Source organism: Acipenser ruthenus, chromosome 7 (assembly GCF_902713425.1).
Source record: "Acipenser ruthenus chromosome 7, fAciRut3.2 maternal haplotype, whole genome shotgun sequence".
Classification (NCBI taxonomy): domain Eukaryota; kingdom Metazoa; phylum Chordata; class Actinopteri; order Acipenseriformes; family Acipenseridae; genus Acipenser; species Acipenser ruthenus.
The window spans coordinates 45,164,340-45,230,358 of NC_081195.1; the positions used below are offsets into that span (position 1 = coordinate 45,164,340).

Here is a 66,019-nt window from a genome sequence, read left to right on the forward strand (position 1 = left end):
TATGTTGCTAGGAACAGAGCCAAGTATCTAGAATTGTAATTGGATTACATGCATCCATTCCGCTCCAGACAAACTGCACTAAGCATGGAAATAAACAACCTTTGATTAAGAATAAGGAACACTAAACAGGGTATGCAAAGTGAAACTTCTGGTAAAAGTTTAAATTTCTTCTGAACGACCAAAGACCTGGGTATAACAACCACTTTTTATAAAGACAGCATGCCTGGTTTATTAAATACAGTACACATACAATAAAAATAATAACATTTTCACAAACATTTGAGTTTTATAAAAACCCTTCCTTCCCAACGTGTTCGTAACTTTGGGGTTCTACTAAAAAGTCAAGTACTCAAACATTTCAGCTGATGCTGTCCAGTTATCGTAATGTAGGCCTAAATATTAAGTGATTTTAGCCTTGACACTCCCTTACTAGTATCTGAGCTATATCTTACAATATATTTCAGTCAGGAAATACACAACCCAGGAATTCTGTTTAAATTAAACGAATAGGAACTCCTGTTGACAGTGCATTATAATATATGTATAGCACCAGAAAGGCTTAACCTAATTCTAACAACAATGGTATGGTTTTTGGTGTCAAAATGTAACGTTCCTGTAAAATCCCATGCAAAAATAATATCCATCAAAGGCAAGCACTGGATGAGGTCTGAACTATTGCGTATTGTTCTCCATCAAGAACTACAAGTAGGATGTTCACCTACTGTAGGCCACATCTACATGGTTGCTGCTTGAATACACACACACACACCTCAGTATTATTTTCATGAACAAATCTATCAGATGTAGCTCAAGCCCTAGCCTTAATGATAACACTGCCAGAAATGTAAATACCATGCTGTGACAGAGAAAGAATGAATCTTGGTTATAAATCTCCCTCCTGACCTGTGAGGGAGCTGTGTAAAGGGAACAGTGTGCCCCGGACTGGATGGTTTGGCAATTCATTCCAGGGAAAGGTGGAAGTCGGCCATTTAGAAAGGGGGCGGAGCCACAGTACACCAAGTCATCGCCCCAGACGGCCAGCGATGTGGCAATCGCATATTGGAGGAAAAGTGATTGCACTCGCTAACCAAGGGGGCGTGGCTGAAGGTACAAATGGGGATGTGGCAAAGAGAACTGTTCCTTTGTTATGGTTGCGAAAGAACCGCTGGATTGTAAAGTAACCATGAGTGTTTTGTGTTTAGTTTGTTTGTCATTCTAATTGTACTAGTTTGTCATTGTTAGACGGCTAACACGATCCGGGAGCTGTCGCTAAAGGCCAGGACCAAACCTGGACAGCACTGCACTATTGTTCACTATAAATTGTATTTCACCACTTGCACGTATAGCACTCACTCTGGGCTTGTGATCATGTTTGTGTTCTGTGTGTGTTTATACTGTGTTTATTATTTCAGGACTGAACCCCGTGGTTTTAACTGTGCAGTACACATTGTTGTGTATTGCCAGTTACTATTATTTACGGTCACCAAACAACCTGGATTACAAAATAATAAAGGATTATTTGGACTGTGAACTTTGTTGTTTGCCATTCGTTTTAGCATTGCATCACCTCTACACCTGCACACTGCTGTTTCATTTTACAAGAGAGCCACCAATTCACGACAAGGCTGCCTCTTATTCTGTAAGACATGTGTATATTCAATCATGATAATAACTGCAAAGTCTGAATTACTCAAATCTTTTTTTATCCTTTTTTGTTCTTAACGAATCCCAGGTACTAAAGTTTGTATTACTAAAGTAATACATACAATTGCATTGCACTGCCTATTCACTAATACAGTAAGGCCTGTACTAACGGTCCCTTGAACCAATCGTCAACTTAACATCCAGAAAAAAAGAAAAAAAAAGTCTTAAGTAGCCACAAAATTTCAGCACAGATTACTTTTGAAATAAAATACGCTGTATTGTGTGCAAGATAGCTCACAATCACGCCATGCATTAGTATTATAAAGTACAACTGACCAGTAAGTTGGATGTGGAGTTAACAGTGATACAGTACTAAGCAAAACCACCAAAAAACAGGACATCTAACTATGACAAAGCCTAGACATCAGAATGCCATTGCCTACAGAATCATAAGAAAATAATAATAAAAACGGTACACATAAGTTAATGCACCGTTATTTTTACTGAAATAAACATTTATGTAAAAACATCTGTAATGACTCAGTGGTAACTACTAGTACTACTGCAGTTGTCAACCACCACAAATGACACAAATATTATTGTACATTTTTTTAAAAAAACATATACATCAAGACACAAAAACACCATAGTGATACGGTATAAAAAAAAAAACTTAACTTTTAACGTTTTACCTTAAGCGGTGGTGCACAACCCGCAGTCTCACTGAGTTTTCTTTTAATATGTTTTTTTACTGCTCTTTATTGTCATTTATACAGTCTATCTTCATTTTTTCGTCTCTGTTTTCTTTTTCTCGTTCGCATTTGCCGACAGTTGATTTTCAACACCGTTTGCTTGGTTAGCTATGTCAGGTTGTCTGAACTCCATTAGTGAAAGTAAAAGTAAACCTGAAAATATATTTAAAAAACACTATTGGCTAGATGAACCCCAGAATCCAACAGAAACAAACCCTTCCTTTCACTTCCCATATATGGCACATGATTACAGCCCTCGGTGTTTTGCTGCCATGGTTACTAGTTGCACCTCCACGATGCCGATAGAGCAGCAGGTGAAGGGTTAAGACAGAGAAGGTCTGTGTTCACAAACGAGACATTGAATTTCATAGAAACACCATCCCCTCGGCGGCTTCAGTACATGATTTATTTAGGTCTGGTCCACGACGTCATAGGTGGACACTGCTACAGTAAAAAACACAGTTCATAGCAAGTTTAAATGAAACACAGGTTTGTGAGGTTTTTTTTTTTGTTTGTTTGTTTTGAAAGTACGATTGATAACATGCGATTTGAAGAAAAACAACAACCCGCATTACAAAAATAAACAGATAAAAGTGAGCGTGATCTAATTATCCCCTAATTACAAGGCGGAGAGTTGGTGCATTCCGCACGTGAGTTGGATGCTGGGCTGTTTGGTGACGCGCGTGCGCTCTTGTTACACACAAAACTGGTTGCAAAGTGGCAGCAGAGAGAACTGGTTATCAGTAAGAAGTGTGGGTCTACCGGATGTACAGCTACTGATTGAGGTCGCCAAAAACAGATTATTTTCCAGAAATAATAAAATAAACACACACTTGGAACAAGTTATGGACGAAGGAATACCTCGTCTGCAAGACAGACAGCTACACCACGCAGATTTTTTGGGGTAGGGTTTTCTTTTTTTTTTTTTTTTTTACGACGATTTGTTATTTGAATTTGTATTTATTTATTTAAAATTCTGAACATTTGCCAAAATCTGACAATATCTTTGTTTTGGATTAATTGCAGGGTGGAATATTCTTCGCTTTACATGTGTAAATCAAAAAGAGGCATGAAAAGAGACGAAAGCAAGGTAAACACAAGTTCTGTGTACTGTATTTAGTTTTGCACAGTGGAATATTGATCCTGCTAGAATTAGATGACGACTTCGTTTTCAGGATTTAATATTCATGTCATTAATCGTTTCTAGTTTATTTAGTTTTGTTATGTCTTGTTATACTGTGTAAATATCATCCTATATATATATATATATAACTTAATGGCGCATTTGATTTGTATGCTAGTTATAATTTGGATATTTGTCTAAATTCCGCAGTTGTATACTTTGCACTTTTTTTTTGGTTTTCTAGTACCAAAACTTCATTATTTATTTATATACCAAATAGGAAGCCTACAAGCTACCACACAGATTGATAGAAAAGAAGAGGCGTGACAGGATAAATGAATGTATCGCTCAGTTGAAAGATTTGTTGCCTGAGCATCTGAAACTGACGGTAAGGTACTGCATTCCTGTTGATTTATTTATTTATTTATTTATTTATTTATTTATTTATTTTTGTATATATCAAGTGCTACATTTTAGTCTTAAAAATTTAAATAAATTATGTGAGCAACTGTGAAAAAAAACCGATGCCAGTTTTCCCATTATACGTATTGAAGCCACTAAATGGGCATTTGACATGCTTATCGATTATGTAAGATTTACTTGGGTTATTTCGAGAACCTTTCAATTGATCAGGTATCCGGAAGTTTTAAACTTTTTTTCCCCACCTTAAGACACTCGGACATTTGGAGAAAGCAGTCGTTCTAGAATTAACTTTGAAGCACTTGAAATCTTTAACTGCTGTCTCAGAGCAACAGCACCAGAAGATTATCGCGTTACAAAATGGTAAGTTTATTTATTTAATTAAATATAGATTAATATATATATATATATATATATATATATATATATATATATATATATATATATATATATATATATATATATATATTCATATTCCGAATAAGCACACTATAGATTTAAAGTTAAAATATGCTTCTAAAGCATGGGCGTGCGAAAACGTTTACTGGTTTTAGTTCCTCTATAAATTTAAGTACACAATTCAACTGACTGTAATTATTTTTATGTGGTTAAAGCTTGGGGGGGGGGGGGGGGGGGGGGTAGGACTCGTGCAGTTATTTGTTGATCCTACAGATTAAAAAACTAGTATTTCTGTTTAGGGGATCGCTCTATGAAATCCTCCATTCAGACTGATTTGGATGCGTTCCATTCTGGTTTTCAAACCTGTGCCAAAGAAGTGCTGCAGTACCTTAACAGGTTTGAGAACTGGACCCCTAGGGAGCAGAGATGTGCGCAGCTCATCAACCATTTGCACAAAGTTTCTGCCCAGTTCCTGCCCAGCGCACAGCTTCTGTCCCAGCAGATCTCTGCCCCCGTCCATGATCACAACAGCCAAAAACTGGAAACACAGACCAACTGTGTACCCGTTATTCAGAGGACTCACAATGGGGAGCTGAATGAAAACGACACAGACACCGACAGTGGCTATGGCGGTGAAGCTGAGAAATGTGAAGGAAAACATAATAATGAATACAACAGCGGGAAGCCGCAAGTACTGAAAAACGTGCGAGTAAAGCAGGAGTTTGGAGATGATCATCCTGCCAAAAAAATAAAAATGGAATCACCTGGAACTGCAAGGGTTAATCTTGATTCAGCCAGCAGACCCGACCAGTCTTTGATTAACTCTTTGGTGGGACTTGGAGGTGTCCCTTTCGGACAGCAAACGCCTTTTTGTCTGCCATTCTATTTTATTTCTCCCTCCGCAGCTGCAGCGTATATGCCTTTTTTGGATAAGGCAAATCTAGAGAAATATTTTTACCCAGCAGCAGCAGCAGCGGCGGCGGCGGCGGCAGCAACATCCCCGTTTCCATTGATGTACCCTGGAATCCCAGCACAAGCAGCTGCAGCAACCGCTGCTGTTTTCCCGGGGTTATCTGCAGCCCTAACGCCGGATAAAGTGTGCGCATCCTCGGCCATGTTATCACAGAGAGCAGTATCCTCTCCATCTCCACGATCCGCCATGAGAGCAGGATCGTCGTCATCCGCAGAAAATGAACTGACGTTTGACAGTGAAAGCCTACATGAATCAGACAATGACGAAACTTAATTTATAACTCATGTCAATACAGAATTAACAAAAGTGCTTATAAACTACCATTTAAGAAACGGTATTCCTCTTGGTTCTACAGTGTGTACATTAACTTTACGTTTTGCAGTTTCCCGTTCAATTTTAAAAGGTTTTAAGAGGACAGACTAAATATATATATATTTTTAGATCGTCCATTCTAAACAATATTTACCAATAGTTTGTTTACATTTTTAGATCAGTATATTAAATTAGTGTCAACCATGCTGGACCCTATATGATGAACATTTATGTACGTTTTTAAATAGATTAGTTGGCCTAAGGATGGAGTTTCTTAAATAAAATATATTTAAACAATCTGTTCAGATGTTCAAATAGTGAACTTGCTTAATGGGAGCAGGTCATAATTTGTACCTATAGGTATTTTAAAAAGTCAAAATAAACTACTTATATCAGCACCTTATTGGACTTTTGCTAATGAATGTATTAGGTATTGTACTGATTATATTTTGTAAAAAAAAAAAAAAAAAAAAAATAAAAAGTTCCAGGTGTTTGCTTTTGCAAGGTAAAGTGCACTTGTTCAGGCGGCTTCTTTGAGATTCCATGTGTACCCCTGAAATGTATGGTAATCGCGTACACTCTTTCCCTGTTTAATAAATAGTACTCATGCACTGAACCTTAAATATAATTCTATTTTTCCTTAAAAAAATAAACATGTCTTATACTGGAGAGAAAAAAAAGACGTATTAAACAGCGTAGATTTGGGCAAGATTCCTTGGTTGTGTGGCTTTTTTGATCATTTATTTTGTTTTACAGATATAAATCATTACCTGGGCTGAGAAGGATAATCTCCTAAGTAGGATATAAATGTATCCCAGGCAGCACTTTGAGAGTGCTTGCACTAGAATGTTATGTAAGAGAGGGTATGGAGTCTCACAATGACTATATCAAGTTTTTGTATATAAATATATTGCTCTGGTCATGCTTTTTATATCTAATGCTGCTGTTCATGCTGTTTGCCTCAAACGCTGCATTTAAACAATGTCATATCTGCCTAAAAAGTGACTTGTTTGTGTGTAAATAGTTTGTGAATATATATATATATATATATATATATATATATATATATATATATATATATATATATATAGTGTGTGTGTGTGTCTGTCCAATATGCTGTTGTTGTAGGATACATTTTTGGATTTTTAAAGAACTAAACAGAGCAGTGTTGCACTTTTTGTTAGTGCTTTAGCTTATGCTGTCCTAAATTATATAAAAAAAGGAATAAAATAATAAAATATCATCAGCAAGGTACCAAGCCGTTGAATACTGAGTCTGATTATTTGTAACTGTATGACACTGTGGTTCCTTTAGCCCTGAAGAAGAAGACACCTGTGTAACAATACTGTACAACTCTGTATTACATTGTGTTTGCAAGCCAATTTATCGCAAAATAACAAAGGGACGTGTCGTTTTACTGAAGTTTTCTGAACGAAGCATTCAAACCCAGCTTCAGGGTAAACATTTTATTGTAATCCTCTTACTGTTCATATGCCAAACTTGGGAAGGGAAGGTCCAGTGAAATATATAATGAAAATATAACAGCTGCACTAACTCGAAACAACAACATATGTATTCTCCCTATTGTTTTGTAGTATGTATTGTGTTTACTTTGAAAATAAACAATAATTTGTCTATTTAGGTCCAGCTGTTTAACATCTAACCTTTGCAGGCTGAGGTCCAACACCGCTGGTTTCATGCTGATGGTATATTTTCACCGAAAGGGAACACTTCAAAACAGTGGCTGCAAATTCATATTAATTTAATAGAATTTCATAGGCATGACACGTAAATTGTTTCATAGTTATTTTCTAATGATTTTTCTTGTGAAAAAAAAGATAACTTTAAAAAAGTTATTTAAAAGTGCTAGCAGAAATCATAAAAAAGAGTTTGCAGCCTGATAAACAACATCAGTATCAATAGAAAGTGGAACAGATTGGACTGAACCCAAAACACTGACTAACAGATGCTTAAAACGAATCCTCTAAGTAGTCATTCCTGAGAAATACCAGGAGTATACAAACATATTAGACAAAATGTCATACATATCTACCCTAATTAATATGTGACTGTTCACCGATTTGACCTGGAATGACGAGGTGGCATGGAAGGGATGTGGGCGGGATAAACCATGTACAAACAGACGTTCATAGTTTCATGACTGTTTTGACATATTTATCAAGAAGTTGTGGTGTAAAATAGCCTCCATAAAATTGAACAAAATGATATACAACCATGTGCTGCAGTAAAACTACACTGACAAACATCAATCCCCTTTGTAAAGTAGCTTGGAGTCTTGTCTACAATGGCCACAAACTACTGTAATAAGAAATGAGGAAAATAAGATGAGTTTCCTAATTATTCCTTACAACATTTGAGTGTGTGTGTGTACTCTTCAAAACGTCAACACTGCCAACACTTCAGTTTCTGCTTAAACAAATCCTGATTATATAGATTAGAAATATTCAGCATGTCTGCCAACTAACACTTTACCTTTCTAATAATTATATCACTGGTTCATCCATCAGTCAGTGTTCTTTGTTTCCAGCAGTGCCCAGCCAAGGTTTACAATTGATGGCACCACCCAATTATCTACTACTAAAGTAAGACAATGACTTTAAGGTTACAGAATATCACGCATAACATAATGGATACCAGTACAAACTCTAAAAACACAACTGAGTAGAAGGGTATCTATCTTACTGGTTTCTACCAGGCTCTGCATCAAAAATGTATTTGTTGTTCTGTTCCACTACCCTCCCTCTGTAGTACATATATGCTGCTAAGTATTCAGATATAATGTAAAGTCACTACTGGCTGCTAACAACCAAACTTAAAGAAATATTGTGTTGTAAAATACCTGCAGTTAAACTTACAAGATATGTTTTTTTTTAAAGAAGGATTGGACAATCTTTTATCTTTAGACATCATCAAACTGTTTCTAAAGAACAGTAGCATTGTTCATGGTGTTTTACATAATAAAAGTGTACTCATCGAACAAGAAGGACTTTGCCCTGCATATTTTTTGCCTTTGGCATGGTTTATTGTAGAGGTCGAGCTAATTATTCACCACAAACAAGTTAGTTTTGAGAAGAAGAAAAAAGAAAGTAAGAATTACTAAATTAACAATATTGCTGGAATAATAACACAGACCTAACACTGCTCCCTCTCGTGTTTCTGCACTCTCTGGTTCAGCAGTTCACTGCTGTAGTCTCAGACGATTACGTCACAGCTATCATCTCCCTGCAGTGTGATTGGAGGTCATTGCAGGACAATCACGTGTTTCCTACACATGCAGGCAGGCACGCAAAGCTGCATGTGAAAAGGCGGCGCAGCCAGCCTGCCAGCCGGACTTTGCACACTGGCTTATCTCTAGAGAGAAGGGTAGGAAGGAGGAGGTTGAAGTAAAAACACTGGTGTTCCAAATAGACCTGCCCAAACCCAAGGTGTTTATCGACTGAATCGCAATGCATGCTTTTCTGCGTGCATCTATTCAATTGCCTTTATACAAGCCTATAATTTACGCTTCAACTACTGAAAATAATTTATATATATTGTTGACTATATATATATATATATATATATATATATAGTCAACAAGTATGCTTGCCAACAAAACAGCTTTTAGGGTTTTTTTTTTTGTTTGTTTTTTTATATATATAAATTACATTTACCCTTTATTGACAAAAAAAAAACAATTTTCAGGCAACACTATTTTCTCGGATACACCTTATCAGAAACGACCTTTTGATGAAAAACTGATGTAGCTACACGTTTCTAAAAAAGGTAACCTCATTGAAACAGACCAGTTTATTTTGACGGTAGATAGACAGTAGATCCAGATTGCAGACTAAAAACAATAAGTGCTAACATCACTAAGCTTCGTTTTCCTGTTAAAATGTACCAGTTTTCGGACAATCAAATCAAAATGTCTCAGGGTGTGTATGGTGTATAAAAGGAACGGAGCGTTAAATACTGCTACTAACATCCACGTTTTATTGTTAAGCATATTGTGTATTTCCCTGTCACACCTGTTACTCACCTTGGATAAAGACGCCTGCCAAATAAACGAATGATAATACAGTAGTTACATCTCAGAACCATACAACCACCAATAACACATTTTAAACACTATACATTAAACTTGTAATTTAAACTGCTATACTGTCAATGCAATGCAATGCACTATTGCCGCAAAATGAATAATTTCATAATATGTTAGTTTCAGTGGGGGAGGGGGTACTGAATATCACTTGAGTGTTCGTTATTTGCCTTTCCCAAACTAACTTTGTTATTATTATTTAAAAACAGTTATACTGAGTGGACTAATCAGCCTATCAAGAATAAAGATACACTTTTACATTTAAGCAAAAAATACCTCTTATGCGCATTAATTGGAGGACTGCTACTGTAACTAAGGGTTAAAATCAATTTTCTAATCTTGCCACTGATTATCCCCCACCGGGGTGAAATCCCCTACGATGGGGATGTCGTGGACGTGGTTCTACGTACATATGTCACTGCATATATCTGGAGAACGACTTATCCAGTTGACATGGAACTCGGTAATAACATACTTTAAATTAAATTATTGACAGCATTTCATTATAGAGGCTTGCAGTTTGTCCGATTATCTATCCGTATGTACGTCACACTTCTGTATGCATTAATCTGGATAATTGTTTGCCGGTATCACATGGTCATTGATCCCCTATTCATTTCTTCCCTGTAATATGCTTTCAAAGACGTTGCCATAGATGAAAAGTTGCATTGCATCCCGGTACTTGATCACTTCATAAAGTAATTATAAACAATATTATCAAGTGTATTATTATCTGGTATATTAACACTAGCTTTCAATGCCTCAGAAGCCTATTCTTTACATACAGTATACCGGTTGTTGTCAGTACCGTATTAATTGTTATATAATGAACATTTTAGACAACACCTTCAGTCAGCAAAACCAACTGTTTGTGACGAGGTAAGTAAAAAAGGCATCTTAAATGTTTGTACCAAATTGGGGTAGATAGACAGTTTATAATGTATTGCTAGATTGGTTTCATTGTTTTTTACTATATATATATATATATATATATATATATATATATATATATATATATATAATGTAATATTCTAATACTGCAGAGGAATTGCTGAAACGATCGAACATGTGTATTCACCTAATTGTGGTTGAACAAGACCCACATTTCATAATCATATGATAGTGTTCTACTAATTGGAGAGGTAAGAACTAAACATGCAGCAAACATATTTATGCATTTTATACATGTAATTTAGATGTTTCGTGATTCGTGTGTTGATTAATGTGACACAGATTGGATAACACAAGTGCTATCTTTTTTCTTATTTATGATCTCATTTATCCCAAATAGTTGAAGATCTGCTTTTAAATATACGGTTCTGTTATAGTTTAGTTGTTTGTCAACAATACAGGAAAATAAATGTGAACCCCATATGTCACAAACCATTTGTGTGGCACAAACCTGCACTTACCCAGCCATGGCCAAGAAAACATGACACATGGACAGTTTCAGGGAAACCAGTGAAAAAACAAACCTATTTTTCCTGGAAACTGTCCCCATTCTCCACATATTTGCAATATTCTTTCAGCATGCATTTGACCAGTTCTAATGTGTGCAACATGCTCCCAGGTAGTATAGTTAATCATTAGAGAGCAAGCCAGATTGCGGGACAGCATGTATCAATGACACAGCGCCATCTAGTGCACTAAAATAGGATTTTTTGTAAGAAGATAACTGTATATAATGGGACTGATGTAAGGATCGGCGTTGTGCAAACAATTACGGCTGCAAAATCCAAATTGCCTAGCGGCCAGGCAATTATTTTGCACTGCGGCCTATGTAAGCTTAAGAGCAATGCAAATTACTCAAAACACACACAAATAATTAACTCATGATAATGAGGGTTGCAATGAGCCCAGAGGTGATGTGAGTTAGTACAGAAAGCAGTAGGCGCTGTATGAGATTTGTGGAACAAGAAAATCAAACCAAACAAAAAAATATGTCAGAGGAAGGGCAGCAAAGTCCTCTTAGCACACGGAAAACAAAAGAAAAGCTTTCCGAGGAGCTGAGAGTCCTTACGGTTGAAATGATCAACATCAGTTATGCTATCAAGGGCCATATGGTCCTCTATAGTGGAGAAAGTCAATGCTGATGGTGTTACCAGGAGGACAGTCAACCAGGTGATGAAAATGTGAAATTCAGCTATTAGATCTAGCATGACCTGCGGAGTGAGATGATAACGCCTTACCACCACATCCTCCGGCATCCCAAACAAAGTGACCCTGGGTTTGAATATGTGGGGTCTTCTCCGCCGAAGGTTTTCCTGCCTGTCCTCAACGAGATCCAAGCGTCGCTGCAACAGGAAGTGTACCACCGCAGCCATCCTGTGCCCAATGACAGGTCTCTGAAGGTGTGTGGTTTATACAGCTCTTAATTATTCGCTTCTAAAGTGGTTTGCACCTTGTCAGAGGAGATGCAAAGTTTTTGGAGGGTCAGCAATTGCCCAAATGCAAGGGAAAATCCTTATATCTCATTGTAACGTTTGCGCTCAATTCCATGCTCTTCATTTGAATACATGAAATATAATTTATATCAATTAATGATGGCAAAATGCTAATTTAATAGCGGGTGCATAACACCAGGTGAAAAACATTCTGTACCTTCACCCCATTTTTAATCACCGCTAAAGTCCCACCTTACGGCTGCTAAACACGGTTTGAGCGTGCAAAACACAGATTTTGGCTGCAGTATGTTTTGCAGCCGCAAATCTCTTTGCACGTGTCCTTATATCAGCCCCACTGTCTCACAGATGTCTGGAAAGTCCTTTTATGTTACAGTGAATTATTTGTTACTGTAATGTAATGTGTATTATAGTTTATTACTTAAATGTAATAAAAATGTAACATTTATTGATTTATATATTAGTATACAATTAAGTATACATATTATATAAATACAATACAAACATATGTTGATAATTGCTAGTTTTTCTTTACATATGAATATAGCTTCTTATAAATACAGGTTTAAAAAAAAAAAAAAAAAAAAAAAAGTTTCAAGGAGGATGCATGATTTTGAGATTTATGCCCAAAAGAGGTTTTTAATGTCACGTTTAATTTGTGTTTATATTGTGTCATTTTTACTGAGTAAATGTTATTTGTTACATTCTTAATAGTAAAGTAATTGAGAGGTAGGTTTTGTAGGGGGCGGGGAGGGCGATTGACTGAATGAAAGGTATACACAATATTATTAATGCAGCATCCATATTTTTGTGCCATTGAAGCATGAAGATATGTTAGTTTGTCAAACATTTCTACTCCAAAGGTGACTTGTTGGCAACAGGAGGACAGTAATACAGAACAGTGTCAGGTCCATTTCAATAATTTTGTAACAGCTAATTAACTATATCAGTTGCAACAAAGTAGCTTACCAAAAACCACAAAAAACAAGCAAAGTGGGATGTTAATTTCAGAATGAGTGGAGTAAAGACATATGATTTTTTTCTTGATAATGAGTTTCCAGCAGTGCATGCTGTACTTTGCTGGAAACACCGTTATCAAGAACACTTTTAAAACAACAAAAAAAACACACGCTCTACATGTAGGCTACTTAAGTTCATGTTTGTTACTATTATGCTAAATGTCATTTTTTATGTTATCTAGAATGTTAATTGTTACAGTGATTAACTTACATTTGTAGGACCTTGATTGCTAGCACAGAACAAATGGTGTAGCTGAGGTTAAATGGAAATGTGGAATCTAAATGCTTAACGAAGGGTCTGCATCAAATAAAACTTCAAAATGTCCTTTTAAAAAAACTGCCTACAAGTATATCCATTCTTCACAAAACAAGAATGACAGACAGCAATACTGTGAACAATTGTATTTTATTTTGCATTTCATAATTTTTAGCAGCGTGTTCCAAGTCTAGAGGAGGCATACACATTTCTTATCTGTGACATTAGTGGGAGATAAAATGCTGTAATAAAATATATTATACATAACACTTATTTTGTATTAAAAGTAATACTGAAAACATTGATTCTCATTCAAAAAAAAAAAAAAAAGCTGCAGCACGATTTCAGAGCTCAAATGCAACAAATGCAGAAATACACCCATGGACCAAGGAAGCAAGTTTGCATAAAAAATGTGTCTTACTGCACTTAGCTGCTTGGTTTGCCACACAATAGGACAAGTTGAATCATCTTTAATTAGAGCAATCTGTATGGCTTTAACATAAAAGCTACAAACTGAAGACAGCCACACACACACACACACATTATTTTTTATATAATATATATATATATATATATATATATATATATATATATATATATATATATATATATATATATATATATATATATATATTGCATTAAGGGCCATTTCACACATGGCTAGTTTTCATATTAACCCTTTTGTTTACAAACAAATTAAAGTTGGCTTTTGAATGCAGCTTATTAATATTTCACAGAATAATGTAACAGATCGTTTTAACAGATCAAAAGCATCAGCGCTAAATAAATACATTTACAAACCGTTTGTTTTGTCAAGACTATACAACTTATATCCATCATCCAAAACATGCTTATATTACAGCGAGTGTACAAACATGCACTTGTCTTTCCCCGTTCTCCAAACAAATCCGTAAGATGGCATAATAATAAAAAAAATGTAACGGTAGATATCCTGTACAGTACTATGTGCTATTTTACACCTCTTCAAAAAAAAATATTTATTGAACAATTTGTAATTATGTACACAATGTTGTATAATATAAGGCATGCGTCCTGTTGCCCCCCCCCCCCAAAAAAAAAAAAAATACTATTCCTGTGCGTTCCTCATTACGCACTCACAAAAATCTTTCTTCATACATTACATATTCCTCATTGGTGAAACAACAAGTTCAAAGCTGGGAACGCAGTGGAAAAGCTATTATTCCCTTCCTGCTTATAAAATGCATCACAATGGATGCTCCCGTAAACAAAACTGCAGAACATTCAAGTTATTTGAAGTCACTTATTACCACATTATCACTTATTACCTTTTCTGTCAGTGTCAGTAGCTTAATAAAGAAGATCAAACCATGTAGTTCTGGAAAGAACATTAAATCTAAGGACTTTTTGTTCATTTTTGTCTCACTTTGATTTTTATTTAATTAAACATTTTGGCTGGCTCATTCTGCAGTCAATGACTCGGACTTGTAGGGAAAAGTAAAAAAAATAAAAATAAAAAAAAATAAAATGAAAATAAAAAAAACTTAAATGTCTTCTACTGGCAAGCTTGTTTATTGCTTAAAGTACATTTAGCATATACAGTCTATAATTTTGTGTAGTGTCTTTGTGCACAAACTATAGCTGCAACATAACATTGGTGTTCAAATTAAGATTTTGTTTTTGCAAACAGAATTATCCTGTTCTAAAATTGTATTCTAATACAGTGAATCAAAGGAGGCAGATAACTCTTACCCCAGACAATCAGGGTGAGATAGATAGATAGATAGATAGATAGATAGATAGAGATAGATAGATAAACTTGAAGCAAATCTTACTGGTGCCTTTTATTTAAGCTATTATATTATTGGCCGAAGTCTGATGCCATCTGGTGATGTATGTTGTTTTTTGGCTTACTATGTAGTGTGCACATTGGTAAGCTTTGGACACAATCAGTAAACTATTATTTGCTGTGTTAAGTTTGCTCTTAAGATGGATTGGTGGCTAGTTCATGCAAAAGAAAAAAATAAAAACACACATCAGTGACATACAGATAAGCCAGTGGCATGTTGGATTTTGTGGGTATATGTACATGTGCACATGGGGGCTGGAGGTCAAGTACCACAGACAAGAGGAAGGTGGGTATGGTCCAAAAAGTTTGAGAACCACTGATCTAAGATACACAAGCAGAGGACATTAGATTAGCCTGGCATCTGTTGATCGATATACTACAGCTTCAAAGTTGAGTTATTTGAATGGGCAGGCCTGCTTATCTATGTTATAGTTGTTCACATCTATTATTCTTTAAGCTTGTCCTCCTACTGTACTTTACATGAAAGCTACTGATCTGATAACACTCCATTCTTGAGGCGATTTTATTTCTACAAATTTCAGCCACCATTAATTATGATCACATTCATTTTCATAAGGGTATGGAAAATGACCCTTCCATCTTAAACAATGGCTGGATATCTGATGGCTCAGGCAAATAACTTGTAATTTAGTTTACACCAGCAATGTTTGCCCAGACCCTTGGTATATAAAGAGTTGTGACTTCAAATACAAAAGGAATTTACTTCAGCAAATCTGCAGCACTGTTCCAGGTTATTGAGAACTAGTTTAAACCAATTTGATAAAGTTTTTGTACAGGCCAAATTACACCATGTTGAGTTAATGTTCAGTTTTAATACTGTACCTATTTACACACTCGGTCTGAATGCTTGTTAAAATGTTTTTTTTTTTAGAAAAGGTCAGAAAGTTAAATTTTGAATTTACAGCAGGCCAAGCTTTAAACAAAACAAAACAAAAAACAAAACAAAAAATAACACACTACATAAGGCTTTTTAGTTTAACATAAAATCGGGCAGCTTCAAAACACCTTTTCCTGTCCATAACTCCTTTCACACCTTTGGTACTTATGGGCCACAGTGTCATCAGGTTTGGTTCAAATGAATTCAAGTTTCAACTGCAGCTGAATCAACCCCCCCACTCCCCCATTCCACGTTTCACTACTGAGCAAACATCAGATATTTAATTGTTTGAAACCTTCCTTCATTAATTGACATGTAATTGCCATGCTCAACACAAAACAAACAGGAAAAATAGGCACTCCGCTGTATTTTCTGCTTCCTGTACAAATCAATTGTATTCCATTACTGTATGTTTTGGTTGCATCACCGACTGTCAATAGGCTAACACTGCTTTGTCCCTTGGAAAGCTCGTCAGCACTGTATATTAATTAGAACTCCAGGGAGAGATGCTTAGTTTTTCTGTAGCTTCAGTGCAATGGGTTACGGCTCAACTGGTACAGACTTCCGTGACACACAGTAATACTTTGGCTTCTACTTCAGAGCAAAGTCATGCAGCAATGGAAGAAAGTGGTGTGGTGCCTTTGAATCTTCTTGTTAACGTTCCAATTGGAGGTACACATTAAAATTATACATAGATGCCCTCAGGGTTGAAACCAGAGGAAAGTGGGTTCTGCAGAATCCGCAGGTTGCTGGGTAGTTGTCGAGATGAGCTTGGGCGTTTCAGGGAGTTGGTCTGGGCTGTTGACTCTGCACAAAATAAAAAGGAGAATAGCTAAATGTCTGAAAAGGTTAAAAGTTTAAGAGACAGATACCGGGTGTGTTTAAGAGTTGCTACAGCTGCTCACCTGAAAATCAATCTAAAAGAAGCATTTGCAAAGATGAAATCAGGAAGGGGTGCAGGGTGTTTCTCAAAGTATTTCATCCATGACTGTAAAACAATCAGTTCCATGTATTTTAAAAGTACTTACGTTAAAGTAAGTAAGTTTTTTTATTTTTATTTCCACATACTGTATGTATTTTACTGTGAATGGAACTGTAAAATACACAATATTGAAAGCAAAAATCACTCTCCACTTCTACCAGCAGGAGTCACCAGGAGGCTGTGCTGTGGTGTATGAGAAAGTTTATCATACAGTAGAAGTGAAAATGTGCAGAAATGTTGAAAGCTAGTATATCACTTTGAACCTTCAGCCTTTAAAAACACACACAAAAAGTGACATTTTATCTACCATCAATTTGTCTTTCCTATCCTGTTTGGCAGCTTTTGGTTCTTCTCAGACTGGAGCATTATAGGTTATCAAGAGGTGAAAATGGATAGATGTTTACACACTTTAGGAAACTCCTGCCTAATCTCCTGCCTAACCTGTTGCTGTAGAAAGTAATTTAGCCCAGGGCCAGACGGCGAGTCAGTGACCAAGCCTGAGCTCACCACTATATAAACACTTCGTAACACTGACTTATCATACACTGTTTCCCTGACTTAATATTGATACAAAAACAAAAGGGGAAAAAGTGTTGATAATATAAAGCTCTTTATAAATAAAGGCCAGCTTGTTCAAACAAACAGCACAGTCAAGGCAGGTGGCCTCAATATGGAAGAAGCACTTTCATTACTTTCAAAACATAACTTGCTGGAAGGGTACATTTACAAAAAAAAGTTAATTTAAATTATGGGATCCTCGAGTGAAACACAGGACTATGAAGTTGTTTACTCCAAGTATGAGGCGTGCTGAAACTAAAAGCTATATAATAATATGGGGGTGGTTTCATCTGTCTGGAAATGGAAGCATCAAGCATGCGTAGGGTGCAGCTGACAGAGTACCGTTCTCCAGCTGGGCAGGCTCCTCCTCAGTGGACTCTGCTGGCAGCACTGTGACCTTGGTTCCTGTCTGCTGGATGAACTGCTGTAGGTTCACTTGCCTCAGCTCCTTGGTGAGCTGTTCCAGTTCCTGTTCTTTCTCCTGAGGGGGTGATTCAGAGCAGGGGAGACATGAATACTAATACAGCTGTGACCCAGAATGCTTACAACTTCTGAAAACCCTGGGTATGTGCAATGTGGCAATTATGTTAGAACAAAAGTAAGACAACACACTGCAAGAACTGCAGTGTAAGAAATAAAAAAATAGCTTTTCATTGTTATGAACACCACATTTTGTTTATTCTGTTGTTGAAATAATTATTTTGTTTGTAATTGTATTATGGAGCAAAACAGAAAGTGGTGGCAGACAGTGGAATTTAAGTATCCTGGTATGTTGTTTTTGCATGTTACTGTGTTATCCATACATCATTATGAAACAAACAGCACACGGCTACTCCATACCAACAAGCCAGGTGCCTTCAGCATGGGTTGACATTAACACAAACTAAATGGTGGTCTGGTGCAAGTTACAAAAACTTTTTTACTCAGGGGGGGAGGGGGGGGGGGTGGTTATTTTTAGCAGTTATAACAAGCATGTTTTATTGGGACATGGTAGTGGTCCAGTTAATTGATCTGTACAATATACTTCTGGATAATAGAATCTGTATTGTAGTGTAACCAAAATATATAAACCGTATTGCTTGGTTTCAGACAGGACTCCTGTCTACTTGCACACATTGTATACATTATTGCATAATGTTTAAAAAATGGAAACCATTTTTAATAAAATTAATAGTTTGCATACGACTTTATTTACTATATATTCATGCAGTAGGAGGATTTCAGTGGGTTACATATTGTATCTGCCCTCCTGTGCAAATATGGTTAAGACCAATCGTCACTAGAAGATTAGTGTGATCTGACTTAAACACAAGCCAACGATGCTATTAATGCATATTCATTTCCACTCCAGAGCAGTTAGGTTCATTACTTTCAATAAATCTTGGCAGATTTTAATTTTAAGGGCTTGGAAAGTCAATCTCAAAATCTGCCTATGCGATTTGGACAAACAAAAAAGTTGTTTAAGAAACTTATGAATTAAAAGCAAGACAAATGTACAGCTGCAAAAACTCTGCAAAACAGTTAACCTTCAAAAAGGGCCAGATAGGATATCCGCTAATTCACAATTTTGTAACTGAAGTTTTATTAGAAAAGCTTAGTTTTGGTTATTAGTGCCCTAGGAATTAACAATGTATTAACCTTCCATAAATGATACACAAACAAGGAAATACAAGTCCGCTCTGCAGCATGTTTTTTTCCAGAACCCTAGGACAAGTGCCAAGATGGCTTAATTATTAGATAACACTTGCTGGGATTGTGGTAGGAAGTGTCAAGCCTGAAATTGTCTTTCTATACACACTTAATTCTGCACAAAATGTTTTAAAAAGTCTAGTAGGTGATGTTTTCTTCACCAGATGGCACTTTACATACAAGCCACTTGCACCAGACAACTATCGGAAGCAGCAGCACATTACATTGAACAGTATATCTGGACTTCTCAGAATATATACTGTGTTACTGTATAGGGAAGACTAAAATGTCCAAATCTGTATAAAACTATCAAACACATAAGGGACTACTAGAATGACCCACCCCATAAATATAAAACACTAAAATGGCAGTAAACATAAAATGTATACATCGAAAATAATTTTATAAGTCCATGTATAGGAAGGCCACATATCTTTAAAGACTACCTTTTATTAGCAGCAGTGTGGAGTAGTGGTTAGGGCTCTGGACTCTTGACCGGAGAGTTGTGGGTTCAATCCCCAGTGGGGGACACTTGAGCAAGGTACTTTACCTAGATTGCTCCAGTAAAAACCCAACTGTATAAATGGGTAATTGTATGTAACATAATGTGATATCTGTATAATGTGAAATAATGTATAATGTGATATCTTGTAACAATTGTAAGTCGCCCTGGATAAGGGCGTCTGATAATAAATAAATAAATAATAATAATTAGACACAAAAATAAAATAAAAAAGCAAATATAAATTTTACTTGGATACTGCTCTAGAGTGGCATTCAAAGACATAGGAACTGAATTCTAAACAGAAAATATTTTCTATAAAATAAAACAAACAAAACATTTATTACCAACATCTGATATGCATAATTGTGGTACTAGATTTGTCTTCAATTTTGAAGACAATTCATTATTATTATTTATTTATTTATTTTTTAATGGATTTTTATTGAGGAGTCAGCTGTAACCATCTGCTCCTCAAAGATCATTAGTAACAAGCAGTGTGTCCCTGGTCAAGATCCTGGACTTGATTGGCTGGTATGATGCTTGAACACGCTTGCTGGTGGTGCTTTTACACCTTGTCTTTTCCTTGCTGTCAATTTGAGCCACTCATTTGGCAGGAGTGGTTTGACGGCTAAACAATGGAACAGTTTGCTGCCTGTCCTCAGGAGATGAACAACAGGGTCTAATCCCAAGAATACATCATATTAGAACATGACGTAACTATTTGTTCAGAGTGCAGGTCACTAATAGAAGCCGTGTATTCAGTCACACACCTAACCTACCAGAACAAAGAAATCAAAAGAGTTTCAACAACTAGACCTGAACCAAGCTCCAAGTACACCACCCCTAAATGAAGAAAAAAAAAAAATAAATAAAAAAAATAAAACTAAAAGCCCAAGCAACAAAAGTAAATACTGTAAAGCAGTCATTTGAAGTAGTTTATTCTCTCAATGTTACCATAGTTTTTACCTGCAATCTTTTGGCAGCCTGACCCAAAGACCTCTCAACAGCCCTGCAGCCGTTCTCCAGCCTGGCAGTGTTCTGGTTCTGGATATCAAGCTCTCCTTTGACTCTGAGGATCTTGGCCTTTACTTCCTCCTCATTGACCTGCTGAGTCACCTGTATTTCCTGCTGGAGCTTCTCGGCCTCGATGCCCGCCTCCATGCTCTGGATCTTGGCCGTGTACTCCCGGAGCTTGTCCTCACACTCCCAGGTCTTCTGTTTCAACTCTTGCAGCTGTTCCTTCAGCTGCTTCTCATTTTCCTGCTCTATCTGCAGCTCATTTTGCCAGAACTCCTCTTCCACGATCTGCACCTCGTTCTTCTTCACCCTCTTCTCCAACCTCATGATCTCTTCGTCTAGCCCGTTGTTATTCCTCTCTGCCCAGAAACGCAGCTCCACCTCGTGGCTCTCCAGCTGTCTCTCCAGGGCCTGCAGCTTCTCCTTCTGGAGATGAATCAGCTTGCTCAGCTCCTCGGTACTGGCCTTGGAGGAGTTATTGTTCAATGCTTTCTGCTTCATCTCTGTGTCTTTGCTCTTTCCAAATATGTCCATCAGTCCTTTGGCACCTCCAGTAAAAGTTAACGATTTCCGTTTGGGTTCCTTCCTTTTGAGCGACTTGTCGTTCTGAGGCCTGAGCTTGGCTAAGGGTGGGAGGCTCTGCCTGTACAAAGTCCTCTCCGGTATGCGTGCCATGCTGTCAGAGGTAGGCCTCTCGCTCAAGGAAGGTCCAGTTCGCTTCAGGATTAGCTGCACGTCGCTGGCGTACTGTCCCCATTTATTCAGGGAGACAATGGGGTTCTCATGTGGGGCCAAGTGTCTCTCTGTGTCCCTCAATTTCTCTATCAGAGTGTACCTTCCAGTTCGACCTGTGGGAAACAAAATAGTGTAGTAATCCGAGGCACACAAAAAAAATAGTTTAATTTTTAACCATCATCATAGCAGACAATACAATATCAACATTATTTATTTTGTAAAACACTTTGCTATTGGAAAAACAGTTGTATATGTCTACACATACTTAATCTGTAGTTTGACAATGTGCCTCCCTTCTTTTCTTCCACTGCTGCCTGCCAATTAATCAAATCTAACCCGTCACGAACCCGGAGAGAGAATGTAGATTTGTGCTTAGAATACTGTTGTCATCACTGCCAAATATAACTAACAAGCTTAATTTTCCTCCCTTGGAATGTAACGTAAATGCAAGCTACTTTCCAAAAATAACACAATAGCAATCCCTTTTATTATTATGTCTCTTCGACATAGACCTAGGTTTACAGCATACAGTGTGAATCAGGCCAGCAGAGGGAGATGCTTAAATATGGTCTCATTGTCCTTCAGTGTGTAAGACAGATAATACATCAAATGTAGCAACATTTTTGGTTTCAGTTTTGATTGTGGGGCACGTTTTCAACCAAGAGAGATTTAAAGAAAATGATTTCCAAGACTACCAACTGATGCCAAGTGATTTTCAGACTGTCAGTGTTGATCCTTCACTCTTTACTCACTTAAAGATCTATTACTGCTGGTTCACTGGCATTTTGCTATCTTGCTTCATGTCAGGCACTGACACATCAGAACTAAACACCATAGGTGGTCATTTCCAACAAGACCAAATGAAGCACAATATTAAAAGAAAGGGCATATTGTGCAGTGTGCTCACCACAGGACAACAGCCGCTACTTGCCGTGTTCTATAGGAGATCAACTAAGCAAATCCTACGACTGCAACACCATTATAAAAATCTGAAACAGACCATGTCTCCCTGCTGAAGCCGCACAGCGGGGCTCCTTCCAAACCTCAGGGTAAATTAGAAAAAGTGCAATGCTACTAACAAGGGTAATTTTCGTTAATGCTGAAATTGTCTTTCTATACACACTTAATTCTGCACAAAATGTTTTAAAAAGTCTGGTAGGTGATGTTTTCTTCACCAGATGGCACTTTACATACAAGCCACTTGCACCAGACAACTATTGGAAGCAGCAGCACATTACATTGAACAGTATATCTGGACTTATCAGAATATATACTGTGTTACTGTATAGGGAAGACTAAAATGCCCAAATCTGTATAAAACTATCAAACACATAAGGGACTACTATAATGATCCACCCCATAAATAAAAAACACTAAAATGGCAGTAAACATAAAATGTATACATAGAAAATAATTTTATAAAGTCCATGTATAGGAAGGCCACAGATCTTTAAAGACTACCTTTTATTAGACATAAAAATAAAATAAAAAAGCAAATATAAATTTTACTTGGATACTACTCTAGAGTGGCATTCAAAGACATAGGAACTTAATTCTAAACAGAACATATTTTCTATAAAATAAAACTAACACAACATATATTACCAACATCTGATATGCATAATTGTGGTACTAGATTTATCTTCAATTTTGAAGACAATTTATTATTATTATTATTATTATTATTATTATTATTATTATTATTATTATTATTAATAATAATAATAATTATTATTATTATTATTATTATTAATAATAATTAATTTTTTTAATGGATTTTTATGGAGGAGTCAGCTGTAACCGTCTGCTCCTCAAAGATCATTAGTAACAAGCAGTGTGTCCCTGGTCAAGATCCTGGAGTTGATTGGCTGGTATGATGCTTGAACACGCTTGCTGGTGGTGCTTTTACACCTTGTCTTTTCCTTGCTGTCAATTTGAGCCATTCATTTGGCAGGAGTGGTTTGACGGCTAAACAATGGAACAGTTTGCTGCCTGTCCTCAGGAGATGAACAACAGGGTCTAATCCCATGAACTCAACAAGGGTTTGAGAAACTGGAGTCATGCTGAGGAAGGAAAGCAATGTCCTTTATTACGTGACAAACAAACAAAATGTACAGTGAAAATCTACTACTACTAGTTGAGATCAGGGGTTTGTAAATTAAGATTTTTGAAAAAAAATAATTGTTAATCACAAATTGTTAAAATAGTATTTCAAATAAATAAATAATTGCATTACAAGCCATACTTCTTTGGTATTTAAAGCACTTTGCATTATATATTCAGAGATTGTGGGATGGTTAGTGCATTTTCTCTATGAGCACAGGGCAGATGAGCACTGCCTAAATATGACAGGTTACCAGGAAGTTGTTTATAAGACTAAAGTTTGGATAATCAAGCTTTTACTGAACACTTAAACAAAAAACAAAACTGGCTTCTTATTTTGAATTAAAATGGTAATACTGTAACAAAAAATGTTCAATAAAAATGCTTTGGTTGTTTTTAATTTACAAATGTATTTTACTTAGAAATCAGAAGAACCAGTACAAAATATATTTAAAAATTGAAAAAGTTTGAATGAATTGGTTGCGTGCAACTTTTTCTCCACAACTTTGTCAAAGATGTTTTGAATTGCGAGACGTCAGTTCTGGAAAAATACTAGGATGCTGTCACAACAAAAGATTTGAAATTCAAATGACTGTACTTGTATTTAATATTAATACAGAGAATAGAAACATACACACGAACAGTAAGTGTACAGAATGATAATCGTGTTGGTCGAGTGATGGCTCTGGTTTAGTCCTGGAATTTGAAAGCCCTGCTTTTCTGCTGATGGTTACATTAAGGTATCTGAAGAGATTCTGTCTTGTTTTTATCCTTTTGCACTGGAAACTAGGCCTGAAATGAAACCCATAAAGAGGCTGTGGTTATGGTATGGAGGCCTGCTCCCATGGTGCTGGAGGAAACTGGCTTCACAAGCACACAGACACTGGTATTTAGTAAATTAAGAATGGGTTTAAATAACAGGAAATAGATGCAGAGCTTGAAAATCAGAAATGGAAAATACCACTCTTAAGCAATAGCATGTTGTAGTTTCGTCCCAAGTCAAACTCTCCAGGAACATTCACTCTCCGAAGAGTATCTACTTATAAACCCCTAATCCTATTCTATTTACCCAAAGCTTAATCTAAAAGATTATTCTCTAAACATCAGACAAGGAAAAACAATAAGGACACTGACTGAGCTAAGGCAGATAAATATCAGATCTCCAAAAACATTCTTACCAATAGCTTGAGCAAGAGCAATCACCACCTCCTGGCAGGTTGTGGCTTCAGTTACTCCACAGACGATTCTCTGGACCCCATCTACCCATACTTTCAGCTCCATGATGTACCATTAGATAAGAAAAGTGCTGCCAAACTTCAGCTTTTCAGGGACCACATGTCATTCCTCCATGCCGGGGGACTGTGGGAAGAGCCGCTTCTCTAGCATCCTGCAATTACAGCAAATAAAAAGAAAGACTTTGAGCATGACCTGTTAATGCACAAGTATAAAACCAATGACCACTATAGACTTGCTTGCACTGGACAGTATGTTCTAATATAACTAGTAAATGGCTTAGCAGTGGTTAGCACACAATGCCTTTGCTATGCAAATGAATAGTTCCACACCCCTGCTGCTAGGCTATCCTGTGGCAGACTGTCAGTAACGCCATGGGTTTGAGGAGAGAGAGAGAGAGAGAGAGAGAGAGAGAGAGAGAGAGAGAGAGAGAGAGAGAATAAATGATCTTAGACTATAAGCATACTCCAGTTAACACACTAACAATCTGTTCTGCAAAACATGAATTCTGTGCTTTTCATTTATTCAAGATGAATTTTTCTGTAAATGTCGTACTTCATTACCAAGAGCACATAACATTCCAACACAAACAAAATCCATTAAAAAAGAAACTTTTGGAGCAAGTGTAATTAGTTATTGTATTTGAAGCGAAGAAATTCCCCTTAGCACTTTGTTATTAATAAAATGACAGTGCTGTGAATAATAACAACAATAATAATGCTATGTGATTAATGCAATGCCATGGTCTAAAGAATTTTTTATAAAAGGAATGTGATCTGTACAAGGTTTCAAAACATTACTTAATATATTTAATCTGAGGCCTATCTATTGGCCTTCATTAGTTTATTTTTTTTTAATATTGCTAATATTAAAACTTCAAGTGCAATTAAAAGTGTTTATTCACATTTGAACTGAACATTGTGCTGTACTGCACTGTATCACCACTCACTAACAGCATCAATTTTATACTAGCAATTAGGGGCAGCACACACACACACACAAAACAGATTGAGAAATAAAACAGCAACTTTCCACTAGGAAAAATACCCCTACTATCAACAGAATTCTAGCATTTAATGATCCACTATAGCCCCCCAAAAAAGGCTGAACGTCTATTTTCATAAAATAAATAAATAAAATAAATAAATAAATAAATAAAAATAAATAAATAAATAATCTTCTCTAGTGGCTGGTGAGAGCAGATGATTACACATCCATCCATTGATCCAGGTTTCATTTCTGTGTCTGCAGTGTTACCTTGCATTGTGGAAATGAAATAAAGAAATAAACACCCCACTCCTGAACTCAATTCTTAAGTATCTGCTGATGGAAGCACTCAAACTCTGGCAAACTAATAAACACAGCTGTTCATCACATGCCTTACCTTGTTTATAGAATAGCCTCAAGCAAACAATCCTTGCCAAATTCCAAGCACAGCCATAAGGAATTTCATTAGCTTAGAACCTGCTGACTGTGGCACAGTTTTAGTATCAATGTCCAGCTCCCCCCTCAGCCAATCATTTTTATACATGTTAACAAACAGTGCTGCTAAGCACTCACTGCTGTTCCTACTGTATATATTCAATAGGACAGTTTTTCCTTGTATGTATTGTTTAGATGTATACTTAAATTATAAAAAGAATACAAAGAAAAACAAAACCTCTTTGCCAACTTCTCTCAACATACAGTTTCAACCCCATGCAGGGAACAAACCGACAATCCAAAAGGCAACACGAAATCTCTTTGGATGGTAGTAGTGGGACACCATCTCACTGCCGGTTGCTGTTTAGCCCTCAAGTAGACCATCTTCCTTGGGAGAACAGATCGGTGTGCACTGGTCAGGGGGCAGCGCCCAGTGAGAAGAAGATATGTGCAGACATGCTCAGGACTGCATTTCATCACACGGCATCACAACAAATTCTTTGCATACCTTCATTCTGATGTTATTCCACAGACAGCTTTGAACATTTCAATGAGCAATAGAGGATACATCATAGACGTTCATGGAGTACTGTAGCAATGAGGATAGCTGAGTGGGTGAAATAACCACAGCACTCCAAGAGCTTGTATCCATTATTAAATTTTGTTTGGGGGCTCTGTATATATAAAAATATTAAAATGTGGCACTGGCATATCTTAAAATTACTAATGAAAATAATCCTACTTAATGTCCCGGCACTGACTGCTATTTTTAGCATATAAAAGAACACACAGCATATAGAATGTGTAGCCAGTTGCTATGATGTAAATATACCTATGACCTCAGCAGATCATAATGGTTGCCGTCTAAGGCTTCTGGGTTCAGTCTCTCATTAGGTTATCTGCTGCATTCCTAGATAAATAAAATCTTAGAATTGTGAAATGGCAAGGGAAGAGTCTTACACTGCACCAAAAAAAAACAGGAATTACATCATTCAGCAGCTTTCAGAAACAGAGAACATTAATTTGGGAAAGCCAGCAGACTTAAAAATGATGGAAGACAACCCAGTTTTGTTAGCAGGCAATTAGGTCTGACAGAATTGATTTTATATTCCCATATATCATTTTCCATTGCAAAATCACTTATAAATTGGAAAAATTAATTGAAGACACATACAAAAACTGGGGCCACTTTCAAAATCCTTTTCTATCATGAACGCTATTAGAAGCACAGTTGAAGCATACTTCATTTATATGGTTTACTACAACGCTAATGATGAAGATTATCTTGGACAATTAGGGGGACAGAGTAGCTATTTAAACATAAAATAATCATTTTACCCCCAGGGGTCATCTCAGAAGTTCAAACATGCAGGATTTATTTTTATTATTTTACTATATATGTTTGCTTATATAAATTAAGATATCTATCCCCAATGTGCAGTACATAACATCCCGGCCATAAAACTGATGCGACAGGCACTCTGGTATCTGTTACTCCTGTCAACAAGAGGATGGCACAGTTTGAGAGCTGATACTGCTCATAAGTCCCCGGTCTTTTCATCATTACCACACTGAGGTCATGCCGTTCCTGAGACACTCACTAGTTATCCATAGATGACTTTCAATATAATTAATTCAAGCTCCTGTTCCGAGGTCACCTGATCAGCTGCTATGCTTCCAGTTTCATTTTTCCCCCCTGTAATGCCCTTATAAGTGCAGTACCAGAATTAATTTTTAAAAAATGTGTTTGTCTGTAATGATACAAAACATGAAAAGTAATTTTCTAAATGGTTTGACAAATATCTGTAAAAGCTTTGCGTCAGGCAATCAGCCTTCAGTGGGAAGTTAAAACATAAAACAGAGCCCGTTCCAGTTGCCTGTGCCAGGTTGCCCTCCTTTTCTAACCAAGTCTGTATCTCGTGGTGCACTAAATCTGTCTCGAGTTATTTTATTATCCACCGTTGCCAGGCACTGAAGTACTGATGGCATTCAAGCAGCGTGCACTTGGATGCAAGATTATGCACCTTGAATACCTCCAGTGTGATGTCTGAAATTCCATCCCAAGCCTGTGTAGATTCTCAGGGCAAGCGCAGAGATTCAGAACACAAGGGGTGACATGGATAGTGTCACTCATGGCAGACTGCCCTTCATTATTAAACTGAACCTATTCACAGCTACTAGGTTAACTAGAGACAAAGCAGCCAACACATCCAAGCAAAGTTTAAGCACACGACACTTTGCACTGCAGTGAATCAAGCTCATCTACAGTATAATGTCCTAAAGGTATAAAGGCAAAGGTATGTTGTAAGTTACAAAAAATAACCCCACACCAGTGTGAGAAAAAACCATCACCTGTCCACTTGCCCAATTAATCGGAGTCCAAAAGTAAAGTACCAGAGTATCCATATCAAGTTTCTCCACAATCAAATGCGTGGTCTACCCACACATGTACTGTACAGAGGATTTGGTCGGGAATTCCCTGCAATACATTTCCTCATTAAAAATATAAGGTATTTGAAGTAGCATAAGAAATCATAAGCCATGTCTGTAGACCGCTGTAATAATCTGCAGTCGTCAAAACTCTTGTTTGAAATCACTGGCAATACACGTTGTTATGGAATGTTACCTGGTGACGTGGAACAGATGAAACTAAAATGTGTGTTACTGTTAGTTTAATTTTACATGTACAGTCTAACTTCATTATAACAAACCCCCTGGGACCTGGAGAAATGTTCATTATATCAGGTTGTTCACTATAATAGGGTTTGGCAATTTGCTTATCAGAATGACGAAGAAATGCCCAAATTGAATTGAACATCTTTATACAGTAGTTATTTCAAGACAGCTTCACATTGATCAACATTTAAACTGTAAAAAAAACAGTAAAGAAATGAAAAAAAATTACATACTGAATACAGTAATTACGTGCCCTTTCTCTTGAAAAACGCATCCAGCGCAGATTGCTTCATATTTTTCATGCTTTTCTCAATGCACGCAGTTTCAATCTTGTTACCTCCTCACACCTGTTGCCATGGTTGCAGTTTGTGGGAAGATGGCAATGGTTGCATACATCACACATGATTCACACTAAAATTGTTTACTTATGAATCAGCCTCATCTTTGAATTCTTACCATGGTCTTTGTTTTCACTGAGAGAATAACACATTCACACTGGAGAAAGATCAGTGTCAGTCACTGCCAAGATCGTTTTATCCGGGTAGATTTTGTAAAAAATGATCGTTCTAATAAGGCTAATTTCTAGTGAAAAAAACGGTTCTTGCTGCTTGGATCGTTAAAAAGGGGGGCTCGTTATAAGGAGGGTTCGTTATAGTGAAGTTAGACTGTATTTATTTAGGTATGCTCCAGTACATTCTCCTTAATCTCTGAGAACTTTCTTTTCTGTGAAAACTTTTCTTGAAAGACATTCATTGCTTTCAGCTTTAAAAGACCTCTGTTCCAATTCGCCAGCATTTTGAATTCTTTTTTCTGAAAATACCTGTTTTTGCATTTAAGGTCACAAACCCAAATTTATAAAAGTTGTAAAAACCCATCACATAAGCGGACAAAAGGATTCAGTTAGGGGATTAAATACAGTTCAGGAGTTGCTCCTAGCCATGTTTTTTTTTTAGTTTTTGCTTAAATGTTAAATTCCCAAAACTAGTTTTGTTATTCCATTGATGAACAGCAAAAAATACTTTTGAATGCTACTGTATCTGGGCTTTTTGGAACACAACCAAGGTTATGATAGATAGATAGATAGATAGATAGATAGAGATAGATAGATAGATAGATAGATACATAGATAGATAGATAGATAGATAGATAGATAGATAGATGTCTGAAATAGCATACCGAAAGCCTTTAACAATAACTCATATTCTTGAACTTCATTTTTTACAGATTTCTAGAATTTTTTTTTGCCAAAGAAAACAAGGTAAAGATACTCATGGCCATGTTTTTTCCAGAGCAATCAGATAACTTCAAACAGAGACTGACATACCGAGACTTCCATCTGTTCTGATTTACTGACTCCATGTTCCCTTAACTCACATTCTAGGCGTTGTTCAGTGCAGTACTTCACAAGTTCACGTGAACTTAATTTGCAGGTTTATACGTGTTGGCTTGTTTCTAAATAATTCTGGTTTACTACAGACTTTTATATCTAGCACTACTGTTAAAAACCAACGGAACATAATTGGAGCTTATGAGGCCTGGTTAAAACGACTGAATGAGTTCAACAGAACAGCTGAAGACCACTGACTCCAATACAAAGGGTGGTAAACCCTCATGATACAAGAATGAAAACAATATAACTGTTGGGTGTCCCCTTACCCACTGTGCTACAAAGAGCAAAAGCACTAAAGTAAGTCACCAATGTATGCAAACATAACTTATCTTGTCTTAGAAGTGGCTGAACCCTTACAACAGTTAACCACAGTAAAAGCATAACAAAGTGTAATGAAGCATAGTGAAAGCATAGTAAAAGAAAAGCAAGGTATGATAAAGCATATTAATAAACATGGCAAACCAGGGTATACTATGGTAAATGCATAGCATGACCATGGGAAAAGCATAGTAAAACTGCACAAATACTGCAGTAAACTTTAAGGGGAATAGGCTCTGAATTGAGGATCCTTAAATCAAATGGGCACATAGTTTTTGTAGTATTGAAGTATTCAGAATAAAATCTGCAATTAAAACATCTTGAAAATTCCACAAGGTCAAACTTGTTTTCTCAAAATGTATTGCACTGATGGTTTCACATACAGTACTACATTCATTAACTAGTGTATTTAAAGTGCCACTTTAAGTGGTAGTGAACTTTTCAAAATAACTGTTTTTTAGCAGGGGTATTCGTGAAAAAATTAGATGTTAATTGTGCTTTTGCCCTGCAGCACAAAGGCAGGGCAGATGTCTTTGCCAGCGATCTCCAACATCTCAAAAGCGTGTCACTTGTTAATGTACTGAACTGTAATTCTAATGGTGCCATGTTGCAAGCAACCTGTCTGGAGTTGCCCCACAGTCTAAACCTCGAACTGGATGGAGAGAGGGTTACCTCAAAGAAAGGAAAATAGAAACTTCAAGAGCTCAGGGTTTGCAAGGGGTCTGGAGTTTTAACTGAAAGAATGAACTGTGCAAGATGATATCACTGCACATCTGAATCCCAGCAGTTTACCTAGGGATTATATTGTTTCCATGTGTGAGCTGCACTACGTGGGCGATTGGAGCTCTGCTGACAACCAGCAATATAATACCAAGCTGCAGAATCCTCAACAAACAGACCTAGTGCCCTAATCCACTGCCAGCCACACAATGGCTGCTGCACACTGTCAAAACACACTGCAAGAATAACAGGCAGAGGAAATCTGCAAGAAAAAGAGCAGATTCTAGTCCCGGCTGAAATGTTACTGTAGATTTATTTAATGCTTATTTATTTTTTTAAATCAAAGCTTTAAAAGAACACTGCCCTCGGTCATATAAATCACTAAAAATAAATACATTAAATAAAGAAAATAATAATAATAATAATAATAATAATAATAATAATAATAATAATAATAATAATAATAATAGACTACACAGACAATGCAATGTTTCACTGAACCACCTAAATCTGCTCCAGCTTGTTGCCATAACCACATACTAAAGGGTTTTGCACTTGTTATACGTTTGTTTGTTACTACTGGATTCTCAGGTAGTTATCATATTTGCCTAAAACCAGAAAGAAAAGACCTGCAAGTGTTGGATGAACTGTATACATTTGTAATTGGTTGCCTGTCTAGATAGGCTCTTGAATGTGTCCTTTCGTTTCTAGTGTGGTGTAAGAAGCAAACCAATAGGAACTACACTACAAAGTATTACATTTAAATCCAAAGATTATCAATGAACAAAGATACATCAATTGATTGGAAAAAGAATAGCAAAAGCAAAACAGAATCCCAGTACACTGTATTATAATCAAATTGTTGGCTTTAGTTCTTGAAGTGAAAGACACACATTGCGAGGAGTACCACGGGAAAACATTACCTCAATTGTTAAGAGGGAAAAGTTAAAAAAAAATATATATATAAGGAGAAGAAGAATTGTCAAAACATAGGAGGACATACTTGTATTAATGCTTATTTATATAACTGACCTCACTCCAGACAATGACTAATAAAACCAGCCACCCACCCACTTTCAAATATGCAGACATGATAGGAGTTGTTCAATCCAACAGGACAAATCTCTCATAAAAAGTAGTTTAGTATAAATAATAATAATGGTTAATATAAAAATACATGTTTATAAAATGTACATCAGCTATATACATGTCATATCTATCTATCTATATACTAATATATAACTAAGAAGAATATTAAGAGCTCATGTGTTCCTGCATACAGTCAATATTGCTTTTAATCCTGTTTTTTGTATATTTTGTAATTATTTCAAACAGCAGAAATATTTCAAACTCAAAATGAACTTTATCCCAGGATCAGAATGCTTAAAGATTACAATTAACAATGACAGCCACAAAACATTTTAATAAATCCTGTTGGCCAACACACAGCTCTAATGCAGTCAGTCATTTCAGAGAAAAAAAATATATAATTTTAACCTTCATTTACTTGACCTTCATTACCAAACTTCCTAAAAGAATTAATTTATAACAAAAATCACCTTCAAGTTAACAATACACTTGCAATAGCATAACATATATTAAAATGCCTATACAGTCTTTGTAAATAAAGCTTGTTTTATTAAGTCTGCAGAGCTAGTGAGAAACTGCAGTAAAATAAAACCAATGCATTCATCTCCTTTCTGAAAAGACATAAGCCAAGACTATAACACAATGTATCTTCATATTAGTTCACTTCATATATTTAAATAGTTGTATTCAACACCACCTAAACTTCAAAAACATGAATATACCCATAGGTTCTTTACATGGAGTAATACCCCCCCCCCCCAACCACACACAGAAAATTATGCATAACCTTCCATAAACTAACAGTTTAAAAAACACATTACACAACACCCTCTAAATCTTTCAAAATTAAACATTATACTGTACCCTCTACAGCGCTGTTAATTCCACCAAGTTTTACAGTAAGCTAAAACCATATAGTTGTGTATCACATAACATATAATTTACTTACAGATATCCACATTCTTTAGACACAAGCACCTTACAGTACCTTTATTAGCTCTCAAATTCTCCAAGCTTCCAACAGACACACAGCCCCTACTACTACTCCTCTGAACAATGCATGACCAAACAGCTCCTATTTCTCCAAAAAGCCCCTCCTTCTCCTAAGTAGTAAGCAACTGCCCAGCCCACAACTAACTCAGTCACACTGTTGGATGCCACCAGCATTTATTAAATGGGATTTAATGTAACCTCAGCCCATTTCCTGAAAGTGCTGCACTTATCAATCCTCTGTATTGAAACATTCCTTGTCTGGGGTTTGTGCGCTGCTGTGGTGAAGTGTTCTCACTTCTACCTGCCATACCTAAAAGTAATCTGTCCTTCTAAAGTAAAACACTGTCTAAACGAATAACCACTTCTCGTAGACTGCAAGATCATTTTAAGAAACATTCCATTAAGATGAGTCCCCTCAATATGAACACGACACTGTATTGTTTGTTTGTAATACCACTCTGTCTCTTCCGCCTTTGTGGTTTGGGGAGGGGAAAACTCGTCATCCCTTCAGTGGTCGTTACGACATCACCAAGCATGTATTGTAATTTAGATGGTATGCACGCACATTCGGACCTAAGCCGGCTTAGGTCTGAGGTGGCAGTGTAAGCGCAGCAATAGTAAGGGAGGATTCGTTTGGGAATTCAATTATGAGTCTAATTTGCCATCTACAGCTGGATGTGACAAATACACCTACATTCAAAGCTTCTACAGTATTGTGCTTACAACAGAGTGCCTACATGCAATTCATTCTCCATAGGGATCCCGTTTGTTTCTTCTTTATTTTTGCACATTCCGTAATGGTTAGTCTCCAATTAAACATTTAAATTGACACTGCCATGAAGTACATTGAACTGACTGATTAATAACACATTGTGGCGGAGTGTCCCGCCCCTTTGTTTATTATTTGTATTTTGTATTTCATGGCTGGATGAGCAAGACGACGTCCGGCAGGTTATTGTTTTGATTTTAAAAACCTCGTGAGGATGCGTGACTGATCAGCTACTGATTATTTAACTAGCTGACAGTCACGCATCCTTATTAAACTCGTGCAGACTATGGCTGGGGGGTAATAAGATAATTAATAGCTAGTTAACCCCTCCGCCAGAATATAAAAGCCTGCAGCTTTTCTTGTTCGCAGAAGAGAGTGTCTAGGAGTAGAGAACAGGATCGAGGAGGTAAATTAAATAAGAGAGAAATATAACAATTGCTAAATGTGCTGGCTTAAACACCAGCACGATACTTATTTGTTTTTTGTTTGGCCAACACGTCTTTTTGTTCGTGTAGTTTTGTGTTTGTTTAAATCTTTTATTTTCTATTATTTAATAAAGCACTGAGCGCCACTGCGCCTCAGTTTCACCCGCCATTCATTGTTGTGTGTGTCTCTAGTCTGACATCACCCCTGTAAAGCCACCCTTTCACACACATTTATCTAAGTCTGAAGTGCTTTAGTTGCATTAGATGACTAATAGGTTGGTCTCTAATGAAAACAGTTAATTTGCTGCTCGCATTTCTTTTCCCTGACAGTTAAAAATGACACCTCTTTTACATTTCAGAAACTTTAGAAATTAAACTATTGTATATTAACATAAAAAGATGTACATTGTTTTGTAAAAACAGGCCTAACCATCTAAGCAAAGCATGCCAAAAGTAGCAGTACAAGTTCTCCCAGAGACTATACATGACAAAAGCCCCTAAATGTTCATCACGAAGCTCGTTTAACGAGTACTGTAAAGGGTTTCACTAATGTCTTATTGTCAAGAAAGACCCATCCACGCCTTGTCACTGCTAGAGAAAACAAAATCTGCATCTATTCTGTGCCGAGTGGAGATTACAAGGTGCCAGCAGTTGCTGCAGATGTGAGAAGCGTTTATCGTCAATTAATTCAGTATTCTGAAATGCATCACCACACTGCTGTGACTGAAACAATCAACAGCTGTGCAGCACGCTTTTCTCAATTCATCCCAAATATTGCTATAGCCTGAAGGTTTAATTTGAACCAACACTGGATCTTTTATAGCCATACTCTTCTATGGGGAATGAAGTAATTTGACATGCCTTCACAGCGTTTAATCGCATAATGATGAACACTATACATTTAAGAATTTACCAGCAAGAAATATCAAGTGCCGGTAGCAGCTGTTCAGTAAAAGGAATTCACACCCATAAAATATAAAAGGGCACACATTTTTTCAAGGTACTCCGATATACAAAATTGAAATCTTCTTTGAAAAATGATCAAATTACCAAAACCTGAACTCCGAGTAATTTACAGTACTAGAGTCAGCACTCGGATATCCGTTACCCAGATACATGTCAGTCACGTTTTACCGCACCTTGTATTAAGAATAAAATCAATCCCCATATATATATATATATATATATATATATATATATATATATATATATATATATATATATATATATTATTATATTATATACACACATACATATACATATACAGGCGTGCTCAAATTTGTTGGTACCCTTACAGCTCATTGAAATAATGCTTCATTCCTCCTGAAAAGTGATGAAATTAAAAGCGATTTTATCATGTATACTTGCATGCCTTTGGTATGTCATAGAATAAAGCAAAGAAGCTGTGAAAAGAGATGAATTATTGCTTATTCTACAAAGATATTCTAAAATGGCCTGGACACATTTGTTGGTACCCCTTAGAAAAGATAATAAATAATTGGATATAGCGATATTTCAAACTAATTAGTTCCTTTAATTAGTATCACACATGTCTACAATCTTGTAATCAGTCATTCAGCCTATTTAAATGGAGAAAAGTAGTCACTGTGCTGTTTGGTACCATTGTGTGCACCACACTGAACATGGACCAGAGAAAGCAAAGGAGAGAGTTGTCTGAGGAGATCAGAAAGAAAATAATAGACGAGCATGGTAAAGGTAAAGGCTACAAGACCATCTCCAAGCAGCTTGATTTTCCTGTGACAACAGTTGCAAATATTATTAAGAAGTTTAAGGTCCATGGAACTGAAGCCAACCTCCCTGGGCACAGCCGCAAGAGGAAAATCGACCCGAGTGAACAGAAGGATAGTGCGAATGGTAGAAAAAGAACCAAGGCTAACTGCCAAAGAGATACAAGCTGAACTCCAAGGTGAAGGTACGTCAGTTTCTGATCGCACCATCCGTCACTTTTTGAGTGAAAGTGGACTCCATGGAAGAAGACCCAGGAGGACTCCACTTTTGACAGAAAAACATAAAAAAGCCAGACTGGAATTTGCTAAAATGCATATTGACAAGCTACAATCCTTCTGGGAGAATGTCCTTTGGACAGATGAGTCAAAACTGGAGCTTTTTGGCAAGTCACATCAGCTCTATGTTCACAGACGAAAAAATGAAGCTTTCAAAGAAAAGAACACCATACCTACAGTGAAACATGGAGGAGGCTCGGTTATGTTTTGGGGCTGCTTTGCTGCGCCTGGCACAGGGTGCCTTGAATCTGTGCAGGGCACAATGAAATCTCAAGACTATCAAGGCATTCTGGAGCGAAACGTACTGCCCAGTGTCAGAAAGCTCTGTCTCAGTCGCAGGTCATGGGTCCTCCAACAGGATAATGACCCAAAACACACAGCTAAAAGCACCCAAGAATGGATAAGAACAAAACATCGGACTATTCTGAAGTGGCCTTCTATGAGTCCTGATCTGAATCCTATCGAACATCTATGGAAAGAGCTGAAACTTGCAGTCTGGAGAAGGCACCCATCAAACCTGAGACAGCTGGAGCAGTTTGCTCAGGAAGAGTGGGCCAAACTACCTGTTAACAGGTGCAGAAGTCTCATTGAGAGCTACAGAAAACGTTTGACTGCAGTGATTGCCTCTAAAGGTTGTGAAACAAAATATTAGGTTAGCGGTCCCATCATTTCTGTCCATGCCATTTTCATTTGTTTTCTTATTTACAATATTATGTTGAATAAAAAATCAAAAGCAAAGTCTGATTTCTATTAAATATGGAATAAACAATGGCGGATGCCAATTACTTTTGTCAGTTTCAAGTTATTTCAGAGAAAATTGTGCATTCTTCGTTTTTTGTGGAGGGGTACCAACAAATTTGAGCACGTCTGTGTAATATATATATATATATATATATATATATATATATATATATATATATATATATATATACACACACACACACACACATATACATACACACACACATATATACAGTGCCTTGCCTTGCAAAAATTTCATTGTTTGATATTTTATTTTAAAACACTGAAACTCAAAATCAATTATTGTAAGGTGACATGGTAGTTGATAAACTACCCGAAATAAACACATCAACTAGGAGCATCAACCTTTAATAAATGTCAAGAACTGGGATATTTTTCTACTTTAAATTCAGTGTTGCATATATAGGGCTACTTATTTTCCAGAATCCCGGAATCATGGAATTAGGCATTGGGAATGGAAGTAGGCATTTTGGTAATATAATTTTGCAGTTTTGCACTGCACCCAGCCAAGTTGAGTTTATTCATCATGTGACTTCACTCACGTGTCTCTGCTGAAACTCAACATGACGGCTGCACCAACGAAGAAAAAATAAATAAATAAAAGGCAATGTTTCAGCAAAAGACAGAGCTAAAATATTTTCTGATTATCTATAGGAGGATGGTGGGATACTATTCTGCTGTCATTTGATTGATCATGTACGAGTCAATACCATTAAAAGATACTATTGCCAGTCGTAAACATGTAAAGAACAACAAAGCAAAAAAGACTGCAACAAAAAATGGCAAAGCACTGCATTCTTCTATGCTGAAAAACGTAGACCTAAAAAGGTACTGCACTCAAGGCGGGGTTTCCCAAAGTAAGGAAGATAAAATAATTGTGTATTTAATTATTGTTTAGTTTACTGCTTTCCACTCTACCTGCATTTAATAAAAGCTATAATTAGCAATGTTAAACCACGACCGTTTCTCAATTAAATTATATTATCTGATGAAGAAACAAGCTCAAAGCTATTTTTTTTAGCTATATATTCCTTAAAGGAAATTGATCACTTTACTGTGTAAAGGATGTAGTGACTACACTACACACAGTTTGTTTCATAAAGACATTCTCTGGAGACATACCTCTTGTTAAATTTTACAAACAAGACTGAATCAGCAAAGAAACAATTGGGAGGATTAATTATGCATTTACATTAAAAGGGGCACTATTTAAATTACAAATCGGGCAACACACAGCACTGAACCTGTGTAGCAACGACTCAGTCAACACGCCTTTTTTTTACCAAAGTGTTTAATATTTTATATATGAATATTTTTATCCTTGTTATTGTAAAGCCAGTAAAACTGAAATATATTTGTGAGTAGTGCAAATAGGATTACTCTGGCATGACATTGCTGAACTGTTATATTTTCTTATTGTTATTGTAATGCCAGCAATAAGGCAAACATGTACTTTCAAAACACCTTTATTTGTAGACTGAACTACAGTGTTAGTGGAATACTGTAATGAAACAGTGCTGGATGTTTGTTTTCTGAACTGTTGTAATATAAATCAAGTTTTCCTGCTTATTTTAATGCCAGCAATGAGCCAAGTGACGTTTATAAACATTATGACATGCAAGTGTCTTCAGGTGCTTTACTTACTATTACAGCAACAAGAGTCTGACTGAACATCTTGGTTTTCATTTAAAAAAAATGTGGTAATATGTATTAATTTTCTTATTTTAACCATCAACATTATATTTATGATCAAATTCCATGTTTAAATTATCAACAAATTGATTAAAAAAAAAAGTAGGAAAATGGAATTGGTCATTTCTGAAAAACAGAATTTGCTGTTCCCCACAATGGAAAATCAGTAGCTCTACATATAGGGCTTTGACAACGTTTTACAAATGAAGGAATATTTAAGTACTTGTCTGAATCTTGAACCAATATCCAAACACAGAATTCTCTATGTATAGGAAAGCAAGTTTGCATTACAAGGTAACTTATAAATTGAAAAGATAATATATAAATAAAAACAGAAAAATACACTGTTGAGCCAATAAAATGGTCCAAACTGGTATGTATTATTATTATTATTATTATTATTGGCCAAATGCCTTTATCCAAGGCGACTTAGAGACTAGGGTGTGTGAAATATGCCTCAGATGCAGAGTCACTTACAACAATGTCTCACCCGAAAAACGAAGCACAAGGAGGTTACGTGGCTTGCTTAAGGTCACACAGTGAGTGAGTCAGTGATTGAGCCGGGATTTGATCCGGGGACCTTTACAAGCCCTTTTCTTTAACCACCAGACCACACAGCTATCATAGCTGTCAAAGGTTGGATTATTGACCTTTGGGTATGAAAAATATAGCAGTCAGTTATCTTAGCTACTGTAACCTGTTGACTCCTATGTTTATGAACATCTGCTTAACATGGTGTTCTCTCTTTCACACAAACGGAGAACAAAGTTTGCCACTCTACTAAAGCCTGCAGAAGAGATAGGCTTTGTTAACAAACAGAAACAACACACAAGAGAAAGAATCAGATCATACAAGGAAATAATTTGATTTGTATTATGAAAGATCGGTCTCTCCTTTATATGCTTGTCAGGGATTATGTAACTTAATGAAGGTGATAGCGATTATTAGCCACCCCAAGCTGCAACACTCCATCAGTCTTCATCAGCAATTACTGCAGTCATGAGGCAAGGACGTATGCATGCGTTACCAAACAGAAGCATCCTCTTCAGGCATGTACTTTCCATCATGCAACCCAGGATTTATCCAGCTGCCACGTTAACACACAGGGATGGCAACAACAACAGCGCACACAATCTAAATGCAAATCGCAGTCCACATTTAACAGTGCATGCTGGGTCATCTCCAATACTGAAAAATCCACATACCTCTCAACTGAGAAACAGCATGTATAAAACTATTCAAGCACCTTACCTTGATGACATGCTTAGTCATTAACTGAACAATGCTGTTATGATTTCAGCTAATGGGTTACATTAAATGCTTCATATGGTAATGCAGTACCAGCACTTTACATAAGCGACTCTCTCAATTCCATGAAAATAGTCAATTTGTCCTTACAAACACCCTTTTTACACCACATCACAAAGCCATCATAAAATGGAGCGCAATTGGCAAACTGGCACTCTCTTCTGCAGAGGACCAGGACAGCATTAGGAGGGGGTGTTCAAGTCATGACAAGGTACAGCAGAAGAGCTCTATGGGGGACACAAAAAAAACCAAAAAAAAACCAAAAAAAAAACCAAAAAAAAAAAAACTGCACCAAGCACCAAAACATAAAAAAAGATAAAGTAAATTAAAAAGAACATAATAAAAAAGTTAATTATCTACCAGAACTAAAATGTTCCATGCTGCATTTGACTAGTGTTCTGGAAAACAACATTTTAAATCTATTGACCTTCTAAAACCTTGCTGTTTCCATGCCAAATCCCTGGATGAAAACCAAACAGTGGAAGATGACATCACAAGTGGAAGTGCTCGCTGGTTGACCAATGTCCACCACTTGCAGTAATCCAACACAAGAGATAGCAGGAACTAAAAAACACTATCAACCCATCAATGCGATTAGTTTGAGGTGATTACAAAAATCACCCTGGCCGAGTTAGTACAGTATGTGGAATGTTTATAAGGATGCTGGTTTAAGACAGAAACCTGAAACACTCACCATAATTGATCACACTTAGGGCTTCTGTTTTTAGGTTTTTATTCATTTCATTTTTCAATGCTTATTTTAATGTAAAACCATTTTTTTTATTTTTTTATTTTTTTACGATGCTTTCACTTTTTATATACTATGAAATTATTGTTTGTTTTCCATTAAGGTGTTTTCACACCAAGCATGTCGCGTCAAAGCTCCAGAGTATTTTGACGTCGTCAAGTTGTTTTTATACCAAAGTGTCAAGCTCTGTCACTGAACTCAACATTTCCCTTAAAAAGCACAGAATTACAGAAGTACAGTCTTTCAACATGAAGTACTGCAATCTAAATACTATCTCATGAAAAGTAAATAAAGTTCTATGTCTTTTGCAGAAAATAAATACAAATGGGAATACGTTATGAATATTTAGTGTACATACATTTGGATAGCCTGCCGTTGAGTGTGTAAAGCAGTCAGTCTTACTTTACTGTCCGTCTTCACTGTTGAAAATGAAGTGCCTTCCCATCTGACACACAGACATACATGCACAACAATGACTTCAATGTATAATTAATTATAAAACTGTTTGAACACGTCTTTCTACCTGCTAATCGGCTGTTGAAATTCTGAACACAGATCTTCTGTCACTGTAAACTCTCGGTTGTGATCTTCATATACATACAGCACTTGTGCTAGTTGTATATGAAGAGAAAACAAACAAAAAATGTTTTACCCTCCATTTCCCATTTTCTCCAAGGCCACAAAAGAAAATAGGGATGAGGATTTGAAAGCTATAAAAATAGCACAGCGCCTCCTCAGGATTATTACACAGGGATTCTGGAATGATTGACAATTACCTCTCTCGATAGGAATTCAAGGACAGACTCCAGTGTTTAGAGACCCCACCATTACCTTTCAGCTTTCCATTGTTTAAATACAAACTAAATGCAGTGACAGACTGCTAGACGTAGGCAGCAATTCAGCACGGCAACTGCTAGCATCACTGAAATATATCATGCTGCAACTGTGAAATATTCCAGTAACTTTCGTCTACCTTTCATTGCAGGATAAGTAAACATAGGAAAAAAGAACTGTTCAGAATATAAATCGTTACAAAAAATGATTACACACATTATATATATATTAGATGCGGTTTATTATCAACCCTGATAAAGACAACTTTCAGTTATTAACAACATTTTCCCAGGAATCAATCCCGACTTTAATGTTAATGGAATTCTGATATTAGCAACTGCACGCCGCTTATTAACAACTGTATTACTATTTGCCAGTCCTACAGAGCGCACTTGCATGATTGATGTGCATACTTCATGCAGCTTTTATAACACACTGACTTCGCAACCGAGTATTTCTGGCAGGCCGAGGCAGAATCGTGGCTTTGAAACTGTCTACGAAGCGGCACGCATAATTGTGATGGATTTACAGCGGGAGGTGGTACATTGTAAAAAGCAAACAACGTTGGACAATTTCTTATTTTAAAAAGTGTATTCTTTAGAATTGATTGTAAGTACAACACATTTTTTATGTTTGCTTTACTCATTGTAAGGACAATTGTAGTACATCGTTGTGTAGTGCTATTTAAGCCTACTCCCTTGTTTTTGTTTTACACACGCGTGAAGTAAACAGTTCTATGTTTGGGTATGTCATGTTTCTCATGTTCATTTTAACACCAACATTTAAAACACATGTATTTCAGTGCGTAGTTGTACAACTACAGTATATATCATTGTTCGATATAAATACACTTGAAAGTGGGCTTTTTCGCTTATTGGCAACTTTTCGGTTAATGACAACTTTTTGCTGGGAACCGAGGTTGTTAATAAGCGGCATCTACTGTATATATACTGCTGTGCTAAAGTCTTAGACATGTTGCATTTTTCTACTCTGATGCATTATGAGCATCAGCAATTTACTCAAAGCCTCCACTAGTGTTTTCTACTATTATAAGAATCTTGACTTGCATTAAGAAGGAAAGACATTGAGTGAAACAGCTTGCGTCACTTGATTTCCAAGGTGTGGTATCCGAAGCATTATCAGCAAGTCCAGAGAAACATCTGCAATTGACCAACCCAGGACTGGATGACCCAAAAAGCTGTCTAACAAGGATGAGCAATACTTGAAGATAATATCCTTAAGGAATAGAAAGACGACAAGCATTGAATTGACAACAGACCTGGCAGAAAGCACAGCTGTCGTTGTCCATCAAATCAACAGTACTTCTGTTGTAGGGTTTTTTCTTCCCGTAACTTGAATGACACGCTCTGTTTGATTCACTGATAATCAGAGATTCACAAAACATAATTAAGAGAAAACTTGCATAACAGGTGAAATAATTTTTGCAACGAGTCACTAAGATTTCAAAATGGGGATTAAAGGAATTTAAACTTTGCTTGTTTTTGGTTTCAGTTTGATTTAAAAAAAAAAAAAAAAAGTTGCCTTAAATAAAAAATTTTAAAAAAAGCATTTTTAGCAGTGAAGCGGAATGAGAAATGCATCATGGATACTGGTTTGGGGTTGACCTAAAAAGCGATAAATTATTAAACTGAAAGTAGCCTACATATTTTCTGTTATTAATATTTCTCTGCTGGATAATTAAGCAAAGGTTCCCCATTTAGCAAAGGTGTAATGCTTACTTGTTGCTCAATTTTGTCGTGGTGATTATGGAGCAATTTGTTAGCTTTATAATATCATTATGGAATATTTACACAGTCGTATATGTAAATCGATAGTACAACTATCGTCCCAACGCACGTACGTTCTGAACAATTAACAGATTTACTTTCAGGAAAAATAACTGGTTAAAAACTCAAATATGAACATAAATGTCACTGACTTTTCTCCATGACACAAACACAATCATCTTAAATTATGTTTTAACTCCTATTCATTCATTCATTCATTCATTTTCTTCCTGGTTAGTAGTTTATCTCACGCACATTTCCTTTTTCTCAGTCTGCTTTTCACTTGTTGGCTTTAATATAAAGCCATACTGTTGTTCTCTCCAGCAATAAATGTAGGACTAAATTTAAGTAATTTTCCTATGCCCAGTTTAAGTATATTGATGCCCCCCCCCCCCCCCGCCAATAATAGGATCATCAATGGTATAGTATAAAGAAATAATAATATTACATTAATCCTTGTAACAAATAACCATAGACAGTTTTATTACATTTATACGAGCATTTATACCAACATTGCTTGATTGGCCAGTCCATTAGGTATTAATAAAAACACACTCACACATACGCACACACATACACACACACACACACACTCAAAATACCCTCAATAACTTCTGCCTCAAAGGGGATGCTTAATAATCATTATAGAATGTAAATTGCTGTAGCTATTTTAAAATTACAGTGTCTGGAATACATTTGGAACAACAAATTCATGGTACTTTTACAGAACTACATCTTACTTTGTTTTAAATAATGAGGCATTAAGAAAACACGTCCTCTGCAATTTAAAGAGCAGGAGGGCATTTCAGACCTGGCAGGTTCAGACCTGTCAACTCTCCCTTATTTGCAGGAACTTTCCCGTATTTTGCTAAAAACTCTACTGTTAAACCCCTTTATGTCAGCAAACCTTTCATTTCTGCAAAAGTCATGTAGGTCTGTGATTACTTACCTACTAGGGTTTATGACCCAGGGGAGCCCTGTGGCAAGCATGCAGGCAAGCTCTCTGTGACAGGGTAGATGGAATTCCTGCACTGAAAAGTTCACCTTTCACTAGCAGGGGGAACAGGAAGAACCTGTCCATCCAGCAGGCTATGGCAACTACGGGGTTAACATTCCATAGGCGTCTGCCTGCTAGGAGGCTGGCGGAGGGGAACAAGGTACACCTGGTTCCAATCCCAGGTAATGGGATAAGAGGCAGAGCCAAGGTGTACAGAAAGGTGTACATAACTTACTGTACTTCCATTCATAAAATGTTTGGGCCCAACTGTATGTGAAAACAATTAAATGGCTGAACACTCTTGGGAAAGAGGGAATGTAAGGAACCGCATCATGTAATACATCAACATTAAAGATTAATCTTGCGTAAGGGCTTTAACCAAAAATTATTAATACAAGGAGCGTAATCTTTCTTCATTCACCAGTGACAGTATATTCTTACCACACTAGATGGGTCATGGTGGTGAGATTATATATATATATATATATATATATATATATATATATATATATATATATATATATATATATATATATGTTTTTTAAATGTTTTTATTAAAAAACAAATAAAAAATAATACTACTTTTTTTTTTTTTTAAACTTTCCTCTGACAAACTGTCAAAACAAAGGTTAAAACTTTAGTGAACATTTGTTAGGCATCCAGTTAATGGTTCTACCCCTGGCTTGGCTCACTCTTGATTAGTAATCTGGAACAGTCTGTACGGGGGATAGATAAATCCTTATTCATTAAATCAAAAATGACCACAATAAAGAAAGTTTATAACTTCCATTTGGGAACAGTCTGACCCAATGAAGAACTGACCCTCTGACCTCCCTGTAAGCTTTAGCAAAAACTACTTTACCACAGTACATGACTTAATCAAAGCAAACTAGTTATACTTTCACAAAATATGACATAAGAAAAAAATAGATATATAAAAAATGAAGCGACACTGATCTCTGCTGCTCAACCACTTTTTTTAACCCAGTTGTGGAAAAATTACATTGATGTCAACCCTGGCTCATGAAAAGTTCCAATTTAATATCAGCTGTACCGCATTAAAACAGCCATGACTAGAAGAAAATGCTCTCTACCCTCTAAGGCCAACGCAGCTTTAAAAAAGTTTGTCCACAGCTTTTTTGGTCGGAGTCTGGTCTGAACGGCTCAAACTGCAAGCTGTCATCTGCACATGCTGTGCGTTTGTTCAGGCTCTGGGTCTTGTTCCCACTGCACACACAGCCCTGCCAGCTTGTTCGGTCACTGCTCCCCAGTGATTTCAGTGGAAATCAGTTCAATGTGGTCACTGCCCTACTCCATACCCAAATTGCCTTATGCTTGACAAGTAGCTGTTTTCTTTAAAAGGCAGAGTAAGATAGTTTCCGATTCAGCGCAGACAGAAGAGTAACAAAAGCATGTACACATACCGACTTCTTCAGAACTAAAATGTGCAATGAAAATCCATCAGTGGATCTGTAGGTGAGATTGAAATATTAATGTTCACAATTTAGAGCTGAAATACCATGACCGGATGAATAGTATACACTCTTTAAAAAATATTCAGATTATAAAATGGACAGTTCTCTTTTTTATGTTTGTCTACATAACCAGATCCTTTCTAACAACTATGAAAAACAAAACAATGTTAAATGTTCAAAACATAATTAAAATAGTCCTTTTTGTTGTTAGAGCACTTAACACTTCTGATAAGCAGTGCAGAATTAAATGCTCTGCAATATGGATATGGATATATGCCCTTATTTCACTCATGGAGTCAGCCTTGGATTAACCCCATAATATTATGGTCTGAAAGGGCCTTTGTTTACTGTAATTGCCATATGGTTGGTATTTTTCTAAGAAATCTTGACTGGCAAACAGTATTTGGGTATGGATAATATTACCATAAGTAGGCAGTAATTGGATTTTAAGCCTTTTGCTCCACCCAGGCTGAAAGGAAAATACTGTTCAGTTTACAAAACTAGTGAAACCTTAAATTGTTTGTTCAGCTGGTTTATTTTTTGCCTGTATAAAACTTTAGGTCCCAAGCAGAAGAAACTAGAAAAAAAAGGTACAAGAAAGCACTTCTGCTCACAAAGCCACATCATTGCAGAAGTCTTACTGCGTCCATTTGACCTGCAAGTCATTACGGAAAATCACAGTACTTCCAGGAAACGGTAAGTAATCGTTACAGACTAGGTGCCCTCTAGCAGAGCATACCAGGACTCTGGATGCCAGCGACAATCTTTCAGTAGGCTTGTTTACTGTGGATGTCCTTTTCACTTCTCCCGTTAATGAATCACAGACTTCAAGCAAAACACCAAGGGGGATGGTGGGGACAACTACACAGAAGCAATCATGTTAACTGTGACAAAAAAACCCCACTAAGCTCATAGGCAGTAGTGCTCTGGGACAGCATTATAATGTGCAAGATATAAAAAGAACTCCGGGCCTCTGTCTTTACAGAGTGCTTTTTTTTTAACTTAATAGACTCTCTGATTCCAGGGCTGCAAGTTTAATCCCTGTATGACTTTCGACCATTACTTACTCTGGCAAGAACAAAGCCGCTATTTTACAGTAAATGACTTTCAATTGTTACAAGTCAAATTGTTCTCCTAGTTACAGTATAACCCTCTTGGGCACTCCTTGAACAGACAATAACAAACTTGTACTTACTCAGACTCCCTGAGCCTTAATGGACCATCTTTAATGTGGAACATGAAATGCAGACATTATAGCGGGGTGAAACAGGCTTAATGTTTACAAGCTTCCTGAAGGCTGCTTGTCTTACACTGTAGCAGTTCCCCGCTCTGCAGGCTATAAAAGAGACAAGCTGAGTTAATGGCACAAACCCTGAGGCCAGTGCTAGGACAGCAGATAGAGCTATGATTTTCTCGGAGTCTGATGTAACAATCAGATTTATAAAAAAATAATTCACTCTCTCCAAAGATTAACTGTTTTGATGAAAGGCAGGGATGCAAGCTCTTTCTGGCTCGAAATACATAATGAAGATACCAGCTATGTAGTATTGTATGGGCACTCTGAAGGTCTTCTTCCATGGCTGATCACCTGCAGTGCACATGTTTCTACAGGCTTACACTGCTGTCTAAAGTTACCTACTCTTTTGGACTTAGCAGTGTTGATTCCACAGTAGGGGCAAGCATGGTTTATCCCTTATCTAGGCAAGTGGCCAGTTTGTTAAGAACTTATTTTAGAAACTTAAATCTATACTTAATTTTAGCCAGATAATGACCATGTGACCTTCCACCCCAGCTAGCAGGTGTTTCAGGGGATGTTAAATGCTGCAGTGTTCACTAGTTTGGCAACATTCATTTTAGTTCTTGCTCCCATTAAAATGGAGATTGCACCTGGTTTCAGTGCAAACCTATGCAACTGCTTCAGTCAATGAATACCACAAGGCAAACACATTAAATAACCAAACATTGTCCTTGTCTTTTACATCTAACATCACCGATCTGACAAGTAAATAAATAAATAAGGGATGTCACAGTATGGTAGAATTAGAATACAATAAAAACCCAGAGAAAAAAAGATCAGTGACAGGTCAAGTTTATTTGTTTTAGAGTGGCAGTATTCTGATTCTAATGCCTGCTTAAGGCCAATGATCTCAGCCAAGTTTTTAGCAAACATATGTTAACATCACAATACCACTATTAAAGTTAACACGGATTGTCACTTTTATTGGTAGTCTTACTGCAAAACCAATGGCAGAATAATCATAATGACAGTACCGCTTTTCAACCCTCCATAAGGGTGGTTCCTCCATGGCACACAGGGAACCTGATCTTCACTCCCACTGCCAGTGTTATACCTGCCATTTAAATTAACAGAATGCTGCATTTCTCATACCATCCACCTAGTTAGGCATGTAGGCCTGAGTTTAAGGAAACATTAACCCTTTGCAGATGGCCCATTATGAATTCAGTCGATGACGTAATTGCTTACTACGCAATGACAAGCGTGTTATTTTTTTTTCAAGATTAGCATAAAAACCTTTGGTCAGACTTCAGACAATAAAACAATCTACAGTTAGGTCTGTAGTTCAAGATTGTTATTTTTATTTAATTTTTTAGCAAGTTTTTTTTTTTTTCTGCCGAGTGATTCAGCGACCACAATGCGTTCTACAAGTACAAAAAATTACCTGACAGCATACTAAATCACCCAAAATGTTTATAAACAAGCAAAACATTTACTGTAGTGAAATATTTGTGTGACAAAACTTAAGGCGTGACAAACCAATCAAAATGTATTTCACTAAAGCCCCTAGGACGCAGTGCAGCATTTCAGTATCTATGGTTGCAGTGTTCACTCAAGATTACTGTAGACCACGGCATCAAAGCGCAATTCTTTACCAACCAGAGGGGTTTCTAAATCGTTTTGCATGACCCAGAACGCTTACTGATCCAAAAGAAATATGGTAGAAGACATTTTTATAGAAGATGTTGATGGAATGAATGCCAGAAGGAGAAGAATATCCCCTGAATTACAAACTTCTTCACACTGATATGAAGATTCTGAACTAGAGAGTTTTCAATAGATGTTAGTTATGTGAAATAAGCCCTGGTTATAAATAGACTAATGTGTATAAGGACAGTACATTGTTACGCTTATATTGCATCAGACTTTGTTGTTAGTGTTACCCTTTATTTTATTTATTTATTTTTACATTATTGGTTCCTTTTTCATTTTGCCATTTATGAATTTGGTCCAATGTAGTATATTACTTGTATAGCTATTAATTAGTTATTATAATTTTAGTATTTATTTATATTGAAAACATGTTTTTTTTTTGTTTTTTTTTTAAAATATTTTACTGACAAAGTGCACCAAGTATTTTTCTGAAACAAAAGTTGTTAAAATCATATTTATATATTATATATAGCTGTTGCTCAGACATTCATATTTTAACATACCTATGCACATACGTATACAGACGGTATTTGTTATGAATTAATTTTTTACGAAATAAAAAAGTGTGTGTTTTTTTCTGCTTTTGTTTTGCTTTCTAGTTGGGTAAATTATGATTTAACTTCATGTCAGAGTGTAACCCTTGGTATGTCCAGGTTCTACAGACACTCACTCTATGCTTTAAATGGATATACATATACTCACATAATAAGCTAAAATCCTGCCAATTACTTATCAAAAAGGTAAAAATGCGCACCTGTCAAACAATTTGGTATAAAATCAAGAACATACATGATATTTAAAAAATTATTTCAGATTCTAGTTCCTGTGGTGTGTGGCTACCACTGCTAACTGTACATATTTTAAAAAGCAGATCAATAAATTACACTTACGAGGACATTTCTAAAAAATGAATTTTCAAGTGGATTTTTAAACTTTTGTGTCATTCAAAACTAGGTCAGTGTGGGTATACTTGATCATAAAATGAAATAATTATTTATTTAGTAATCTGCAGAGCAACAGCTTTTTAGAAATGTATGATACTGTATACTTTAAGTAGATATTTGGTCTGTTACATGCTCTAAAAAGTTAAGTCATCTCAGTCAGCACTCAATGTTAGAATTCTCACAGTCCACAAAGGGGTAATGATGAACAAACTAATAAACATTTTCACAACTGACTTAAGATGAAAGATTAACATCACTGGTGAGAGGCAGACATCAAATGCTGGATAGCTGAAAATGTGAAAGACTACGAAAATGCTTGAATTGTTTTTCACATCGTTGGAACAAAGGCTCAGTTCCCTCCAATCTAAACATTTTAAAAATGTGTGAAAATGCTACCCTGCTGAATGAGCTCTAAATAGCCTTCTAATTTCCATGGTTTAGGAGGGGTAATCAGCTCAGGGCGAGTTCACAGATTCAAATTCTGGAGATAACTTGGATATTATCCAAAATGGAAATGGTGTGCTATCAAGGGTGCAGTCATCCTTACCTAAATGCTGTACAAGGTCATTCTAGATTTGGGAACATCCTTAAGACCTTGATGAAGATTAGCTCTGGCCCAATTCCCAGAGTAGCTTTACTTGCTCTTTGCAAAATAAGGACATCATTTTGCAACCAAGCATTGATAGCTTAAAGACTTACACACAGCAATTTTGCTACAACGAACAATAGCCAAGAAGTACCACAGAACAAATTCAACTGAAACGCTTGAAAGAAGTGGACATCCAAAGAAAATGACAGATACAGCAGGTAGGAGAATCATGCAAAAAATCCATGACTAACAGCCAAGGACTTAAAGAAAGCATCAGGCATAATAGTGCATAAAAGAACTGTACAAAAGGCACCTGAACACAAAAGAGTTGCATGAACGCAGACCTCGCTGCAAACCACTTTTAAGGAAAATTCATAAAACAAACCATCTACAATTTGCCAAGAAATATAAACAGGAATATGAAGCATTATTCAACAAAATGATCTGGTTCAATGAGTCTAAAACAGGGTTCCTCAATTGGCAGCCTGCAAGAGTCTTCCTTTTCGCCCGTCGCGTGTCAGCTGTCCATTACAAAAGCTGAAATTGCTGATACGCAAGTTTGTAATGTCACCGCTATCTACAGGGTATTTGTGTCCCCTAACAAGTGTTTTTAAAGTCAGCTGATTGGCCAGCTTTCATTCTGATGAGATTTCATTTTGGCATGCGTCACAAATCTCCGTCCATTTAGCTTAGTGTTAGTGCGATGTGAAAACACCGGTATGGCGTAATATTATTTTCTTTAGTGTGGAGAAACTATTGAATCTGAATATTGTTACAAACATTGCTTCACATTAATTCGAAAGCAGAAATCTATGCCTGTGTCTAAAATGGCAAGTGATGTGTGGTATTAACACAACATCAACAAAGTGATGCTTCAGATTTGGCAAGCGAGTCAGAATCGGGGGATACAGATGCAGGTAATGCACATCACTCGAAAATGCTGAACACTTTCCAGACACTGGCCAAAACAGCAAGGTAAATGTTACGTATAGTGATCAGCGTTTTGTTTTGTTGTGATCCTATTTTCTGTTATGAGGAGAGTAATAAACAAAAAACAAAATGTTGTTTTTTTCTTCTTTGTGCAATGCCCCATTTTCTACATTTATTTCTTGAAGAGTTTATTTAAGTTAAATTTGACAGTTTTCACTTGTGTGCACAGCTTAAAAAAAGAAAAATCAATAATGCTATTACTTTATGAAAATGTGTCATTTGCCAATTTGTTTATTGCGAAGAAACTACAATGGCAGGGATAAAAAAATCAAAAATAATTTAAAAAGCGATATATACTTTTGTACAGTTTCTGCCTGAAATACACACATGAAAGTGTATAACATTTTTGACATCCTCTGCAATATATATATATATATATATATATATATACACAAATTTGCTGTAGTTTCAAGATAGATAAAGACCATTTGTTAAATTACTAGAAATTTATTTTTTTTATATTAAAAAAAAAAAAGATTATTGTCCTTAATCTTACCATGCTTTATGGTATAATAAGTGTAGGGTGCCAGTACTTACTGCAGATTTAAATTATGTAAAATGTTATTTATATACAAATATATTACACTTAACCAAATGGGAAATAAAGAACAGTATATTCCAAGTGGACCAGTGGTGGCCTTCACAGTATCAAAGATTTTGCCTTTTCCTTTAAAGGTTATGATGGCAAAGGTTTGACTGCATTGTGGAGAAAGAAGTACTTCTTTAAAAAAAATTGAAAATGTTAGATTTGTATCAAATTAATAATGTGTTACTACTTCAGTTCTTGGTATCCATTTGACAAAAGACTCAGAAATACAACAAAATTGGAATAACTAGCTTGCCAAATTGTATCAGTGTCAAAGCTGGTGTATGTAGCTTCTTTCCTTCTTGTTTATCTGCCCAGGATTACTGACTTATTGTCAGACAACTATCTTGTTCAAACAATTGTCTGTTTGTGATAGAATTAAGTCAGGAAAATCATAATGTGCCTGCACGGATATGCACTTATCTCCCCACCACCAGCACCTAATTAGCAGGGTCTATTGTTCGCTGTTAGATATGACCATTGGGCTCTGTCAGATAAGAGAGCAAAGACTGTTTACTGCTGCTCAAATCAAAGCAAACCACAATCTTCCTCTAGGACTAAGCAGTTTCATCTAAGGCACATCAAACATCCTTAAACTGAAACTACTAATAGTGAGTGACAGCATGATTTTGTTTGACTTTAACAGTTTCAAATCCCAGACTTACAATGTCTAGCTGTGATGCGCCCATCAAACTCCACTGAAGCTCCTACAGTATACTCCCAAATCTAACACTCCACAGCAGTAGCAACCAGGCATATTCACAAACACCTAAAGCTTGTTTTTTCAGAGATCAATAATTGTAAATACTTAACTGCAGCCCCCCTTTCCAGAAAGCCACCCTGAAGTTGCTGTAAGCAAGGTACAGGACTCTCTGGAATGTAGTAGGAGGTTGTGGTGCTGATAATTTTCTGTGAAACGGATAAAAGACGATGAAGCCCTCTAATAACACATTTTTTCATGCATTTGTTACATCTCGTTTGGATTATTGTAAAGCTCTTTTTGTTAATCTTTTTGTTAATCGATTGCAGATGGTGCAAAATGCAGCAGCAAGGGAGCTTCCCGGTACCAAGCGGACAGAACACATTACTCCGGTCCTTAAGCGTTTGCATTGGCTTCCTATCCAGTCCCATGTTTCCTTTAATAAAATATTATTGGTGACCTACAAGGCTTTGCACGGTCAGGGTCCTAGTTATACAATGGACCTTCTTAGCCCTCAGATCCCTGGGAGGCAGCTTAGATCCTCTAACTGGATTGTTAAAATGCATGGTTCCAAAACGTGTTACGCTCGGAGGGCATAGTTTCAGCTGTGTTGCTCCTTTTTTTTTGGATCTCACTACCAATTTTTATTAGAGAATCCACAACAGTAGCCAAATTTAAAAGTACCCTTAAGACACATTTATTCTCAGCTATATTTGAAAGGCGCTTTAACAAATTAAAGTTATTATTATTAACAATAATGGCAATTGAATGTTCATTGTCACAGAAATTCTTCAACCCTAACTTCCAAGGAAAGCATCTTCATACATGTTTCCATAGCTACTGATATCACAGAAAATGTGCATTCCAATCTCCAAGACGTTTTTTTCTTTGTATGTCATTAGTTAAGGAATCTCCATTGAGAAAATAAGAATACATTCAAAGCCTTTCTTTACATCCTGAAGATGGAAAACCAAAATCCTTCTAATGCGCCCGAAAGAAGGATCTAAACAAGTTTAAACAAAAGAAATTTGCATTCACTGTAGCGTTTTAAATTTAAAGCAGATTTTCTTTTGTACATTAGAGAATATAATGCTGTACACAAACAGTGGTGTGCAAATTGATTAGAACACCCCATTGCTTATGTAGCTTTGATTTGTTGTGTATGTGAAATCAAACCACTATACTGACAGTCTTGGAAAATTGTCAAAATATCTAAGTTAGGGATTGTCTAATTTAATTGATGACTTTGGCAATTAATTTAAAATAGCAAGACAAATGGTAAAATGCATGAGACTTTTTAGAAGTTGTTTAAGATGCCCAATTAAAAGCATAAAGTGATCAAACATTTTCACACACGAGTGCCTTTTGTTTGTACATCACTGACTGCTGGCTGAAAATTGAAAACCTGGAGGTGTTCTAATAAACGTACACACTACTGTAAGTTATATCATGCATAAATTATTTAATTTACAGGGAGAAGCCATCAAAGTGTATTAAAAATATCCATGAAGTCCACTATTTTCAACTGACCAAAAGATGAGCAGGAAAATGCCAGGCACACTATCTGTGAATTCAATCTGATTACTGAACTTATGGACAACCATATAAAACCAGAAGAGAGGTTGGATAGTCTAGAGTAAGAAATCTATAGATAGATAAGCACTTGATGAAAAGGTCTGAGGTCAGGACCTCTGAAGATTTTAATCTGTCCAGAATTGGATTCTTGACTAGACAGAAAGGGTTGTAACCTCTAACACCCTCTTGTTTATCACGCCAGAGCACAGTGTCAAGATTGCAGACCCCTGATATATTACAGATCTTTCACAATAAACTGTATGGCAGATAGTCCAAACCCCACCTCAGTGTATTTTCTTCTACTTATTGTTATAGGTTAATTGTTACATTTTGTCTAAGTCTGCAAGTGGGTTGTTACCCTGTTCCTCACACTTAACTGGACCCAAGAGTGAACACTACTGTAATGAAACGAGAAGATGAAAGTGCAGCATGTATTGTTATATGGGAGTAAAGGATTGTCCTACTCTCCTTATAGGTCTCATACTGGGTCTTGCTTAAGAACATGATATAATGATCTGCTTCTAGAAACCTCCCCCTTCAGTAGAGGGAATGGTCTGAAAAGCACACAATTTAAATGCACCAATGGCCTGCTTTTAGAATACAAAATAGGAGAGAATGTGCTTGAAAAACAATGCAGCTTTAACGAGATGAGACAGCATGAGATACAAGCAAACACCTTCAAGAAATTCTACCAGTAATGGTTAGTTACAGCAAAATTATACCAGATTGCTTTGAATTTAAAAGTCATTTCACAGCTGAGCTACGATAATAATCGAACCAATTAAGTTTAACCAATCGGTGACTGGTCACAAACAGCCCCTCGAAATACCTTCAGTAATTTGCAGTAAAACCAGCCCTGAATGGAAATGTAGACACTGCAATCCAATATCTGAAGCCAGCTTAGATTGCAATGCATATTGTGGTACAGTGTGTAGTATCTGAATTGCATCTGAAGCACAAGCATTTTATTGTTTAAACCATTAAAATGCAGTTTAAGGAAGCTTAAATACTGAGGGTGCCACAGAAAATAAAATTGCTCAACAAGCTTTTTGACTTGAAGTCTTTATAAATGTCTTAATTAAATGACGGCTGTCAAACAATTATACTAGCTTCTTTTTGGTATTTCTACATAGCTTATGATTGTATGTGTTTTATAGCAGGAGAAGAAAACCAGAACAGAAAGAATCCTTTTTTTATACTATCAACCTTTCTAATAACTTCCTGAATAACCTGCATAGCAGATTAATACCAAAAAAATGCTATACTCCAATTTAAGGATCACACAAAACAGGCTACTCAGCAGGCAAAGGGTTGTACAGTGTATTTGGGTCGTTCCACGCCAACTCTACCAGAAAAAGAACATTTCGTTCCCCGTCCATCTCAGATTTACCTAGAAAAATTCAACAAGGGATTTTCTGACATGCTCAGAAATGATAGCCATTTTTGGGTGATTTTTTGGAGTCCCCCCACGCAAGTTATTACGGCCTAAACTTGGTACAAATAGCAAAAATTCTAATTTCGAGGGGTTTAATGGCCAGTGGTGGGACTTGAAACCAAATGTTTATCACAGAATTTGGAAGACTGGTTCCTCAGGTTCTTACAGCAATACTTACATTTTAGGACCCACATCCTCTACATGGTAAAGGGTTAGGCTGAAGTTAGAATAAAACTCGTCAGTTACCACTCGTCTTGCCAGAAGTGAGTAGGGTGCTCCTAGTATTTTTTTTCTGAAAAGCCCTATTCAATACGAGTAGAGCGAGGTGCTACACATGATGGTAGCATCTAAATTGCACCCAGGGTGATTTTTCTGGTCAAGGTCCCTTTCTCACTTTAGGTTGACCTTTGCAAGGTCACTGGTCGAAGAGGACATTTAAAAAAAAAATAATGGCTATCATTTCTGAATTCAGCGCGTCTGAAAACCACCACATGAATTTGTCCCCTGGGATCTCCCATCCACAGTCGGCAGTGAAATAGCCTCGACTCGAACCGGCGACATCCAGGCTATAGGTTGCATCCTGCACACCACGCAGTATGCCTTTACCGGATGCACCACTCGGGTGCCCTAATGGCTGTATTTAATAAACTAGTAGTCTGAACGCACAGCATGTCAGAAAATAAAATAGTGCTCAGTCGTTATGTGAGCCAGTCCCATTTTCTACTTAAGGCCATTTCACTTTCCTTGCATTTCTCATTATAATGAGAAACACATACACACAGTTTTATATATGGCTGTCATCTACTATGTTATAGGGACTAATGTTTACGTAATTTTCTAAAATGTTCAGCACAGTAGTATCCATAGAAACATGCAATTAGATTTGCATGGTCTTTATCACAAAATAAGTGCTTGGCAAGTCCTGCCCCGATTGGCTGTTGAATATTCTGTGTTAGGAGGGGAGGACCTACAAATCATGCATGCTGGGAGCTTTGCCAGCCCTTCAGTCCTGAAGGAAAGAACCTGGTGTACAAGGCTGCCAATTGTGTCTAATTGTGTAGGTTTTTGGAGATGTGGACTATAGTCCACTGAGGACAAGCTTGAGACAACCTACCCCACTTAAGACCCAAGTCAGATTTGAACCCAGGCCTCCAGTTGAAATACTTAAATTAACGCTACATGGTATTCACATCTCTAGCTAAAGAATAGCAGCAGTACAGTTTCCAGTTCAAAAGACAGAAGCACTGCTACTTCATTGGAACTGAATTATCGGCAACAAGTTCAGTTCCAATGGAGTAGAACATACTTCTCAATAAATACAGAAAGGGTTAAATACTACTTCTAGTAATAACAAATTACAGCTGCAAAAGTATAATGTGCAGATCTGTATCAATTTTTCACTCGAAATGGATTTGCACAGTGCACTGTTTTAAGCTCGTCTATTTAATATTGAACATTGACATTTGCTAACACTCTCCTGTGCTAGACAAAAAGATAATATGTATATGTTAAAGCGCTAATGGAGAAATGTAGTGTTATTCTATACCTTATTTGCTAACATTGTTTGATACATAGCAAAACCCAAATCCTCTACATGGTTGAATAATTACAAGTATCAGACGGACGTCGCTGGATACACATACACTGCCACTACCGGAGTTCTGCTAAATACTGAAAACAGTCGCTCAAGCTGTACATATATTATAATGTACTGTTGCATGAACGAGTAGGCTACGGACTGCAAAAAAAGTTAATTGCGGTATTTCTGTCTCACTACCAGTATTTAGAGAGCATTTCAAACCATGGTTTTATAATTCAACATACAATTATTGAAAATAAACAGATCCAAAATAGCTTTGTAGTAAAAAAGTAACTAGGATTGATAAATTGTAACAAGAATGTTCTTTTTTTGTGAAGTTTATCTTCTTTGTAGCTGTACAACAAAACTTATTGTACTTTTTTATCAAAGAAAAAAAGTCAGCCACTGGTAAATATTCTTACCGTTTTCCAGATGCGAAGTTTAGTTATTCTTCTTCCAGTTTGCTTGTTTACTATTTTCAACGGTTTAAGTTCAAGTTTCTCTTTGGCATGAAATCTGCTAATCTTACATATCTTTTCACCGCACAAGCCAATAGCAGAGAAAACAATTACAAAACCAACATGACATACATAAAACAGAACCAGGGAATTAAGGCAAAGAAAAAAATATATGTCATAAAGTCTTACTTTAAGTTTCTCGTGCTGCAAAGCTACATACAGTGACTGAACGCACTATTCCAATGCGCTTTCTCTTGCTATCTGTTACATACTCCGCTCCCCCTCATTGTAAATACATTGTAACGGAACTGGGGCACGCCATTGCATTGTGGGAGCTCTTAAACCAGCCAGCTAGCTCTCTCTCTCTCTCTCTCTCTCTCTCTCTCTCTCTCTCTCTCTCTCTCTCTCTCTCTCTCTCTCTCTCTCTCGTCAGCTAAACATTTATTTGAAATGAAGCGATTATTGCAAATAAAGTGTATGGAGTATAACAAAACATACAAACAAACAAAGGTAACAATAAATAAATGATAAATAACACACGTGGTTCCCTAGCCTAAGTCATGGCATTTGGTAAAGTCAACTGTTCTGTCGTTTTTTTTAAGGTGCTGTATTAGGGAGATAGTTTGCTCCCCTATTAATACTAGTACTGTTAGCTCATTTGTTCTGCAAATGACAATCTTATTTTTTATTAGAAAAAAATATCATATTAAAAATAAGAAAGCAGGCATATATCTCTAGGTGCGATGAGACACATACAGTCGAAACCTGGGCTTTTAACTCTGGTACAAAATGTGGATAATGTGGATTATGCCCCAAATAATATTTCTATAGCATACTGTCAGATAAAGATTAAAAAAAAAAAAAATTAAAGACAAAACTCAGGTAGTCAGACAACTGAATAAATAATGGTTTGCATGCCCTGTCTGGAGCTAGCTGCGTTTTCATATTGTGAAGTCCCCGCCTCTTATTGTAAGGGTTCGTTTGGACCGTGTCTGCGCACCCATCCATGGCAACCATCAACAAAACTACAGAAAGTGGTAACTGGCTGAAATACCCGGACGTGATTAGAGTGGCAAGATTGTTTAAAACAAAAATCTCACGAAGTGGTTGCAACTGGTTGTTTTTAAACCCCATATCTTATTAAGTAAGTATTCGATGTGCTGACAGACAACAGGATGTATGTATTTGAATTTACTGCTATATAATTGCAACAAGACTACTTACATTCATTATATCAGCATATTCTAATACGACTCGAGTGAGGAAATTTGGTGTCATGAAAATCGTATACATGGCCATGTCGATAAATATATTTTATCATGCTAAAACTTCTTTTCATTCTATATGTTCTCGGGAACTGAATGCAACTGAAATGAGAATGTTTCTTCTTGGAATTATTAACTTATTAAATAAAAAACAAAAAAATGCAAAACAAAAACATTTATTATTATTATTATTATTATTATTATTATTATTATTATTATTATTATTATTATTATTATTATTCCTACTCTTTCTTCGTATATTAGAGCAATAACAATACCTTGGAGATAATATTCACAATCATGTCTCTCGTTCTCACTTGTCTAGGAGATATTGCAAAGTCAATTTAACACATGCTTTCATTCACTTGCCTGTGATACCCAGATAACTTTGTTTTATCTCCTAGGGAAGATTCTGCTGCTGCTAAAGAATAGACTGCAATTGAATTGTTTTTATTTATTTTCTTGTGCTGTCACCTGAGACCTGATGTGATATACACATTATGCATATTGTAATAAGACATGACAGTCTTGTTTAATCACTACAAGAAAGTGTTATATTTCACCCTTTCTCTTCCAATTTATGTGGTAATAGGTTTTTTCAAGCAAATGTTTTATGTACGGGTTATCAAGACGGATTACAGCACAATTCTACCAGCATTTCACATGGATATTGCATTCCTCAATAAAAAGGTTAATTGAAAATAAATATATGACCAATGTTTATTTTCATGATTGTTTATTGTTAAGATATGTATTTTTTTTTTTTATAAAACCCAATAAAACATTTTTAATGGATACAAAAATAATGATGTACCCATAAAGTGTTGGACTCCATCTCAGTACATTCAGTACAACTGCCAAAGAAATGCCTCAATACCTATAAAAAATAAAACATATTCTTTTTCTATTTATTTTTGTATCTAGTCAATATCTTTTTCAGACTAATTTTATTTATATATTTATACAATGTCTTTAATATAAATGAAAACATCACAACATAGCTAGTTATACAGTGCAATAACTTGATGAAGCTTTAGCCCATTGCTAAGTGTCCATATAGTCTAGACAGCAACCCATTTTAATGGCCGTTGTACCATAATCTCTGGATTGTCGTAAGAAGTTGGCACAGCTGGGTAACGGCTTTATTTTAAGAAGTGTTTGTTTCCATGTAAAAACAAAAAACATTTCTAAACATTATTTGTGTGAGTCGTAATGCATTTTATTGACTCTACCCCCAACAGACATAAGAGAGTACTCATTACAATCCCCAAGGTTTTACAGCAGCTGTCTGCTCAATAGGCATGTATTGTTCCAGATAAATTGAAAGCCTGCTTGGAATTAATAGGCTTCTTTGAAACAGCAGAGAACTGAGACAATATTATCTGGATCATCTATGCAATCTAATAATCATGCTTTCCCGCTGGTATTCCTGGGGATTTGTTTTGCAGCATAATGGACACTGACAAAGTTAAATAACAAAAAAGTACCAAACACTCTTTTTGTGATTTATATGGGAAGTGTCACCTTTTTCACTTTTCACCCACACTCTTCAGACCTATTCTGAATCAATTATATGCATATCATTGTTATGAATGAATTCTATGCATATTGTTGTTATGTAAACCATGACAGTTAAGTAGCTCGTCACAGTTTAAATAGCTTATAATATTACAAATTGCCTTCAGGCTTTTCAATCCATAGCTTTAAAATTGGAGAGAATAATCTTCCTTTGGCCAGAGTGGAGAGAACGGGAAGTTTAAAAAGATAACATATCAGTGAAGGTTATAGCTCAGCCTGACCTGTGTTTTATTTTGTGTTCGTGATTTGTTTCATTTACCTGTTTTATTTTGCTCTCCACCACCATGGAAGGACTGTGTGTCGCTCCTACCTCCGCCAGCAGAGGGAGAGTTCCTGCTGGTTCCACCTCCACCTCCATGGGAGGACGACTTGTCGCTCCCACCACCACTAGCAGAGGGAGCATGCCTGCTGGTTCCGTCTCCATCGCCACCAACAGCAGAGGCAGCATGCCTGCTGGTTTCGCCTTCGCAGCCAGAAGGGGAGGAGCCCCTGCTGCCTTCGCAGCCAGAAGGGGAGGAGCCCCTGCCACCTTCGCAGCCAGAAGGGGAGGAGCCCCTGCCGCCTTCGCAGCCAGAAGGGGAGGAGCCCCTGCCGCCTTCGCAGCCAGAAGGGGAGGAGCCCCTGCCACATGAAGGGGAGCTGCCAGCCATGAAGAAAGGGGGGGAGGTCAGGAGACCAGTTCCCCCAGCCGCATTTTCGTGGCAGGAAACACTGTGGCCAGAGCCCCACGGAGAGGAGCCCCATGGAGGGGAACTGCCGGCCATGAAGAAGTGGGGGGAGGTCAGGAGACCAGCTCCCCCAGCCGCACTTTCGCGGCAGGATAGTGTGTGGCGGGAGCCCCGGAAGAGGGAGCTGCCGGCCATGAAGAATTGGGGGGTGGAGGACATCCCACCATGGCCACCCCCATGGACACTGTGCTTCCCCCTCTTCCGGGACTCTGAGACTGAGGGGGGAGGTGGCCGTTGGGGCCAAGTGTGCGTTGCACAAGGGGGGGGATATGTAACAGGGCGAGCAGCCCTGTACATTGATTTGTTTGTTTTATTTTAGAATGGGGTCCCCCTCCGCCCCTGTGTTATTTTGTATTGTTTATTTTATTGTATTTATATGACGGCGAGCGCCGTATGTTTTGTTATTGTTTTGTTTAAATGACGGCGTAGCCGAATGTTTGTTTATTTTGGTTAGTAGCGTGGATAGGAAACCCCATCCACAGCAATTGATAAACTCGTGCAGAAGGTGGCCATCTCCCGAATTAGATAAGTGATTAATTTTGTTGCTAATCGGGAGATGGTCACCTGAATATAAAAAGCCTGCAGCTCTCCATGTTCCGGGTGGGTGTTAGGAGCGGAGAGAGCGAGAGTGGAGAGAACGGGGGAGTTTAAAAAGGAGTTTAAAAAGATAACAGGATCAGTGAAGGCTATATATAGCTCAGCCTGACCTGTTTACCTGTTTTATTTTGCTCTCTGAGCAAGTGTGTTTTTGTTTAAATATTTTATTTATTTTTGTTTTTGTAAATAAAAACGGCGCGAGCGCCTTTACCTGCAGTACGTCCCTGGTGTCAGTTTTTGTTCCTGCTTCTGCCTGACGTCAGACGACTCAGTCACCCTGTCACACTTAGACATTCCTCTCTTACTGTTATCCACCTCAAGTAATCTAACCAGACCCCCCCACCAACAACCCTGCTGACCTAAATGAAACATCAGTGGAGAGAATAAAAATAATTAAATATGAGCATGTCTAGTTGAAATCCATAAAAACATATTGCATGGCTTTCAGTATTTTCAGCACATTTGTTTAATACATTCATATAAAAAGAACAACGCTAATTCCTACTGTATGTCCATCAATAGATACTGTATATGACATCGCTGGAACAAATGTGATTGGATTATGATGAGTTTTAATGTGTCATAGAGTATAGAGTGTACATAGCCCCTTGACTATGCATAACTGGAGATAAAATCCAATAGAATGTACTGCTTTGGTTAAAAGGGTTCCAGCAGATAGCATTATAAGTAAGTGTTCAAAATCATGAAATAATGAAGATTACAACATTGAAGTGTTGTTTACAATATCTGAAGTACAAAATTAATACATTTTAGTTAAATACTGTCACTTTCTGTAGTTAAGTTTGAAGTGAAAGTGACATTTCATTTCTAAAGCTACAATGGCACGATGTGGTAAACTCTTGTTTGCAGTAATTCACTTATGAATAAAAATAATTACTATTATTACAGCGGATTTTACTGGAAAGTGTCAATACTACATTCATTATAAAGATGCCTTTCCATTTTTTGTAGTAGCTTATTTCAGGTTTGTTTACTGTATAGGAAAATCACACTTATTGAAATAAGTGTGGGGGTCATGAGCAATCACTGACAACTTAAATAAATAAATAAATAAATTCATAAGCAGTAACCACATGTGTGCCTTTATTCTTGCCCAAACTAAGGACTTTCTGCTTTCTGTGGGGAGGACACTTAATCACTCCAATCTCAAATTACTGTTACAAATGGTTCCCTAAACAGTGTATGTATTTTTTTTCCCCAGTTTGACTGCAGCACAGCTGAATTACATTCAGAGGTCAAAGGAGGAGATCCGAGCCATCCGGAGCTTGCATGATAAAGAGATCCAGGCCCTCCGTGGGCAACTGGAGCTCACCAGCTATGAGAGGGCAAGACTAGAGCTAAACAACCTCCAGAACTGCCAGATGGTTACTGAATACCTGGACAGGTATGGATTAACTTTATACTGCTTCTGAAATCAAACAACTCACCTGTGCAGTTTTGATTTAGTGCTTCTGTTGTGCCTTAGCACTATAGGATCTTTTCCCCCCAAACAGGCTTAGCTTTTAGGTTTCCTGCATCAGCAGCCTCTCTCTGTACATTTCTATTCTACATGAAATACATGTATAAAAATAGAAATATGCAAGATGTGATTCACTAATGAAAGCAGCAGTAGACCTTTCTACTCAAAATAAGGTCAAGCTGCTTTTCAAGCTGCTTTTCCAACTTGTATAAAAAGCACAGTTATAAGCAATAAGTACTTTTACTGTTATGGAAATGTTGTATGAGTACTCATAATAATACATTTGTTTAACAAGCTTGTAACCAGATTTATTTTCCAAGCAGTTGTACAACAAATTTGTCCGGGTTTGGAAAATACATTTTACTGTTTGCTTCTTTTGACAACAAAGCCATTCTGAGTTACTGAGCTAAGTGGCCACCTCTTAAGAAAAGATAAAGAATTGAGGAGTCAGCAGCTGCTATTGTCTCAGAAGGAAAAGCAGCTTGAGAAAAAGACTGATTTGACTGTGTCTCCCTCTGCCAAGCCTGACCTGGGCAGAAACAAACTTGAAGAACAACACCACAGTCTCCAGGAAGTTCAGTTCAAAAGGGGGTCATTTGGAATCACATTTAAACACAGAACATTGATTTAAATTACTTTATCTTGGTAGAAACCTTTAGAAAGGTGTGAGGGCATACTGGATTAATGGACTGCAAAAGGTCTGAAGAAAGCTGACTCCACTCAACGAAGTAGCTCAGGTCATGTATCTTTTATGCTTTAGTTTAATCCTTTTCTTTTAACATGTGCCCATATAGAGTCCTGCAGAGACTTAAAATAAAGATGTTTGATCATTTTAATAAATGAAAGCTTTGGGTGCTAGCACAGTACATGAAATAGCTGAGGGTATGAGAAGTGAGCTGTAAATCAGCACTTCTGTGGCAGACTATCTTGGAAGGATATAAGATAGCCGCAGTGATTCATTGAGTAATCAATAACAGCTACCCTATCCTTCAATAGACTCGTTTTATACTTTAAAGCACATTCTTCCTCAGAAAGTTTATATCAAAGCAAGAGAACATGATGACTTCAACAAAATGACCTTGAAGGATGCACTCTGAGTATTTGATTATTTTCAAAACCCCAAATTAAGCCATTTTTGTTCCAATGAGGGATATTTAAATGTATACATTGTATTTATTTATTAAAGTATTTTATTTCAGATAATCTTCTTTGCTTTGCAGTCACAAATGCTATCATAATACACATCCGTATATAACTTTTGATTTCTCTAACCCTACAGTTCAAGTCGTTGGGATAAAGCTAGGGTGCTAGAGAAATCGATTATCAAACAAATGATTGCATATTATTAGATACTAGATTTGGGATGTTTTCAATAACTTTCTTTCCCTGATCTTTGTATTTCAATGGAGAGAGTTTGTGTTTCATAACCCTGTGCTGCATCATCTTTATCAGCATAGGGAAGCATGCATTCATGTATTCAGTGGTGAACAGTTTTCATTTAAGTATATGACTGTCAGCTCCTGCTAATTTGATAATGCATCACTGACAGATAAAAGTTGAATGAGGTTCAACCTACCTTTTTTTGTCCACTCTATTCGTACATTCATGTTTCTACATCTGGTCTGGCATATCTGCTAGCAAAAATGACCCCTAAAATGTTATGCTTTCCAGGCCTTTTCTGTATATGATCTGGTTTGATTGATTTGAAGGAACTGACTATGTTAAAAACTCTAACAGTAAAGCAAAAGTTTAATTAAAAGCAGTGAGTTGCCTAACCCAATAGCCATTCATTACTTTGAGACACTGTAATGAGTCCCATTTGTCACTATTATCTTGTACTTACTTCCCTTTCAGCCAATAGTTTGAACAATTAAAGGCTTTTACTAAACATTCTCTTTCTAAACACACAATGCATAATTTTTCATTGTATCAAACCTGCGTATTTACTCTAGAAATCAGAACTTTAAAACTGCTTAACAAAAAAGTTTAAACCTGAGGGTGTCTTTGAAAATTGTGCTGAAGTAAACCACAGTAATGATATTACTTTATGAAAATGTGTCTTTTGCCACTTTGTTTCTTGGGCAGAAACCACAATACCAGGGATAACATAAAAAAAGAAAGTCTACTTTTATACTGTTTCTGCCCGAAAAATCTTTTTTTTTCTGGAATAGATCATGGTAATTAAT

General features: G+C 36.7%; 2 protein-coding genes across 5 annotated transcripts; one reads left to right on the plus strand and one right to left on the minus strand.

Moving 5' to 3' along the window:
* The first annotated feature begins 3,093 nt into the window (after positions 1-3,093).
* On the plus strand, positions 3,094-7,260 carry LOC117416240 (class E basic helix-loop-helix protein 41-like). Its single transcript, XM_034027332.3, has 5 exons — positions 3,094-3,300; positions 3,423-3,486; positions 3,800-3,907; positions 4,191-4,302; positions 4,638-7,260. Exons 1-5 carry the CDS (start codon positions 3,242-3,244, stop codon positions 5,582-5,584), a joined length of 1,290 nt encoding a protein of 429 aa, XP_033883223.3. The 5' UTR covers positions 3,094-3,241; the 3' UTR covers positions 5,585-7,260.
* A 6,713-nt stretch (positions 7,261-13,973) lies between these two features.
* Positions 13,974-58,502, minus strand: LOC117414684 (ras association domain-containing protein 8-like). 4 transcript variants are annotated; one of them, XM_034024450.3, is made up of 5 exons: positions 58,375-58,502; positions 24,896-25,104; positions 20,829-21,727; positions 18,011-18,149; positions 13,974-16,935 (listed from the first exon to the last, which is right to left on the minus strand). In XM_034024450.3, exons 2-5 carry the CDS (start codon positions 24,996-24,998, stop codon positions 16,814-16,816), a joined length of 1,263 nt encoding a protein of 420 aa, XP_033880341.1. In that variant the 5' UTR covers positions 24,999-25,104; positions 58,375-58,502; the 3' UTR covers positions 13,974-16,813. The 4 variants fall into 4 exon arrangements, with proteins under 4 accessions (XP_033880341.1, XP_033880340.1, XP_033880342.1 ...); XM_034024449.3 differs by lacking the exon at positions 58,375-58,502 and adding an exon at positions 58,150-58,363; XM_034024451.3 differs by lacking the exon at positions 58,375-58,502 and adding an exon at positions 33,554-33,605.
* Positions 58,503-66,019: the final 7,517 nt, after the last annotated feature.

Coding starts and splice junctions, on each gene's coding strand:
- LOC117416240 (XM_034027332.3), top strand. CDS start 3,242: ATGGACGAAGGAATACCTCGTCTGCAAGACAGACAGCTACACCACGCA. Junction 3,301..3,422: donor CACCACGCAGATTTTTTGGG/GTAGGGTTTTCT, acceptor GATTAATTGCAG/GGTGGAATATTCTTCGCTTT. Junction 4,303..4,637: donor GATTATCGCGTTACAAAATG/GTAAGTTTATTT, acceptor ATTTCTGTTTAG/GGGATCGCTCTATGAAATCC.
- LOC117414684 (XM_034024450.3), bottom strand. CDS start 24,998: ATGGAGCTGAAAGTATGGGTAGATGGGGTCCAGAGAATCGTCTGTGGA. Junction 21,728..24,895: donor TGCTCTTGCTCAAGCTATTG/GTAAGAATGTTT, acceptor TGTTTCCCACAG/GTCGAACTGGAAGGTACACT. Junction 18,150..20,828: donor AGGCTGCCAAAAGATTGCAG/GTAAAAACTATG, acceptor TCACCCCCTCAG/GAGAAAGAACAGGAACTGGA.